Source organism: Heterocephalus glaber, unplaced genomic scaffold (genome assembly GCF_053883595.1).
Source record: "Heterocephalus glaber isolate CG9 unplaced genomic scaffold, H.glaber_assembly_v1.0 deba00001673, whole genome shotgun sequence".
Lineage (NCBI taxonomy): Eukaryota > Metazoa > Chordata > Mammalia > Rodentia > Bathyergidae > Heterocephalus > Heterocephalus glaber.
Genome location: NW_028258410.1, coordinates 15,462,269 through 15,534,357, shown reverse-complemented (window position 1 = coordinate 15,534,357; position 72,089 = coordinate 15,462,269). Strand labels below are relative to the sequence as shown.

The window sequence follows — 72,089 nt, the reverse complement described above, 5'->3', positions numbered from 1 at the left end:
TGCAAGCTCAAGGACCTGAGTTCGATCCCCAGTACCAAAAAAAAAAAGGTAATGAGAGCTGCCCCCAGCACTGAGGGGGAGCCTTCTAGGCTGTCATACCACTGCCCCCAGTGACGAGGAGCAGAGCTGTCCCCAGCATTGGGGAGGTGAGCCATGCTGGCGCCAGCAGCACACAGGCCTCCCCCTACCTTCAAATGAGAAGACACATAAGCAAGTCTCAAAACCATTCTTCCAGATCACCTAAGGCAACCCTAAAGGGAAACAAGATGGAACAATCTGATACTCAACCACCTGGACTCCCTGAACTGGAAACAAAAGAGGATCTGGAAAAAGTAAAATCAGAAATAATTTCTCACATAACAGCAAAGATTGTGCCCATAGTGCAAGACATGATTAATAAATCTAGAGAGGACACAGATAAAAAACCAGAGGATCTGAGGAACATGATGGAATCCCAACATAGGAAACAAATGGAATCCATAAAACTGATGCAAACAGATTTTCAGGACATTAAAAAATCCACTGAAAGTCTACACAGCAGAATGAGCCAATGTGAGGACAGAATTTCAGATATAGAAGACAAGATTGCAATTAGTGACCAGGAAAAGAAAAATTGCTACAAAATTGTAAGGGACCATGAGAAATCAATCCAGCAGCTGCTAGACGATGAAAAGAAGAATAACATAAGACTGATCAGAGTCAATGAGGAAACAGGACAGAGTGCAGATGACATAAAAAAACTGTTCACAGAAGTAATGGCAGAAAACTTAGTGGAAAAGTGGAAAAGTGGAAAAGAACTTGACATACAGATAAGTGAGGCATATAGGACTCCAACTAGCCTTGATAAAAAAGTCTACACATAGGCATATAATTGTTAAGATTCAAGAGACCCAACAGAAGAACAAAATTCTACAAGAAGTTAGAGAAAAGAAACAAATCACATACAAAGGAAGGCTCATCAGAATCACAGCAGACTTCTCAATGCAAACCTTCAAGGCAAGAGGAGCTCAGAGTGATGTATTTCAAGCCCTAAAAGAAAACAGTCTCAAACCCAGATTGATGTACTGTGCAAAACTATCTTTCAAAATTGATGGAGAAATAAGATACTTTCATGACAAAGAGGACCTTAGGAACTTCATGAATACCAAACTAGCACGCCAAAAATTTTAGACAATATCCTAGGAAAAGACAATGAGGATCACAACCCCAGGAAGCCCAGCAGAATGAATCCACCGGGCATGACAAGAAATTAAATGCAAAGGGGGGGAGTCCAACAAAAAGAAAAAGTCATGACAATGATAAGTCAATTTGTATCAGTTATAACCATCAATGTTAATGGTCTTAATTCACTAATCAAAAGAAATAGACTGGCAGAATGGGTCAAGAAGCAAAATCCAACAATATGCTGCATTCAAGAAACACACTTAATTCAAAAAGAAACTCATAGACTGAAAGTTAAAGGGTGGAAAACAATACTCCATGTGATGGAAACCTGAAAAAAAGCAGGAGTAGCTATCCTTTTTCAGATCAAGTGGATTTCAAGCCAACACTGATTAAGAGAGACAAAGAAGGACACTACATCTTTGTAAAAGGAACAATCCAACAGGGAGAGATGACAATCATAAATATCTATGCATCAAATGCTAGTGTGCCCAACTATATAAAGCAAATACTAATGGACATGAAAAATCATATATGCACTAATACAATAGTAGTGGGGGACCTCAATACCCCACTGTCGCAAATAGATAGATCAACTAGAAAAAAAATAAGCAATGAAATACTAGAACTCAATCGAACACTTGAACAAATGAACTTAACAGATGTTTACAGAGTGTTCCACCCCGCAAAATCGGAGTACACATTCTTTTCAGCTGCACACAGGTCATTCTCCAAAATAGACCACATATTCACTCATAGATCATGTTTAAGTAAGTGCAAAGGAATTGAAGTTATCCCCTGAATATTTTCAGACCATAGTGAGATAAAATTGGAGATCAATAGCAAAAGAAACTGGAAGAATTTCATAAACACATGGAAATTGAACAACACACTTCTGAATAACCAATGGGTCACAGAGGAAACTGAAGAAGAAATCAGACAGTTCCTACAATTAAATGCCAATGCCAATACAACATATCAGAATCTAGGGGACACAATGAAAGCAGTCTTATGAGGGAAATTCATAGCAGTGAATACTCATATTAGGAAAACAGAGTGAGCCCAATTAAACAACCTGATTCTGAACCTCAAGCTTCTAGAAAAAGAAGAGCAGGACAAACCCAAAGCTCATGCAAGGGAGGAAATTGTAAAGATCAGGGTAGAAATCAATTCAGTGGAGACTAGGAGAACAATACAAAAAATTCAATGAAGCCAAGAGTTGGTTCTTTCAAAGAATAAACAAAATTGACAAACTCTTAGCCAACCTTATCAGAAAAAGGAAAGATAAGGCCCAAATCCATGCAATTAGGAATAAAAAGGATGAAAATCCACAGACCCAGCAGAAATCCAGAGGATTATCAATACCTACTTCAAGAACCTATATGCCAATAAGATGGACAACACAGAAGAAATGGACAGATTCCTGGATACATATGAATTACCAAAGTTGAATGAAGAAGACCTAAAAATTCGAAACAACCCAACATCAATCAATGAAATTGAAAATGTAATTAAAAACTTACCAACTAAGAAAAGCCTGGGTCCTGATGGCTTCACTGCTGAATTCTACAAGACATTTAGAGAGGAACTACTGCCACTACTGTTTAAACTCTTCAATGAAATTAAAAGGGAAGTGATACTCCCAAATTCATTCCTGGAAGCAAGCATCACCTCGATCCCCAAAGCAGGGAAAGATCCAACCAAAAAAGAGAACTATAGGCCAATATCACTAATGAACATAGATGCAAAAATCCTTAATAAGATCCTGGCAAATAGAATGCAGAAGATCATCAAGAAGATCATACACCCTGACCAAGTGGGATTCATCCCAGGGATGCAGGGATGGTTCAACATACAGAAATCAATCAATGTAATACACTAGATCAATAGAGCCAAGGACAAAATCCATATGATCATCTCAACAGATGCAGAAAAAGGATTTGACAAAATCCAACACCCATTCATGATAAAACCCTACAGAAAATTGGAATAGATGGTCTCTACCTCAATCTGATAAAAGCCATCTATGAAAAACCAACAACCAATAATATCATACTAAATGTTCAAAAACTAAAATCCTTCACACTAAAATCAGGAACAAGACAAGGATGTCCACTATCACCACTCCTGTTCAATATAGTCTTGGAAACATTAGCCACAGCAATTAGACCAGAGAAGGCAATAAAAGGAATAAAGATAGGAAATGAAGAAGTCAAATTGTCATTATTTGCAGATAACATGATACTCTACATAGAAGACCCCAAGAACGCCACCAAAAGTCTTCTAGACTTAATAACCAAATTCAGCAAAGTAGCTGGATACAAGGTCAACACACAAAAATCAATAGCTTTCCTCTACACGAACAACAGACTCATTGAGAGAGAAATAGGGCAAACAATTCCTTTCACAATAGCATCCAAAAAACTGAAATACCTAGGAATCAGACTAGGAAAAGAAATCATAGACCTCTTCTCTGAAAACTATGGCACTCTGAAAAGAGAGATTGAAGATGATATCAGAAAATGGAAAGACATCCCTTGCTCCTGGGTAGGAAGAACCAACATAGTGAAAATGGCCATATTTCCAAAACTGCTATATAGATTCAATGCAATCCCAATTGAAATCCCAGCAGCATACTTCATGGACCTTGAGAAAACAATCCAAAAATTCATTTAGAATCACAATAGCAAAAGCAATTTTAGACAACAGAGACATGGCAGAGGGTATCACAGTCCCTAACTTGAAACTATACTACAAAGCTACTGTGATAAAACAGCATGGTACTGGCAAAGAAACAGACCTGAGGACCAGTGGAACAGATTAGAAGATGTGGAAACAACTCCAGACACACTCAGCCACCTCATCTTTGACAAAGGAGCCAAACACCCTCACTGGAGGAAAGATAGCCTTTTTAATAAATGGTGCTGGAGAAATTGGGTTTCAACTTGCCAAAGACTAAAACTAGACCTATATCTCTCACCATGCACTAAACTAAAATTGAAATGGATTAAAGATCTAAATATTAAAACAGAAACGCTGAACTGGCTGGAACAGAGGTTAGGTAGACAATATAATGACATTCATCATTGGAAATTTGCACCTTTACATAATCTCTCCTGGTTCTTATTTTTCCCCCATTCCCCTGCCCTCCCTTCAACCCCTCTACCCCTCTATATTTACAAAGACTTCATTTCCATTTTCTCATATTAATTCCATTCCCTTCTTTCCTTTCCCCTACCCCTCCCACTTTTCCTTCCCCTTTGCCCCCTTTCTTCCTAGTTCACATTATCTATTATACCTTTTAGTCCTTATTTACACTTTCAGTTTCTCACTCTAGAGAAACTATTCAGTATTTACACATGTGTGTCTTATTTATTTCCCTGAAGAGTGTGGCCTCAATGTGCATCCATTTAGCTGGGGAAAAAATGAGAACCAAGAGAGATGTAAATTTCCAATGATGAATGTAACTGTATTGTATACCTAAAATGTACCAATAAAGTTAATTTAAAAATGTAATTCACAAGTTCCTGATCAAGCAGGCAGGGAGCACAATGTTCATATATATTTTTAAAAACATACTTGAGGGTATGTTATTCCATTGTCTTTCGCCCTTGCAAAACAAAACATTGATTATTTTTAAAACATAAAACAATTTTTAATATATAAAGCACTCTTCAAACATCTATTTCTTTTGAGTGCATTATTTGGTAAATATGTAACAGCTACACATTAGAGATTAGGTATTTTTCTTCTTTGTGGTTTTTTAAAAATCTTTTTTCTTTCTTTCCTTTTTAAAAAAGTTTTTGTTTTTTAGTAACACCTTCAGTGCTAGGTGTTGGGCTTAAAAATACATGAATCGGTGTGGAGCTGCCCTTGGGAGCCCTGGCTCTCCTGAGAGCACGTCCAGCGTGTATAAGACAGTGACCACCATGCCTCGTCACTGTGACAGAGGGGCGAGAACAATCGACAGAGTCCACAGCGATGGCTGAAGGGGGACAGCACTGTCCAATCCCAGATCTGAAGTAGCGCATCTGCATTCTGAAAGTAGGTTTCTGTACGACGGAAGTCTTTTCTTTTTTTTAGTACCTTTTAAAATTAAAAAAAAATTAAAGTCTAAAGGAGAAAAAAAAAAGTACGTAAACGGGTGGGAGCTGAAACAGGCTCCTCCAAAAGCAGTCACAACCCAGTCCTTTGGCGGAGCCATCCATTCTTTACAGGTTCAGCAACAGATTTTTTTCTGTTTAACTTTATATCCCAAATGAAAAATGGTGCAATACTCTGCTAATAATTTTCTTGCATTAGTCCACAATAAAAAGCTACTAAAGGTAGATGTACATATTATTTCTCCAGAGATATACACTGCAATTTTAAACGGGGTTAACAGAGTCCTTGAGTAAACATTTACACATGAATTGTTACCAGCCCTGTCCTGTGAATTTGCTTTAATGTTTAGGATTAGCTAAAGGAAGGGCAGGGACACCTCAGTGCAAAGTTAGAAGTTAATAATAACAAACATTTGATCAAGGTGCCAAAAAAAGCATATACTGATTAAAAGGGAAAACCCACAGTTAAATCTCTCATACACACAGGAAGCGTGCACCATGCAAGAGTGCGCACACACACACACACACACACACTTGTATGCTGTTGCACCCACATGCACACCTAAGCTATGAACTTAGAAATTTTCCCTAGAGCCTGCTTCTGTGTACTGATGTCAACCTGATAGTGTAGAATTAGACTTAGAAAGTGTTCACATTTCATTACTGGCCTGCTGGATTCAAATATTTGCATGTTTGATATGTCTTGTTTTTATACTTTAAAAAAATATCTTTTGGGGATAAAAAAATGACATGAAAAAGTAATGAAAGAAGGGTAAAATGGTTGATTCATTAGATATTTTGTTATCATGGACTGAGTTTTGTATTCTTTTATGATGAATTTATGAACAAATATTTAAAAACATTTTAGATTTAATTTCTAATTTTTATTTCCTTGGTGACCATGAGGTTAAAAATATGGTCACATGTTTATTGGAAATTTGTCTTTATTCCTTGTCAACAGCCAAAGCTATGGACTCTTGATACACAGTTCCTTTCATCTCCTGGGACTCCATCTCTTTACTGATCAGTTTTCATTACTGGATCAAGACAGATAAAAATCGAGGGTGTGAGGGGCCAGATCTTTGCGATTAGATTTCCCACCATGTTGTCGGAGGGAAGAGTGTTTTTTCAAAGCAGGGATTAATTTCCAACACTTAGTGATTAGGGAACCTCAGGTACAAATTCAGAGTTCTAACTTCTCACAAAAATATAGAAGGGTTCGCAGTTCTGTCACATCACCATTGACAGGAACAAATTGACCGACCGTTTAAGGACACTGTTTCTGAGCTTCCCTCAGCCCTACCAGCCCCTCACTCACCTAGCCCAGTGCCTCAGTCCTGGTCACCACTTAGCCTCCTTGTGACACTGCTGTTTTTCTTGGGGTAAATTTACAACTGTCATAAACTACTTCTTATGCCTAAATTTCCACCAAAGTTATGAAAGGAGAGCAGTAGAAGATCCCATGTGTCTATGAAAATGAAAAAGCATCCCTGTAAAAGTGAAGGTATGTGTATTTCACATGTTACATATTTAATTAATACAGTAATTATACTATTTGATATGTAGTTGCATATGCTTAAAATACAAAATGTGCTTTTGTTTAAAACAGTATAAGTTTTCACCTGATATACATCTACGGTTTTATTATCTATTTATTTACTGGGAGTTGAATCTAGGGCCTTGCCCATGCTAGGGAAGGGTTCTACGACTGAGCTACACCCTTAGCTCTTTTTATTTTTTTATTTTGAGCCAGAGTCTCACTAAGTTGCGCAGGCTGGCCTTAAACTAGCAATCCTCCTGTCTTGGCTTCCCAAGTAGCTGGGATTACAGGTGTGCACCACCACACCTGGCTATAATTATTTTTTAATGTCAATTTTGAGAAAATGCCTCAGTAACCTGGGCTTCTGAGTTAAAGAGTTCATGCAGCTGTGTTTAACATGTGGCCCGAGTCCTCCTGACCCTGGTAGATGCGTGAATTCATGGCCCCTGATGAGGCTGCCAGCTGGTGTCTGTTCATCAGCTCAGTGCTCTTTGGGGAGGGGTTCTAGGCTGAGCTTTTTGAGCTTTTTGAGTTTCCACTTTCTTTGAGAGCAAAAGGCTTTCTGCTTCTTTCTATATTGATTTTTAAATTAATTTCTAAAAATTAGTACATATTTGTTATATCACTGTCTTAGTTACTTTTCTTGTTGCTGAGACAAAATACTCAACACCCAAAGTTAAAGGAGGAGAAGTTTATTTGGCTTACAGTTTGTAGAAGTTTCAGTTCATAGTGGGCTGGCTCCATGGCAGGGTGGCATCGCAGAGGAGAAACAGTTCGTGGAGGGTAGAAGGCATGAGGGCAGCAAAGCAGTGAAGTAGCAAGTGATCCTCTTTCTGTCCCTTGTATTCCATCCAGACTATTTGCCCTGAGGCAGGTAGCACTCACACCCAGGTGGGGCACCCTTAATTCTACCCAGAATGATGCCAAACCAACCAGTGGACTAATTTAGTAACCACACACCCTTGATCCCAGCATCACGCACTTAATCCCAGCATCACACATCTAGATCCAGCCACCTCTGAAAAGCCCTACTTCTGATCTATGACCACCTGAGGCTTTGGGGGGACACCTAGACCCAAGCCCTAACACCACATTCATCATAGGGAATTTGTGCCTATACATAACATATTTTGATTCTCCTTTCCCTTCAATCCTCTTCCCCTTCCTATTTACAAAACTTTGTCTCCATTTTTCCTTCCATTGTTTTCTTTTCCCCTTCTTTCCTCCCCACTCCCTCCCTTGCTCCTCTTCCCATTTGAACATGTCCTTCCTACTTCCCAATACCTGCCCTCTATATAGTTATGAGTCATCAGAGTTATCGCTGCCTCCTGAGAGCTGTAGCTGAGACAGTGGAATGCTGTCTCTGTGGAGCGGTAGTGCACAGCTCGCTGATGGACTGAAGTGGCACCTTAGAAGAACAGACGGCAAGTTTTCCATAAGTGGGTTTAAACATCACCAGTATAACTGTATCTGAGCAGGGTATGGTGGTGCACACCTATACTCCTAGCACCTTGGGAGGATGAGGCAGGAAGATCACAAATTCAACCCCAGCCCAAGTAACTTAGTGACTTAGACCCTGTCTCAAAATAAAGAATAAAAGAGATGGGGAAGCAGCTCAGTGCAGAGGTCCTGTGTTTGAGCCCCAGTTTAACAAACAAACAAAACTATATCTTCTTTCTTCTATTGTGGTTTTCTATACTTTTGTAACTCTCTTACATAGTTTTTTCCCCCACCATATCTTCATGTCATCTGTATTAATACTCACACATTTTCTGTAATTTGGCTTATATTTAAAAAAGAAATGGAACATGACTACCATATTTGGAAAACTGGTATTGTTTTTCCACAGATAAAAAGTAATGTTAAAGACTAAACCTACAACAAAGATAAAGAAAGAGCTTACATTTTAGCTAGATTATTTCGCCTGCCTGAGAGCCACACCTAAGGGCCACTCACTCCGTTAAAAGATGTTAAAGAAATTCTGGCATCTAACTAAGACTTTGTCTTTGACACAGTCATAAATGTTGACAAATGAAAGAAAATTGCAAAGGGAGTAACTTTCTCACTTTCTTAGAGGGTGATTCAATGTCATTTAGGGCTCACTTTATGTACAATGTGAAATCTTCTGTATCAACCACTGGTAACCATCTCATGGTTTGTGAAACAGTATGCTACAACAACAATATTGTTGTTGTTGTTTTGTTTTTGTTTTTGTTTTTTGGTACTGGGGATCAAACTCGGGACCTTGCACTTTCAAGGCAGGCACTGGAACCACTGAGCTAAATCCCTGGCCCCTGTTAATCAGTTATTAATTGAATGGAAAATATTTGTGTCTCAACTTGTCTTATTCCATCTTTCAGGCATTATGGCAACCTCTCCCTGATGGAATGATTACTGCATCATAATGTTTTCTTGTATCATGGCACAACTCTTTGAATTATTATTTCAAATTATTTTCAATTATTCCCAATCTCCATTACACAGATGAAGAAATCAAGGCATAGAGAAGTTAAGAAATTTAGCTAAGTCCTCACAACTTGAAACTGAGAGTGAAAATTTAAATCTAGATGTAACATTGCTCATAACAACTTGAAGTTATTCATCCATCAAAGTAGCCACCAAAGTGACTCTGGTCTTGCTCCTTAAGCCCCCAGCTTCTATAATTTAAGAAATGATTGGTGTTTTACCAGCCTCCTCCTGTCAGGCAAGTAGCACAGAAAACTCCCTAGAAGGGTTATTTTTCTTAACAGTAAGGAGAGATGGGGTTTTAGACTCAGAATTACACAGATGTGATCTTCACCAAACTATATTTTTATCCAGAGGAAAACTGGTTAATTATAACTAGACCATCTTCAAGGAAGAAATAACCCTGAAATAAGACAATTTTTACTCTGAGTGGGGGATGTATGTGATAAACCTTATTTTCCAGTGATGAACTCACAAAAGTACAGGCCAATTATAGCTGGAGAAGCCTAGGTTTTTTGAGTTCAAGAATGCGGAAGAGGATTTCTGGGAAGATGGCAGAGTGGTAAGAAGCAACAAATCAATCCCTCTAAGATTTGGAATCCAGACACTGGGAAACAACAACTGGGGGAAGAAAAGAAGGAGGGAGGTGGATCCTCAAAACCTAGGAAGGATTTGAAGGGAAAAATTGGAGCCTAAGGAGAAAGTGAAGAGACAGACCTCAAAGCAGCAGAAGAAAGGGGCAATGTGCACTTTCTCCCCAGCTCCTGGCTCTTGGTGTGAGAAAGGAAGATCAAATCTACAGAGACACAGTGAAAGTGGGCAACTTCAGAGATCTCCAGGCAGAAATGCACCAGTGGAACAGAGTAGTGGATGATGGGCACTATAATAGCTGATGAGTGACTCTAGTCCAAGCCACTACTTTTGAGTGAAGAGAGTTCTTGGACACCATTTTTGGGTTTTTTGTTTTTGGCATTGGGGATTGAACTTGGAACCTTGCACTTGCGAGGCAGACACTGGAATCACTGAGCTAAATCCCCAGCCCTTTGGACACCATTTTTAAGGAGGGGCCGACTGAACTTGGGACTCTGAACAGCTGTGGGTTGGCTTCATCTCAGGGCTTCTAGTGTTAAAAACCCACAGTGACTGGGTGAGGGTCAACTACAGTAGCTATCCAGGGTCAGGAAGCTGTGGTCAGGTGAGCAAGAGACACCCAGAGTGTTATAAACTAAACAACTCAGGCCCAGATCTCATGCCCAGAGGCCAAGATTAGCCTGAACTTCTGTGGATTTGAAAGTACCAGAACCAGCACCCTGCCCTAATCCTACTGCAGACTTGCTAGGATTATGAAGCATGGATCTGGGCTCTGAATGCTTCCTTAGTTTACTAGTGAGAGCAGATCCATGCCTTGAATTGGACACTGCCACAAAACTGTAGACCCCAGAAGATAACCACAGGCTTGAAATAACAAAGAAACTTCCTTCTTTCTTTTTTCTTTTTCATTGCTTGTAGGTTTTTTGTTTGTTTGACTGTTTGCTTTTTCATGAGTGTGAGCATTGTTTTTAGTTTTTAGTTTTATTTTGTTCTTGCTTTTGTTTCTTCCTTCTTTCCTTTCCTCCTGTCTTCCTCAGCAGTTTCCTGAGGCTTAGGTAATCTTCCTTTGTCCTTTAGCCTTGCTTCTAATCTTGTTCTCTTCTTTTATTTCTCTCTTTTTCCTCTTATGCCTTTTAAGTTTTAGATCCTTAGGGTAAATTCACTCAATGGAGTGGATATTTACTGTATATAATTTTCTACTTTGTCTTAGATTTTGTTATATACCAATGTATCTTGTACTTGTGGTTTAAAGGCAACAAATTAATAATTATCACAATTTGTTATTTTCCAGTCTGTTTAATCCTATTGTTTTTACTGATTATTCTAATTTAGCCAAGATGACATAGTTGTTGTGATCAATTAATCTTTCTTGTATGCCAATACCTACATTTTCTGGGGGTCATAAACAATACTACAGTCCAGCAAGAAGGAACTGGGTGCTAGGCCAAACATGGAGCAGCATTTCATCCCTAATAAACTGAAGAGGCAGAATCCTGGGACAAACTCAAAAGGCAAAAGCCACCTATGCCTAGAAGACATCTCTGGAAAGTAGTCATTTCCTAAAGTGGTCTCAATGCTAGTAATAAAGTTTGTACCTACCATAAATAATTTACAAGCCTCAATGCAGAAAACAAATAAACAACAAAAACAAAGATAAAATACAGAAGAAGGATGCAACCCACAACCTCCAACTCACCCAAAGCAAATCAAGGGAGCACTGAAGTGGAAGAAATGAAAAGGCACTCAGCTGAATTTTATGAAATGGCAGCAGTGGACATAAGGAAACAGATCAATAAGTTAAAAACGGAACAGAGATAATTAAAGAGACAATGACCATAATGAAGGAAATGATTAGTAAAGCTAGAGTAGATACAAATGAAAAAAATAGCAGAGCTTAAGAAAGATATGGAAACCAAGAATCCCCAACATAGAAAAAAACTGGATTCCATAAAACAGACTCAAATAGAAATCCAGAAGATTAAAAATTCTACTGAAAGTATACTCAGCAGAATCAACCAATGTAAAGAGAGAATATCAGATAGAAGATAGGGTTTTCATTGGCAATCATCAAATGAAAGACCTCTTAAAAATAGTAAGAGTCTACAAAAAGTCAATCCAACAACTGCTAAATGATGCAAAGAAGGCTCATTTAAGATTAACTGGAATCAATAAAGAATCAAAAGATAGCACAAAGAACATTAAAAAAAAACCTGTTCACAGAAGTAATAGCAGAAAACTTTCCAGGCTTGGAAAAAGAATTTGAGATACAGATAAATGAGGAATCTAGAACTCCAAATAGTCATGGTCAGAAACACACACACACACACACACACACACACACACCCCAAAGTCTATACGGCAAAGATTCCACAAATTCAACACAAGAACAGAATACTAAAATCTGTTAAAGAAACAAATCACCTATGAAGGAAAACCCATCAAAATCACAGCAGACTTCACAACTCAAACCCTTAAGTCAAGGAGAGCTCAGAGTGAAGTATTTCAAACTCTAAGAGAAAACAACCTCCAACCCAGATTGGTGTACTATGCAAAATTATCTTTCAAAATTGGTAGAGAAATAAAATACTTCCATGATAACGAGCACCTGAAGAAATTCATGGACCAGCATTGGAAAAAGTTCTGAAGGATATTCTAGAAAAAGACAATGAAGACAACAACTCCAAGAATCCCAATAAAATGAATCCACTAGGCAAGGCAAGCAATTAAACAGAAGGGAAAGAGGGAAACCAACAACAAGAAAATAATATGACAAGGATATGGACTTATCCCAGGGATGCAGGGATGGTTCAACATAAGCAAATCAATAAATGCAATACACCACACTAACAGAACCAAGGACAAAAACCACACGATCATCTCAAGAGATGCAGAAAAAGCATTTGACAAAGTCCAACACCCATTCATGATAAAAACTCTACAGAAAATTGGAATAGAAGGTCTTTAAATAAATTTGATAAAAGCTATCTATGACCAATCAACAGCCAACATCATCCTAAATGGTCAAAAACTAAAGCTTTCACTCTAAAATCAGGAACAAGAAAAGGATGTCCACTGTCACCACTCCTGTTAAATATAGTTCTGGAAGCATTATCCAGAGCAGTTAGACAAGAGAAAGAAATAAAAGGAATAAGGATAGGAAAGGAAGAAGTTAAATTATCATTATTTGCTGATGACATGATACTCTAGATAGAGACCCCAAAAACTCTACTGAAAGACTTGTAGAATTAACAACCAAATTCAGTAACATAGCAGGATACAAAGTCAATATTCAAAAATCAATAGCATCAATAACAGCATCAAAATCAATAACAAACTCACTGAGAGAGAAATTAGGGAGATAACACCACAACAGCATCCCCAAAATTGAAATACTTAGAAATCAATCTAACAAAGGAAGTGAAAGACCTATTGAAAACTACAGGACTCTGAAAAAGGAGATTGAAGAGGATATCAGAAAATGGAAAAATATCCCCTTGGTTCTTGGATAGGCAGAGCCAACATAGTGAAAATAGCCATACTTCCAAAACTGTTATGGAGACTCAGTGCAATCCCAATCAAAATGCCAATAGGATTCCTCACAGAACTAGAGCAAATAATCCTAACATTCATATGGAGTCAGAATAGCAAAAGCATTCTGGGTAACAAGGGCAAGGCAGGGGTCATCACAATCCCTGATTTCAATTTATACTACAAAGCTACTGTGATAAAAACAGCATGGCACTGGCAAAAACCAAACCAAACCAAGCCAAATCAAAACAAAAGAATTAAGGATCAATGGAACAGAACAGAAGATGAAGAAATAACTCTAAGCACACTCAGCTACCTTATATTTGAAAAAGTAACCAAACATCTTTACTGCACAAAAGCCTTTTAAAAAAATGGTATTGGGAAAACTGGCTTTCCATATGCTAAAAATTGAGCCTAAATCCATACCTCTCACCATGCTAAAATTGAAATGGATCAAAGATATAAATATTAAAACAGAAACACTAGATCTTCTGGGAAATAGAATAGGTAAAGCTGTGAAAGACATAGGTGTAGGCAAAGACAAACCCCAATCTCACAGAAACAAAATCTTGATCACAATCACACAGTAAATATTACAAAAAATCAACAACTGGGATCACATCAAAATAAAAAGCTTTTACATGGCAAAAGAAACCACCAACAGAGTGAAGAGACAACCCACTGAATGTGAAAAAATTTTACCAGTTACTCCTCAGACAAAGGACTAACATCTAGTATATAAAAAAAACTAAAAAGAAAAAAATCAGACCTCCTAAATTTAAAGACCCAATCCAAAATGGGTATCTGAAATGAATAGACACTTTTCAGATGAAGAAGTACAAACAGCAAATAAATAAATAAATATAAAAAATGCTCAATGTCACTGTTTATTTGAGAAATGAAAATTAAAAGAACACTGAGATTCCATCTCACTCCAGAAAGAATGGCTATCATCAAGAAATCAACCACTAACAAATTCTGGCAAGGCTGTGGGGAAAAGTGACCCTTCTCCATTGCTGGCAGGAATGTAGACTGATACAACCACTATGGAAAACAGGGTGGAGATTTCTCAAAAACCCAAAAGCAGAAATTCCACTTGACCCAGCTGTTCTCCTCCTAGGTATCATTCTGAAAAAATTAATAACATCAGACCACAGTGACATATCCACACCCCTGTTTATAGCAGCACAATTTATAGTAGCTACATCTTGGAAACAGCCCATGTGCCCATCAATAGATGAATAAATAAAGAAAATGTAGTATTTATATATAATGAAGTACTACTCTGCCATGATGAAGGATGAACTGGAGTCATTTGTAGGAAAACGGATGCACCTCGAGACCATAATCTTAAGTGAAATAAACTGGATGTGCAAGTTTAAATATTGCAATATTTCTCTTGTGTGAGAAACACAAAGGGTAATCAAGGAACATAATGGAGGATAGATATTGGAAAGTAGGAAGAACTTTCAATGGGAAGTTCAAATGGGAAGAAGAACAAGGAAGCAGGGAGAGGGAAGGGAAGGGAGGGAAAAGAAAAAGAAGAGAATGGAAGGAAAAAATGGAAACAAACTTTTGTAAATGCGGAGGACAAAAAGGGTTGAAGGGAGGGGAGTGGGAAAGAAAAGAATTAAGGCATATTATGTACAGATACAAATTCCCTATGAAGAATGTAATCAATATGCATGACAAATATGTACAAATAAAAATATAAAGTTAAAAAACGTATTTCTTTAGATTAAAAAAAAGAATGAGAAAGTTCCAGCCAGGCATGGTGGCACACACCTGCAACTCCATCACTCAGGAGAGTGAGACAGGAGGATCACCATGAGTTTGTGACTAGCTTGGGTTACACAGTGAGTTCAAGGCCAGCCTGAACTACATAGCAAGACCCTGTCTCAAAAGAGAACATTTAAAAGTAAAATAAAAAAGAATCTCGAAGTGCCTGTCATTCTTTTGTAAATTGCTTCCTAGGAGCACTCATCCATCTATCAACCCATTAGAACATCCACTCAACATCCATTCACCCAGCTACCAACCATCTGTTCAGGTACCCAGCCATCCAGTCACCCAATCACTGACCCATGCATGCATCCATCCATGCATCCATGCATCCATGCATCCATCCATCCATCCATCCATCCATCCATCCATCCATCCATCCATGCATCTGTCCATGCATCTGTCCATGCATCCATCCATCCATGCATCCATTTATCTATCCATCCATACATACATCTACCCATCCAACCATCCATTCATCCATCCTTTTCTCCATTGTATTAGGTGTTTACCATATGCCAGGAGCTATATGCTAAGATTACAAAAGAAAACAAAGATAAAAGAGTGTGATTTCTGTCTGGCTTACAAAGCAACAGGAAGAAAGGTGTGTGTATAAACTGGGGAAAGTCCAGATAGCAATAAACCACGGGAAACCCCGAGGCTGAGGAGATGGACCTCCCAGCGCCGGAGAAGGTCTTGCTGAAGGAAGCATCTTATAAACTGAGGGTTAAAGTTAGAAAAGAGGCATTGATCAGGTCAAAGTCAAGGCGGGGAGAGGCATTTCTAGCAGGGAAAGACGCTTGTGCAAAGGGCCAGTGCAAAAGGTCATTGTGGTGACAGTTTTAGGTTCTGAGGGGCCGCCTCACTCTTGGCCATACCGTTTGGATATTCAGGCTCTTCCCTGGGCTCTTGCTGCCTGAGAAGTCAGGTTTTCCTTTGTGTTTGTATTCTGATGTTGGCTGAGTCTTTGTCAATATTGTCCCAGTTTGTTTGGCTCTAAGATTAAATGCCACGGTCTTACTCAGAGTAATTAACCTTTGGTGTTCAGCCCAGCCCACCCACTGTACCCTTGAGCATAGCCCGGGCTCTCCTGAAGTTCACTGCTCCCAGCCCACGGTAGCTGCTGGTTCACTTTCAGCGCAGAGTTATTTTGCCTGCAGACAAACAGGGCAGAGGCTCTGGTGGAAGTCTGAGGTGCAGCCAGTGTGGGGTTTGTTTTTCACATCTTCTGGGCATCCCTGCTGAGGCTGCCAACTCCTGGCATCCTTTTCAGTGTGAAGCTGAGGGTTGAAAACCATATTTGCTTCCTTCAGCCTCAAAGGCCACAACCGTATCATATGAGAGTCCCCATTGCTTGCATCGACAGCACTGTGGCTAATTCAAATCTGTCATCCTGAAGTGCCATGTCCCTGACATTGGTTTTGTTTGGGAAACTAAGGCAAAGACCCTCTGGTTTGGGATTGGAGAGTCTGTGTGATCCTGGGCAAGTTATTTAACATCTCTGGGCCTCTGTGTTGTCCGCCTGTAACACTGGGCCAGAAAATAGTAGCCAACTCCCTGACTCTTTATGAAGATTACCAAGCTGATATTTAAAATGCTCAGAAAAGTTTTTGGCATAGAATAACCATAGAAATATTTGTTAAATACAGTGGACCCTTGACTTACTAACTAAATTCATTCCCAAGGACTGGTTGTAACTCAAGTTGGCCAATTGAAGGCTCAGGCTCCTCTACACAGCCTTCAAAATCTCTCTCCTGTACACAGGCAGATCTCAGTGTCCTTAGAGAGACACTGGCCCAGGATTTCTCAATTAACCCCACACAGGAAAGGATGTTGTAATGTTCCTTCAGGAACTCTTTAAGGGTTAAATCTGTATCTGACACCATCTGGAAGCACAGGTGGCCAGTATTCCAGTCATAACTCAAGACATTGGCTGTAAGTTAAAACTAAAATTCTGGTTTTAACACACAAGTTTTCCATATGCCAGGCCAGTTGTAACTTGAAGATCCACTATACAACAAAAATAGAGAGTTCTTTTTATGTTGAGGCTGAGAGTTGAAGTTAAAGCTAGTAGTTAAAAAGCAAAATGTGGCAGTCTGGCAGGTTTATGGTTCCATGTGAACTCTGCCATCTTTTAGCTATCCAACCTTGAGCAAGTTACTTAGTGTCTCTGGCCCTATGTCTACTTTAGTCTCTGCTAAAATGGGGATCAGAATGGTTCATCCTTTTAGGATTGTGGGGGCTTTAGTGAAACAACATACCCAGTGCATTCGGCACTTTGTTGGCATACAATACATGGTGGTTGTTTTCATCACTGTTATTATTATTCCTCAAGTGACGTCCCAATGGAATTGGTCAAAATAAAGATGTGCAAAAGCAAAGCGCACCTCCTCACACTAGCAATTCCAACCTCCCGCCACATCCTTGAGTGTCCACTATGTGGCAAGTAGATGTACAGCCCCGGGACACAGCTGTTATCAGTTTTATGTTATTATTGTGGATGGACCCTGAGTATCTAGTGACCTGTCCAAGGAAACCCAAGCACGAGTGACAAAACAGCATTCGAGCGCCTGTATACCTTGAATCTAACCTTTGGCCTGACCCATGCAATTCTGGAGCTGGCAGAATTGGATTTCGATTCTAGCTTTGCTATTTACTGGTTGTATGGTGGATCATGAGCCATGCTAGCTTTGTCAGGCTCAGGTTCCTCATCTGTAAAATGGGCTCAACCACAGCCTCTCCTAGGTCTTTGGTGGGGGTCAAGAAAAGCAGGGCACAGAAGCATGCTGTTACACCTGGGCTGCTAGAGGTGCTTCATTGACTTTGTGATTATCCCCTATAGTCTTTGCTGTTCATAGGATACAGCATATTCCCAGTTCCTCTCTGGGTTTCCCAAACAGGGTTTTTGAAAGCCAGAACCCAGTGCTTCCTCATCCTAAGGTGCCCTGCATGAGGGCACATTTATGGCCCCTCATTTCCTGGGAATTGTGTGTTTTCTCATCTAAGCTACAGTGTGTAAACTCTCCTACAAGGACATCGCCCTGTGGGAAAGCCAGGAACAGCTGTTCAGGATGCAGGTGTTTCGAGGAGCTTTGCAAACAGTCGCACACCCTTGTTGCCAGCTCGTCTTCTGGAGGGTGGCTTTGGATTCCTGACAACTTCTGCTTAAAGAAGTGTACTTCAATTTCTGGATCATCACTCATCTGTTTTCCACTTCCATGACTGAGGAATGATAAGCTAGCTGAGAACTGCAGGAAAGCCATGGAGCTGTGTATCAGGGAGGGAAGAGATGGCGTGCCCGAGCTCGCAGGCCATGCAGGAAGGTTTACTTCCCGAGAGGTTCACTGCCCAAGGGTGGGGGGTATGGTGGGCCTGGGTGGCTGAAAACCCCTGGGAGGAGACAGGTACCCATGAGAAGAGGCAAGGGAAGGAGCTGCCTGTAGCCCTTCACTCTGGGAGACTTGGGCAGGAGGATCACAAGTTCGAGCCCAGTGTTGGCAGTTTATCAACTTAGTAAACTGTGTCTCAAAATTAAAAAGGGGCTGGGGATGGATCTCAGCATGAAGGCCCTGGGTTCAATTCCAGTATAGCCCCCCCCCCCCAGCATAGTGACATTTTCTTGAAGATGCTACCACTCTGAGGTCCTCTGCTCTCTTCCCTTCTCATTTCCTGCCTGAGATCCCCGCTGGCCGAAGCCAATGGCATCCAGAGGGTAGCTTCCCTGTGTTCTGGTGTCCCAGGCTGGGCTGGGAGGGAACGGGCAGGCAGAGGAAACGCAGCTCCAGAGCGGCCCGGGAGCCGCCTTCTTCCCAGGGCCCTGCAGAGCTGGTTCTGAACATCAGCTGCATCGCTGAGGGCTGCAGCAGAAGGAGCTGCTGGAGCTCGGGTGAGGTGAGCTTGCCTCTGAAACAACAAGAGTGTGACACTGCTTCGCCATCCAAGAGGCAGCATGACATTTTGTCGGAAGGTATCTTGCAATGACAGAATTTTTATTTATTTATTTTTATGATTGTAGTTTATTAGTACAGGTTGGAGTACATAATGTTCACATTCCTGAAAACCGGATGGACGTCTTAGGCTGGTGCCTGTGGGCAGCGTGTCTCCATTCCTGGTTTCATCCCCTCCTCCCTCTCCCTCCCCTCCCCCTTCCCTGCCCCCTTGGTACATGTTTGCAGCACATAATGTTTACCTTTCTGGTGTGGAGTTGGCACACGCACGTAACACATCTCTACCCTTTTTGATTTATCCCTCATCCATCCCTGCTGAGAGCGCTCGATCGCTCTACTTCCTCAGATAATAGAGTTACTGCTCAGGTACAATAGGCCTTCTGAGCCACCTCTCCTTGCAGGTTTACTGGATGGATTCAGTTCAGCTAAGCCCTCTGCCCATGTGTGGTTCTTCTGTTTGGATGCACGTGTCTCCGAGAATGCCTGAAGACTGGCAGCACCTATCGGTTGATGATTCCATGGTCTGGCCACCTTTCCTGCTCACTTGTTGATATTTTGGGAGGAGGAGGAGTTGAGGATTAAAACCAGGACCTTTGGACTTACTATGTCTCCAGCTCTTCTTTTTTATTTGGAGACGGGGTCTCACTGTCATCAAGTTGGCTTGAACGTGCAGTCCTCCTGCCTCAGCCTCCCAGAGTGTGCCACCACCCTTGGCTTATCTGATGAAATTTTTGTACTTTTACTAGTTGTATTTTGTATCACTTGCATTTGTCCCTGTGTCTGCTTCGACCTGTAGTACTTGTTAATATCACAGAAAGAAACAATGAACAATTCAGTGCACCAAGAGGATCTAAAGATAGTCGCTCCATTTATTTATTAAGTTCCTTGGGGGGAAACTCAGTAAGGGCCAACCATTAAAAACTATCTCAAATTACTTGTGAACAACGTAGCTGTAAATGATGGGGAAACTGGGAGGAGTGAGAAGGATTCTGTTGCAAATTTGTGGTTGGAGGAGAGAGTTGTTCTCCAACCCAACCAGGCTTTTAATGTTCTTGCCTTGGGGGAGTTTTGCAAGAGAGACAGTGGCTGCTCTTCAGATGTTGACTGTTAAACAGTAGAAACTGGGTATCGAGGTGCTTGGCTGTAACCCAGCACTTGGGAGGCTGAGTGAGGTAAGCAGATCATGAGTTTGAAGCCAGCCCGGGCGAAGTAGCAAATTCAGAGTCAGACTACATAGTGAGACTCTGCCTCAAAACCCCTCAAAACTCACATCCCTTTCCTTCCATCCATAGATGTATTCCCCTTCCTCTCTTGTACCTCAGGGACTTCTGGGAGAATTTCCCCATTGGTCTTCTACTACTGCCAAGGGTGGGACCGAACCTTCCTTTCTCACCATTCTGCTGTATACCAACACTGCTTTCAGCAGGCGAGAGCTCTAACCTGCTGAGTTGTATTTGAGATGATTTCTTTCCCTGCCTCTGTCTCTGTGAGACAGCCCAGCGAGGGCCCTGTACTTGCTCCTTGCTCACCCTCCAGTGCTACATTCTGAGCAGTCACTAAACACTGTGGAATCCCTCAAAGTCTTAGAAGAGACGCTTAGCTAGAGACACTTAGCCCTTTGCGTCTGTAGGTAGTAACACAGTATTCAAACTCTTTTCATTTTGAAGGGCTTTGGGGGCTAAGTTTGTGAGGTCAGCTCTGAATGAGCAAATAATCAAAGAACAAAACCCGATGAGGTTGACGACATGGTACCCTCAAGTTTGTTCAGTTCTTTCTAATAATTTATTTCTCCCCTTTGCCTGAAAACTTTCTCTATTTGTAGACAGTAGTCTTAGCTGTAAGTAGGAGCACAAACAATAGGTTAAACAATGTATCTATTTATTTCCTAAGAATCCACAGATCAGCAGCCCCAGGGCGGTCCAATGGCTTGGTAACAGAGAGGAAGAACACCTTCCCATCTCCCATGCAACTGTGCTTAGAGCACTGGTCTTGGCTTCTTGGGCTTATTTTCCACCATGGCCATGGAGCTTCGAGTCACCCAGTGGCCTGGCAGGAGCCAAAGCAGGAGGATCTACCTCCCCAGTGGTTCCCTTTGAGGTAGGGGAAGACATTTCTAAGAAATCTTAACAGGGTTTTCTTCTTTCATGGGTCACATGTCAGCCATTCGAGTCAGCTGCAGACAGACTGAGGAAATTGCAGTGTGCCGTGGTCACACGTTAGGACCAGCTCGAAGCAAGCCGTCCTATCCCCTGGGGCCAAATTTATCACTGCCCAGGAAAACACACAGGGTGCTGCTTGCAAAGAGGGTGGCCAACACTGTACCTTATGATCTATTTGTTACCGTGGCAAGAATGTATATTGAGATGTTTGCTTTGTGTAGGAGTTTTGGAACAATGAGAAGTATTTCAAGAAATTAGCCAAACTATTTGTCCAGGGTTTACACGGATCTGAGCTGATTTTTTTTTTTTTTTTTTTTTTTTTTTTAGCATTTCAAGGTTAATGAGAGAGATTTGCAAACATTCCCAAGACAGCATCTGGGTTGTCTTGGGGATGGAGGTACACAAAGGGTCAGAGGAGGGGATCTAGGAGTGGGAACCGAGGAGGGACAGGGGTTTCTTCTGCCCTGGTGGGCAGAGGCTGGTGTCTGATACCAAGAAAGGGACCACCCTTCTTTTGGGGAGAGCGGTGTCTCCAGGAGTGGCAGAGGCTGGCTCCCCTTGCCCTCAGTGTCCCTGGAGGTGGGTGGCTGTGGAATGCCAGTGGGATCTGCCTCCTGCGTGCAAAGGGCCTGGAGGCAGCAGCTGGTCCCTCCTTCCTTGCCTCCTTTCTTTCTGGTACTGGGGATGGAGTAGGGCCTTCGAACTGAGCTACGCCCCAGCCTTATTATTTTTTTATTTTCAGACATGTATTGTTAGATTACTAAGCTGCCCAGCCTCAAGCTTTTCGCGCCTCCAGACTCGGCCCCCCAGAGTGCTGGGATGACTGGCACCACCATGGTGGGCTGCAGTGAGAGACTTGGCCTTGGACTTGTGGTCCTGAAAAATCTCTGCCACAAAACGCAACGCTGAGTCCAAGCGCAGCATCGAGGTTCTGTAGTAATGCAAGAGCCTGTCTGGAACAGAGGTAATTAGCAGGAAAGCAAGGGTAATCTTGTACTTCCTTAGGGTCTCGAGCCTCAGTTTCCCCATGTGTAGACTGAGAATCTTGACTGTATCTATCTCATTAGGAGAGGTAAGCAGTGTAATGTGTTAAAAGTGCTTAGGACAGTGTCTGGTACGTAGTGAAATAAACAGAAGTGGCCATTACAATATGATCGCTATTTTCTAATATTGTACAATCCTAGAGCACAGACCCCATAAGCAAGACTGAAATTGAATTTTTTTCCAATTGAGTTGATGAAGTCTTGGGATATAATTAAATTTTAAAAAAGAAGAGATGTAACCTTGTTTTGAATCTCAGCGTCATGGATAAGTCCTCTCCATTACCTTAGGGAATCAGTCCAAGTCCTCTTGGGAGGGCAGCCCTTCCAGTTCTGCAGGTCACAGTCCCACCACGGAAGTAGTCACACTTGCGTCCCGCTATTACTGCCACCTACACCCTGAAGTAGACATATTGTGCTTTAGATCATCTCTCTGTCTGTCTGTCTGTCTCTCTCTCTCTCTCTCAGCTGTCACATGCACCATAGTATCATCATCCCACTCAATCCTCACAAAAACCCTGTCATTAGAACAGATGACTTCCCTATTTTTTGAAAAAGTTAGGACATACATTTCTCATGAAGACCCTGTTCATAGAAATGCACGAACACACAGACCTGAGAAAATGCTCCTGTAACTTCATGTGATACTTTGTGTCAGTTCTATTTTACTGGATTGTGATGGACTGAAAACTCTTATGTTAAGCCATAAAACTGACTCCAAGAATCTTAATTTCTTAATTGAATCAAGTTCTTATTATTCCTAATTCAGGAAGTTACACACAGGCCTCAAGAAACCCAACCAATCAGAGTCAGAACTGGAATCGGACCCATGATTTCTCTGTTCCTGAGGACTGAGCATAATACCCTGCTGCTTCCCACAATGCACCTCTTTGAGGGCAGGTGGCTCAAAGCCCTGTGCACCTGGGGCCTCGCTTGCATTTGATGGACAGCTTTCAGGTCTCAGCCACCTGGCTTTGACGCAGTGGTTCTCAGTGCTGGGCACCTGGAGGAGTCCTGAGTTGCTCCCCTAGGGATCACATTTGCATGGATCTGCGGTGGGTCTGGCAGGTTCAATTAGACTTATTTTTAAGTCTGCACAGGTGATTCCAATGTGCTGAGAATCAAGGGCTGAGAATCTCCAAAGGGAGAAGCTTCAGCAGGCTCTCACTTCTTCCACTTTTGTGGAGGCTGAGATTGCAGAACACACTAGCTGGGGCATTTATTACCAAGATTAAATAATATGTACAAGCCAAAACACAAGGCATATCATTAAAGCAAGCCTGTGTGCGAAACAGTGTTCTTTCAATTCACAGTATTGTTCTCCTTCCCCCCCAGCTGGCACTCGAGTATATAATTCCACTGCATAACTTGGCTGTGGGGGAACGAAATGCAGTGTGTGCCCCTAATATTGTCTGGACTGTCATCCACTTTCACTAACACACCCTCCAGGGCAGAAGAACAATACTCCCATTGAGCAGGCTCTGTGGCTGGAATCTGAATTTGCTTTCATCATTTCTGCTTTCTGTTTGTGTGTAATTACTTAAATGCCCCGGGTCATGAGGTTGTCCTTAAAATTGGAAGGCTGCCTTACTCTCCTACTGATGATATAAAAAGCCCAAAGAATATGGTCAAATTGAATTTCCTCTCCTGAATAGATTGAAGAATTTATGAATTCTAAGTGGTTTCTCCACATGAACAATTTATTCTCGGAGCAAGAGAACTGGCCTTCATGAATGATGGAGACCATCCTCAATTAAGCTGAGTCCATTTCCTTCTAAAGGAGCAGCATTAAGAATTCATGGTTGGTTTATTCCCTGATATGAATAAAAATATTCACTTCCTAAATGGCATGAATTCCCACTCCACATATTTAGGTCACAAATAAGAATGAACACCTCCTACTGGCTGCTAGATCTGAAAATGCCAGACTTTTATGAAGCAGTGTAAAGACCTTAGGGAGTTTATTGTCAGGAGAGGAATGCAGGTCCAGGACTACTGGGGACCCTGTCACTTCTCTTAAAACACGGGGAGATGTCACTGGTGGAGAAGAGGATGGTTCTGGGTTATACAAATAAATTCCATGTATTTTAAAAATCTAATAACAAATTTATCAAGTAATGTCATGCACATGATTTGACAAATACTACCTGGGACAAGGACTAATAAAAACATAATGAATAGATTATAAGGAAAATATTGAGTAAATGATAACACAGGCAGAGTGTGTCAAAAATCTTGGGTAGCCGGGCTGCCATATCACTGCTCCCAGCACAGAGGTAGGGGCTTTTGGGCTGCTGTACCACTGCTCCTAGTGCAGAGGAAGGGGCTTCTGGGCCACTGTACCACCACTCCCAGTGCAGAGGAGGTGAGCCACATGGGTGCCAACAGCACAACCCCCCCCCCATGCCCCCCTCCGGTCGTCAAAATGAGAAAACACATAAACAAGTCTGAAAACCAGACTTCCAGATCACCTACAGCAACCCCAAAGGGAAATGAGATAGAACATTTTGATACTCAGCCACCCAGACTCCCTGAACTGACAACAAAAGAGGATCTGGAAAAATAAAATTGAAATAATTTCTCAGATAGCAGCAGAGATTGTGCTAATAGTGCAAGACATTATTAACAAATCCAGAGAGGAGCTGAGGAACATGATGGAATCCCAACATAGGAAACAAATGGAATCCATAAAACAGATGCAAACAGATTTCCAGGATATTAAAAACTCCACTGAAAGTCTACACAGCAGAATGAGCCAATGTGAGGACAGAATTTCAGATATAGAAGACAAGATTGCAATTAGTGACCAAGAAAAGAAAAATTGCTTCAAAATTGTAAGGGACCACAAGAAATCAATCCAGCAGCTGCTAGACGAGGCAAAGAAGAATAACATAAGATTGATTGGAGTCAATGAAGAAACAGGAGTGAGTGCAGATGACTTAAAAAAAACCTGGTTACAGAAGTACTGGCAGAAAAGTTCCCAAGCAGGGGAAAAGAACTTGACATACAGATAAGTGAGGCATATACAACTCCAACTAGCCTTGATCAAAAAATCTACACATGGGCATGTAATTGTTAAGATTCCAGAAACCCAACAGAAGAACAAAGTTCTACAAGCAGTTAGAGAAAAGAAACAAATCACATACAAAGGAAAGCCCATCAGAATCACACAGACTTCTCAACGTAAACACTCAAGGGAAGAAGAGCTTGGAGTGATGTATTCCAAGCCCTAAAGGAAAAGAGCTCCAACCCAGATTGATGTACTCTGCAAAACTATCTTTCAAAATTGATGGAGAAATAAGATACTTTCATGACAAAGAGGACCTTAGGAACTTCATGAATACCAAACTGGCACTCCAAAAAATCTTAGACAATATTCTAGGAAAAGACAATGAGGATCACAACCCCAGGAAGCACAGCAGAATGAATCCACCGGGCATGACAAGAAATTAAATGCAAAGGGGGGGATTCCAACAAAAAGAAAAAGTCATGACAATGATAAGTCAATTTGTATCAGTTATAACCATCAATGTTAATGGTCTAAATTCACCAATCAAAAGAAATAGACTGGCAGAATGGGTCAAGATGCAAGATCCAACAATATGCTGCATACAAGAAACACACTTAATTCAAAAAGAAATTCATAGGCTGAAAATTAAAGGGTGGAAAACAATACTCCATGTGACGGAAACCCCCCAAAAAGGAGGAGTAGCTATCCTCTTTGCAGATCCAGTGGATTTCAAACCAACACTGATTAAGAGAGACAAAGACACTAAATTTTTGTAAATGGAACAATCCAACAGGAAGAGATGACAATCATAAATATCTATGCACCAAATGCTAGTGTGCCCAACTATATAAAACAAATGCTAACAGACATGAAAAATCAAATAAGCACTAATGTAATAGTAGTAGGGGACCTCAATACCCCACTGCCACAAATAGATAGATCAACTAGACAAAAAATAAGCAATGAAATACTAGGACTCAATCGAATACTTGAACAAATGAACTTAACAGATGTTTACAGAGTGTTCCACCCTGCCAAATCGGAATACACATTCTTTTCAGCTGCACACAGGTCATTCTCCAAAATAGACCACATACTCACTCATAGAACATGTTTAAGTAAGTGCAAAGGAATTGAAGTTATCCCCTGAATATTATCAGACCATAGTGAGATAAAATTGGAGATCAATAGCAAGCAAAACTAAAAATTTCATAAACACATGGAAATTGAACAACACACTTCTGAATAACCAATGGGTCACAGAGGAAATTAAAGAAGAAATCAGACAGTTCCTTCAATTAAATGACAATTCCAATACAACATATCGGAATCTATGGGACACAATGAAAGTAGTCTTATGAGGGAAATTCATAGCAGTGAATACTCATATTAGGAAAACAGAGTGAGCCCAATTAAACAACCTGATTCTGAACCTCAAGCTTCTAGAAAAAGAAGAGCAGGACAAACCCAAAGCTCATACAAGGGAGAAATTATAAAGATCAGGGTAGAAATCAATTCAATGGAGATGAAGAGAATGATACAAAAAATTAATGAAGCCAAGAGTTAGTTCTTCAAAAGAATAAACAAAATTGACAAACCCTTAGCCAACCTTTTCAGAAAAAGGAAAGAAAAGGCCCAAATCCATGCAATTAGAAATGAAAAGGGTGAAATTACAACAGACCCAGTGGAAATCCAGAGGATCATCAATACCTACTTCCAAAACCTATACACCAATAAGATGGAAAACAGAAGAAATGGACAGATTCCTAGATATATATGAATTACCAATGTTGAATGAAGAAGACCTAAAAATTCTAAACAACCCGATATCAATCAATGAAATTGAAAATGTAATTAAAAACTTACCAACTAAGAAAAGCCTGGGTCCTGATGGCTTCACTGCTGAATTCTATAAGACATTTAGAGAGGAACTACTGCCACTACTGTTTAAACTCTTCAGTGAAATTAAAAGGGAAGCAATACTCCCAAATTCATTCCTGGAAGCAAGCATCACCTCGATCCCCAAAGCAGGGAAAGATCCAACCAAAAAAAAAGAACTATAGGCCAATATCACTAATGAACATAGATGCAAAAATCCTTAATAAGATCCTGGCAAATAGAATGCAGAAGATCATAAAGAAGATCATAGACCCTGACTAAGTGGGATTCATCCCAGGGATGCAGGGATGGTTCAACATACAGAAATCAATCAATGTAATACACTATATCAATAGAGCCAAGGACAAAACCCATATGATTATTTCCATAGAGGCAGAAAAAGCATTTGACAAAATCCAACATGCATTTATGATAAAAACCCTACAAAAAATTGGAATAGATGGTCTCTACCTCAAACTGATAAAAGCCATCTATGAAAAACCAACAGCCAATATCATACTAAATGGTCAAAAACTGAAATCCTTCACACTAAAATTAGGAACAAGACAAGGATGTCCACTATCACCACTCCTGTTCAATATAGTTTTGGAAACACTAGCCACAGCAATTAGACCAGAGAAAGAAATAAAAGGAATAAAGATAGGAAATGAAGAAATCAGATTGGCATTATTTGCAGATGACATGATACTCTACATAGAAGACCCCAAGAACTCCACCAAAAGTCTTCTAGACTTAATAACCAAATTCAGCAAAGTAGCTGGATACAAGGTCAACACACAAAAATCAATAGCTTTCCTCTACACGAACAACAGACTCATTGAGAGAGAAATAGGGCAAACAATTCCTTTCACAATAGCATCCAAAAAACTGAAATACCTAGGAATTAGCCTAGGAAAAGAAATCAAAGACCTCTTCTCTGAAAACTATGGCACTCTGAAAAGAGAAATTGGAGATGATATCAGAAAATGGAAAGACATCCCTTGCTCCTGGGTAGGAAGAACCAACATAGTGAAAATGGCCATATTTCCAAAACTGCTATATAGATTCAATGCAATCCCAATTGAGATCCCAGCAGCATACTTCATGGACCTTGAGAAAACAATCCAAAAATTCATTTGGAACTAGAAGAGACCCAGAATAGCAAAAGCAATTCTAGGCAACAGAGACATGGCAGACAGTATCAAAATCCCCAACCTGCAACTATACTACAAAGCTACTGTGATAAAAACAGCATGGTACTGGCAAAGAAACAGACCTGAGGACCAGAGGAACAGATTAGAAGATGCAGAAACAACTCCCGACACACTCAGCCACCTCATCTTTAGCAAAGGAGCCAAACACCCTCACTGGAGGGAAGATAGCCTCTTTAATAAACGGTGCTGGAAAAATTGGGCTTCAACTTGCCAAACTAAAACTAGACCTATATCTCTCACCATGCACTAAACTAAAATCGAAATGGATTAAAGATCTAAATATTAAAACAGAAACACTGAATCGGCTGGAACAGAGGTTAGGTAGAACTCTTGAAGACATTGGTGTAGGAAAAGATTTTATGATCAAAACCTCAGTTGCCCGTGAACTAGCACAAACAATCAACAAGTGGGATCTCTTTTTATTAAAAAGCTTCTGCACAGCAGAAGAAACCACCAGCAGTGTGAAGAGACAACCCACAATGTGGGAAAAAATCTTCACCTGCTCTTCCTCAGACAAAGGTCTACTATCTCGAATCTATAAAGAATTTGAAAAAATCAGACCTCCCAAATTTAAAGACCCAATCTGAAAATGGACATCTGAAATGAACAGACATTTTTCAAAGAAGTAGAAATTGCAAATAAATATAAGAAAAAATGTTCAACATCACTGTTCATTTGTGAGATGCAAATGAAAACAATACTGAGAGTCCACCTCACTCCAGAAAGAATGGCTGCTATCATGAAAGCAACCAATAACAAATGCTGGCGGGGCTGTGGGGAAAGAGGAACCCTGCTCCACTGCTGGTGGGAGAGTAGACTGGTGCAACCACTGTGGAAATCAGTATGGAGGTACCTCAAAGAACTAGGCCTGGAAGTCCCATTTGACCCAACTATTCCCCTGCTGGGTATCTTCCCCAAAGAATTAAAAGAATCATGCCACAGTGATATAAGTGCACCCATGTTCGTAGCAGCACAGTTTGTGATAGCTAAAACTTGGAAGCAGCCCAATTGCCCATCATCTGGAGACTGGATAAAGAAAATGTGTTTTTTTAAATAAAATGGAGTACTACTCAGCCATACAAAATGAGAAATTAGAGACATTTATAGCTAAATGGATGCACATTGAGGCCATACTCTTAAGTGAAATAAATAGGACACACAGGTGTAAATACCAAATAGTTTCTCTAGTGTGAGAAACTGAAAGTTTAGTAAATAAGGACTAAAAGGTATAATAGATAATGTGAACTAGAAAGAAAAGAGGTAAAGAGGAAGGGAAAGGGGGAGGGGGAGGGGAAAGGAAAGAAGGGAATGGAATTAATACGAGAAAATGAAAAAATGGAAACAAAGTCTTTGTAAATAGGGAGGAATGGAGGGGTTGAAGGGAGGGCTGGGCAAAGGTGAAAAATAAGAACCAAGAGAGATTATGTAAAGGTGCAAATTTCCAATGATGATTGTCAGTATATTGTACACCTAACATGTACCAATAAAATAATTTTTTAAAATCTTAAGTTATTTGAATGACTAGAAAATAGCTTTTTTAAAAAATATATTTAATTTTTATTTGTCAAATATACCTCAGTAGGCTGATAACTTGTTCTTTGTATGAGACTTATATAATCAAATCTATCAAGGGAGTATATAGGCTGATCAAGCAAAAACTGTATCATTTAGTATAAAAATCTTACAGAAAATTTTTTATGACTTCACTAATGATAAGGTTGCATTAGTATCCAGAAAAATACCCTCAAATACTTTAGAAATCATGTAATTTCTCTAATATTAATTTCCCTAATGTAATTTCCTTTAACAGTCATGTTAAATTTTAAACATTAAGTAACATTTTAGCACAAACCATGTTGTTGTTAGTTTCTTAACAATTTTATGCTGACTTGTCTACTGATAATAACTAATAAAATACAACAAGTATGATGGTACAATCATAGAGTAAAATATTAGAAGTTTCCATATTTTAGGTTTATCACTAAATCATGGAGTTAGGTATTTTTAATATGTAAGTTCTGAAAATGTATAAAAAACACAATAGCGAAATTGTCTGACAGTGACTTTTCAGTTCTCCCAACGTTTCTACAATGCGTCCCTGATGATAACACTATCAATGCACTGGGGCTAGCAGACAAAGAGGCTTCCCTGAAACAGTTAAAGTTAGTGAGGAGGGGCCTCACTTTAATATGAATTGAGTCATAATTAGAAATTAATCATGGAAGGGTATGTCTACCACAGACATCTTTCCTCACAGTTAAATGATCTCATTTCTTCCCCATCTCTAGTTCTTAGATCCCCAAAACCATTTATTTTTCCTTCTTTTTTCTTCTACTTGATCCATTGGTAAAACCTAAGAGATTGTGCTTCAGGAAACTATCTTTTCTGTAGAAGAAAAATCAAAAGATTATCAAGAATGAAAATTTGCTAAATTTAAGATTTAATGCTCTAAAATATGTGATTAATCACTGGTTGCCCCAAAACATTCTTTGTTTCTTTTCCATGATGATGATGATTCTTCATATATTTCCTTTTTCCATATGGGCACTTTGGCTTTTAAAGTGCCAATGGCATAACTCACAGCTGCTAGAGACGCAGCCCTGTGGGCCGAGGACACAGCAATAATTATGCTTGCTTCTGACACTGGAACCAAGCCAAGTCTATGGAACACTGCTATGTGTTTTACCGGCCATTTCTGCCTAATGTCACTACAAATTTTTCTGATCTCATTTTCCGCCATTGGTATATATGCTTCATATTCTAAACTAATGACTTTTTTCCCTTCAAAGTTATTTCTTGTAGTCCCTACAAATAAGGACACTGCACCACACACTGGAGAAATCACCAACTGTGAGACTTCATCTACTGAAAGTTTCTCGGCAGTGCATTTTATTATGTCTTTAGATTTCTCTTCAGCTTCGTCCATATTTTTCCTACATGGCTGAAAAGCATTATCCTCCACTAATTGGGGGGATAATGGCAATTTCGTCTCCTGGTTGCAGCTGGAGGAGCTGATCTCCCAGCTCGACATACTCGTGACGAACAGCAAATATCACCTGATTTTTAATATCAGCCAATCCAGGATGTCAAGTTTCTATCTCTTTCCAAAGCTGCAACGCTTTTATTTCCTGTGGCACAGAAATGGTCTCTGAACGAACTCCCGCTATTTCAGCACTTTTTGCAAAGTACAGTACTTCAACCTGCAGCTGGGTACCATCCCGCCCGCGACCCCGAGGCCGAACTACAACTGCAGAGGCCTAGAAAATAGCTTTTAAAGGGATGAAATAGAAAAAGGAGGAGTCCTCGATGCTATTTTAAAAAACAAGTTAATGCATTGTTTCTAGAATCATAATCCCCAAATATAAGAGCCCCTAATTGTTTAGAGCAGTGGACTCCAATATTTTGGTGCCAAGGACTGGTTTTGAGGACAATCGTTTTTCCAGGGACTGCGGACAGAAGCATGGTTTGGGGAGCAGATTCTCATAAGAAGCAAAGAACTTCATTCCTCTCACGCACGACTCCAAGTAGGCTCTGTGGTCCTATGAGAAGCTAATGTCACTGCTGCTCTGAATGTAATGCCAGTGACAGGGACCGGTTGGAAATGCAGATGGAGTCACTCACCCACCCACCGCTGTGGCCTGGTTCCTCACAAGCCACGGCCCGGTAATGTGTGGCCTCCTGGTTTGGGGGAACATTCACCATTTGCTTTTCCCAGGGTGCCCAGCCTAGCTGCGAGAATTCGTGGTCCCTCAGAAAATGCTGCTGATACCGGTGTGGCTGAAGGTGGCCAGGTACCCTCTCTGACCTGCCACCCACCTGCTGTGTTGCCTTGGGTAAGCCACTTACCTCTCTGTGTCCTCGTTTTTTTCCTTATGAACAGGACGGAAAGGTTGTACCCAAAGCATATTCTAGAGGAGTGTTTCTTGGAGGAGTGGGTTAATTAAGGGAAATATAATTTGGTTGGCACCTCTTCTGGCTATTTTCCATTTTTTGGTGGGATTTTTTTTTTTTTTGGTGGTACTGGGGATTGAACTTGGGTCCTTGCACTTTCGAAGCAGGTGGCAGAACCACTGAGCTAAATTACCGGCCCTATTTTTCCATTTTTTGAGTCAGCGTAGTGTGGAGATTCAGAGCAGGGACTCGAGCAGATTATCTGGTTTGAGTCCTGTCTCCATTCCTTTTTGATGGATGACTTGAAGCCAGGTGCTCAAATTCCCTGCACTCAGTTTCCCACTGGAAGCATGGAGTAACGGTGTCCATACACACAAATTGCACAACTGCAGACCCCTGGCACGCAGCAAATGCAAGACCAAGGAAACAGTGGCTCTCGTCACCTGGGCTTGTACCTGCCTGGCTTTATTTGCCTTGGGTCTAGCTCAGACACCAAATGTACTATCTGAAGTCGCCAGCAGGTGGTGGAGTTGGACTTTATTTCAGATGGTCAGGGTCTGGCGCTCCTCCAGCTTTGGGTTTTGTGAAATAACACCAATTGTCTGTTTTTCTTTGTCCACACCCAGAATCATTAGCATATGGAATAAATAGCAGTTAGACTGTCAGTGCTATAGACTATCACAGAAAGGTTGTGCTGGTTGGTGTCCTGTTTTCTTAATTTAAGCCAGTTTATGGACTTTTAGTATTCCTAAGGAATTCGGGTGTGATGAGTCTGGTAGGGAAGGGATCCAAAGGAATACTGATGTGCGTCTCCCGGGTAACTTCACTGGTTCCTGAAGTTGCAGTCTTCCTAAAGTGCAGTTTTTGAGTCACGATTTCCTTGTCCCCATTCTACCTCAGGAGGACCGTCTTGAAGAGGTGACGTTTGTCTAGGGGCCAAGACGGACAGAGGGAATAAGCCATAGCGACGTCTGCAGGGATCTTCTGGAAGAAGGTGGCAAGGAGCAAGCAGAGGGGGGTGAGCATGCGTGGTGAGCTCCAGAGGGAGCCAGAGACGGGGGAGGCAGGCGGGAAAGAAGGCTGCCGGGGAGGGGATGCAGCGGCAGGAAGATGTGGGTGAGGATGGCTGGTCCTGCCGGAGGATCCCCTGCCTTCATACCTGGGTGCTCAGCTCTTGCTCTTTCCGCTTGCCCATCCCTGTTGCTTCTCCTGCCCCCCCCCCCCCCCGCATCCCTGTGGATTCCCTGCATCTTTGTATCCCAGCTCCAAAAAGTGCTGCCCCTGGAGGATGGGCTGCCTGAGGGAATTCAGAAGCTATTTGACTTCCTGTTCCCTCAGGTTGCTGCGGAACTGGATCTTGCTGGAATGCAGACTGCTCCATAGTGTAATAAGATGACAGTCATCTTGGCATGGTCAGTCCCTTCCCAGTTATTCTTCCCTGATGCAAATCTCTGTACTTTACAGCTCTCTTTAAGATTTACCTGGGACATCACACTATATTAAAGACCTTGGGAGTATTGAAATGGATAAACCAAATTTACTGTTCATTGCAGTTTTGATAAAAAGTTTTCTGAGCATAAGAATTTTTAAGAGATGTATTACTTTCTGGCAGAAGTAGTTTCTGTGAAAAACAGTTTGAGATGTGTGGGTGAAATAGCAGCAGTGAGAATTGTAAAATAGACTTTGTCAGCCATGACTGTTCTCTACCCAGGCCAGGCCTGTGATACTCAGAGCAGACATTAGGGATGGGTGAACTTTTCCAGGATGGATTTGTCCCTGGACAGTGTCTGAGGAGGTTCCCACCATGACAAGGAACCAAGAGCCACCCTACCTGTAGAATTAAGTTGCCAGTTTGCGGACTCCTGTTGCCATGAAAGAACTTTCAGGACACAACAGTAAGAGGTATGAAGGGATTTATTAGGCAGAAATTTTAAAGCACACATTCAAAGAAATAGAGTGTGGGTCTCAAGGGGAGGGGCATTTTATGAACTGGAGCTGGGTGTTTCTGTCGTCTTGGGGCATCTTCAAGATGGATGCTCCAGGATGTGTATTCCTGCTGTCTCTCAGGGTACTCATCCAGGGGTGGCTGTGTGAGAACACAAACCATTCACTTGTGTTTGAGTTTGAGCTCTGCTGCCCACTAAGATGGCTGCTTCCTTGAGGATGGAGCTCTGTGGCAGGAAGCACAACTGACTGGTGAAAAGCATGGGCCCAGGCCCCAATTTACAGGCTTAGTGTGTCTCTTAGACCACTCTGTTCACCTTCATCTCTAGATTTTTCCAATAATTGATCAGTTCTTTTTCCTTTTGTATTGTCTATGAATTGCTGTGTGGAGAATTGAGAACCTTCTTCTGGCAGCAGCTGACCCCTGCCGCTAGGGGGTGCCACAGTTCCCTGCTGAGCACTGTGTAGGAAGCTCACGGCTTGGCTTGGATGTCTCCTTCCCTCCTGGCCAGCAGGAGCGTGTCTTTGGCTTCTACATTCATCTTAGTTGACCATGATGAACTCTCATTTGGTGTAATACAATAATCATACCATATAACCTATTCAAGGGAGTGACTACTATCACAGATTCTGCCCACACTCAAAGGAGGGCCTTATATATGGTGCGTACCCTGGGAGTGGAAATCTTTAGGTAATCTTACAGTTTATCACAGCCTGAATCTAATGCAATTTTGGAAAGTTGGAAATGGCTTATTAGTTTTTAAGGAAATAAACTGATTCACACATATAGTTCTGTAATGAATTGAAATGCCTATAAACCTTCTATGGATATATCTACATCATACATTTTATATGTTTAAGAACCTGTGCAGTTTTATTTCTTCATTTTCTAATATGCATTGAGTACCCACTTGAAAAATCTAGAGCTGAAGGTGAGCAGAGTGGTCAAAGTCAAGGACCTTGGTTTAGATAGAGATTTGTTCAAGTCCTAGACTGGCAACTTCCTAACTGTGGAAGCTTAGGGAGAAACTTTTTCCCAACCTATGCAAACCTTTAATTCCTAGCTTAGATTTCCCAATTCTGTTACCTCATTCTACTGTTTCCTTATCTGCTTGTTTCTGCCTGGAAGGTCAGTTTTCATCCTGCTTAGATTCTTGAACATTCTAACCCCTGATATTCAGGTACTTCTCTCCTACCCTCTTCCCTTTGTTGTTATTCTTCAGGACACTTTTGCTACCTGACAGTGTATTTGATATACATGTTTTCTTTATCTTCTATATTTTTCCTAACTACAATATCATTTTCATGAGAACAGATGTTTGTTGTACTTTTTAGGAGCCACAGTTCAGAAATGTGTTTGACAATCATTGGTATCAGTGTCACTGGGAACTTGTTAGAGATGCAGATTGTGGGGCCCGCCCAACCTTCCATGGGCCAAATCAGACACTGGGGAGGGGACCCAACCAGCACTGGGGAGATGGTCATGCGGGGTACGGTCTGAGAACCCAGAGCTGGTGTGGTGTTCTCAGCAGTTATGACAGTGCTTGGGTCACAGCAAATAAGCAAAAAGTGTTCATTGAATACATGGGTGAATTTAGAGGTAATCTTAGCCTGTTGTGCTGCAAGACTGGAGATACCACTAAGAGGAACTGGATTTGAGAGTTACAGCGGGCAAATGAACCAACGTAATAGAAGGACTGAGATTGAACTTCAAAATGAATCTCCAAAAATAGAAGTGAAGAGATAGAGGAAGCAGGATTTAGGAATAGGAAACAGTGGGAGTAGAAGGTCTATAAATGTTGTAGAAAGAGGTCCAGAAACAGCAGAGTTTTGTGAAAATATTGAAGCAGAAGTAAAGAAGGATTTTAAAGAAGTGCGATTACATACCACTTCATTGTGGTGGAAAAATCTGTATAAAAATCTTGATTTATAAAGAAAATTTTTAATGATTGATTTTGCTTCTTGTACTGTGACTCCTATCTGGGTCTGAACCTCAAGGGTCAAGATTTCATAGGGTTATGTGTATTGGATCCCCCTCCTCCTCCTCCTCCTTTTTTCCCTCTTGTGAGAACCCAGTCCACAGTCAACTCCTACTGAGATGCCTGTCCCTGTGGTCACAACCCTGGGCTTTGTGTCATGTGGACTTGGGGACAAATCCCTGGAACTTTGCTTACTAGCTATGGCCTTTGGCACTGTACTTGACTTCTTTGAGCAAAATGAGGATATAACACTGACCCTAATGAGCTAATGTGAGGATTAACCATCTTGGCAGAGAGACTCATTGGTGCTACTCTATAAATGTTCCTTGGTTTCCCTTACCCATTTTCCTTTCTATTACACTAACAGCAAAGCCCCAACACAAACCTTAGGGATGGAAGAGCTCCTGAAATGAAGAGACCCAAGGTGAGTGAAGCCCACTCAGAGCTGCAGTTGAATGTGACCGTATCTATACCGAGTTCCAGCGGAGTGAATCCAGAACAAACAAGCCCAGCCCTCCTACATGTGGCATTGATCCCTTGGATACACTCATAAAACAAGAGTGAGCAGATTTTGTGAACATTGCTGCAGGGGACTTGTGAAGAAACAGGATCAGCACCTGAGCTTTCCTGTGACCTTTGAATGGTAGTGACAGTTTGTTTTTCTTCTGCAGGTGATGGCCTGAGGCCAGCTGGAATCTCTGACAATGGATGTTCTCCAGCTGGGAGCCTGGTTCATCCTGAGCAGGGTCAATGAGTGTTTTTGGGCAATCATTTTCTCCAGGTCACTGTGGTCACTGGGGTGTGGGTGGCAGAGTGTTTCATCCTGAACTGGGTCTGGAACCATAGTGAGGGGAAGAACACCCTATGTCAGTGCCAGTGGGCAGGAAACAGAGGGCAAAACCAGGTGGGTGGAACAAGGAGGCAGGGTCACCGGGTGCACAAGAGGAGAAGCAAGTGCCACTTGTTAAAGGTCAGTGATGTGCCACGCACTGTGCCAGGGGCTCCTTTGACAGATGAGGAAACTGAGTCTCAGAGGCTCCACAGCTCACCACAGGGCACACAGCCAGGACATGGTGGCACCAGGATACACAATCATACAGCAAACTCAAGTTGCTTTTACTGTGTGACGCTAAGTATTGGACCAGAATATGACCATACTATGGCTTGGATATTGTGCTGGAAAAATAGTATTTTTGTTTTGTTCTGAAAAATAGTTTTTTTGAGCATGAGGTCGATTGTGCCTTTAGCTTTTCTGAAACCGTGGAAATAATTTACCTTCCCTGGATGTGTACTCAATACACGTATATGGAGACAACAGTCCCTTTGCTTGGCAGAGTAACTAATAAGCAATGGGAAAGTTCTTTGCTCTTCTAGAGTGCTATTATAATAATCATATCTGAATAATAGTATGGTACCTATTTTTTAAAATGACCATTAGTAATACCATGTTGACGTATTGTTAGAAGGCTAGTCTTCTATCTCAGGTGTTTTTATACAAAATGTAAATATCTTATGTGAATACGGGATTTGGGATACAGTTATGCTACTGTTGATCATCAGTTTATATAGTTTTACTTTTTCCTCATAAATTAAAATTGCTCATTAAGAGTTTTGTATGAGCCGAAATTGTGGAGTAAAATCATATACAGCAGTGGGAGCTCCCATGGATCACCGGTGGGAAAAACATGTGCTGAAACCCTTGTGGAGAGCAATCCAGCAGGGGAAGAACATAAAAGGTGAGACTGCGCATGCGCGCGATTCCCTCTGACCAGGAGGAGCTGACCTGGGAACGCGCGAGGGGCAGGCACGGGAATGTCGAGGGCGGATGATTTGAGACAGTAAAAGAAAGAAGCCGTTTGAAGACCCAGCGACAGGGTAATGGTTAAGTAAGTTGAGATTAAAGGCGTTCAGTGGGATATTATGCCAAAGTTAAAATAAATGAATTGGAGCTCTAAGTGCCAGCAAGGTAATACCATCAAGGGATAATGCTGAATTAAAAGCAAATTACAGAGCCTAGCTCAGGCAACTTAGAGACTTAGGAAGACCTTACCTCAAAACGAACGAACAAACAAACTACCGAAAAACCCAACCCTCACAAAAAAAGCAAATTGCAGAAAGTTGGATGCAGAATGCAACCTGCAAATAATAGCATATATTAGCCGCGAACATGTTCACCTTAGAGTAGCATCAATCGGCCTTGGCGCAGTGAATACCTCAACTTGGAGTTCGGGTGGATGCTGCCTCTGCGAGTGACGGAATGAGAATGGGTCCTCTGAAGAGCAACTCAATTCAGCCACGCCGGGGGTCATTTATTTCTCACACGAGGGCTGGAGCGTGAATGGTCAACGATGAGACTTGACAAAGATGAGATTTGACAAAGTTTATGAAAATCTTTCATAATTAAAAAATGTTTTATTACTTATTTTGTCTTCTCTCTTCTCATTTTGGCTTTGTTTTATTCTTTTACCACCATCAGCACCTTCTGCATAGGTTTGCATTTTTCAGGACAGTGATAAAGGTTTGGGGTTTGTGAGTTCCAGTTTGGAGCATTAGGAATCGATTTCTTTGGGTTCAGATGCCGGGAGTGCAGTGAAGCTGGGGTCTGGGAGAGTGGATTATTTCTCAGGATTCTACTTGGTCTGTGCAGCTCCCTGCCAGCCAGCTCACTCCTGCCACAGCCTGCAGCAGTGGCTTGGGTGGGAGACCACTGCCAAGCACAAGGACTCAGCCACAGGGTCCCTCCTGCCCTTACTGGCTGACTGCTGCTCTCCTCAACTACTCAACAGCTCGACAGGGCTTGGGAAGAAACAGGGTGTGTGCAGAGTGATCACTGACCTACTGAAGGAAGCAGGGTTCAGAGAGGCCAGGGAGCTTCAGGACTTTCCGGTTCAAGTTTGACTTTAACCAAGGTGGAAGCAGGGGCATCGAGTTCACAGAAGAGCTCAGAGTAAATGGGAGCCAATCCAGTGGATGTGAGCAGGCATGAACCTGAGGATCTGGAATGAGGTCTTAGATCTAAATCACACAAAATCTCATGCACACAGCTTTGAATATGATGCCTTACAAGCTCCTGACTCAGCTGGTCTGACAGTGAAATGGCTCTTCAAGGTTCCTTAGGAAACTCAAAGCCACTCTTCCCTGAGATGGGTTTGAGGTGGCTTATTTTATTGTAGTAAGAACACATCCATGAGCTCTACCCTCATGACACACTTTTAAGTGTGTGACGCCCTATTGTGGTCTTTAAGCATACCGCATATACAGCAAAACTGTCACATGTTACTGTCATATGTACTTTACCATTCCCGGGAAATCTATTCAGCTATAGATGCCTGTCCCCCTGCTCCTCAGAGATGTAGATAAAGTATATTTATGCTGGGGTCCAGAAACTACTTTTTTGAAGAGTGCCACCAGGGATTTTGGGTGCAGACTTTTCTGTAGACCACACTTTGAGGAGCTCTGATGTAGAAGTAAGTGAAGTGAGGGAAGCTTCCTGGAGAAGGTGAGGGCTAAGCTGAGATCTGATAGCAAATATGAGTTTGCTACATAAGAAAGGCAGCTGAGGATCTCTAGCTCTGTATTTCTCTAGTTCTTCCTCGCCCACAGGTGAAGCACACATCAAGACGTAGCACAAATTCAGTGCTGGAATCTTGCGTAGCAGTCTGCCATTCTCTCAACACCCCAGTGTGTGATCATTTCTCAGCAGAGTTGTCTACACCCTCTGATCACGGTGTAGACCAGACTGGGTGATCTGGGGCTTACGAGGACATTGTGCAGGACACACACTGCAAAGTAGTGGTCCATCAGGGTTGCCGGCATGTGCAGGGTGGATTGGAAGTTAAGCCAAACAAAACCCTCCAGCTGGTCTGTCTCTAATGGTGCTTTGGGGATATTGTTCTATACAGGCATGCGAGAGAAGAGCTGCTTTTAGGAATTGAAGGAAGTTCATCGTGGTGGAGTCAAAGGTGAAAGAATGCATGCATCAAGAGGTAAGCCTGGGAGGGGAGGGGACAGTTTGCTACTGAGTGAGAAATTTACAGGTCCTGAGTGACTATGGAAACCCATTGAGTGGATGTAAATTAATACTTCCCAGGCACCAGCTTCTCTGCTTGGAATTTGTCAATAACTCTCTTGTGAATTTGGGTTCCCAGTTACTGGCAGTGTATGTCCAAACCAGAAGCAGCATGAACTTGTTTGTCTGAATGTTTTGCTTTTTATTCAGTTGTTTGCATGTTTTCTTCAAAGACTTCTCTTGGGATGTGTGTTCCATTCTGAGCCTGGGCTTGGTGGTCCGGGCCAGGAGGATTCGAGCCTCTTTCACCTCCACTCCGTTCCTGCTGTTAGCTGAGCTGGGACTCCATCCTGGGGCACTGGGGTGCACCTCATGGCCATATGTATTTTCCAGGCACTGTGGCGCTTTGCAAAAACATTTCGACTTCTCCCCTGGAAAATTTCAAACTATAGAAAAGTTGGAAGAGTAGCACCATATATACCTTCATACCCTTCACCTGGATGCTTCAGATTGCTAACATTTTGCCAGTTACCTCTCTTTTTTTAAATGGATAAATTGTGCAACATGCATAGTGTATAACTGGTGGGAGCGCTGTGCTGTAGGTCACTATGCCCAGGCCTAACTTGCCGCTTCCCGAGGGTGAGGCAGGGCCTCATGGGAGGAGAACAGGTGACAAGAGGGCGTGACAGAGCAAGGCCTGGCCGAGAAGGAGACTGTCTTCCCCCTATCCATTCCCCATAAAACCATCCAAGCACAGTGATCTGCAAAGCTTAGCTACTCTCCCGGTTCTGGTTACAGACCAGCCCTCCATCTCCCCCTGCACTTCCCTTATCTCTACACATAAATAAAAGGCTGCAGTTGCCTGGCCATCTTTCTCTCTCATCAAGAGGAAAGCCCCACCTGGCACCAGCTTTGTATCTCTTTGTCTTTCTTTCTTTGTTTCATCCTCTGCCATTCTCTCTCTTGGACCCTTCAGCCATGCTGTGGCATAAAACACAGACATTATTTTTCTGCTGAACCATTTGAGAGTAAATTGCAAAGATTTCCCTTTATTCCTAAAAACGCCACCATGTAGCTCCTAAGAGTGAGGGGAATCCTCTTACCCAGCACATGTGACCATCAAGTTCAAATAATCTAACATTGATACAATGTTCTTATACTATATAGAATTGTCTAGCATGCTATATAATACAGCAATATATTACTATTCAAGTCTCCCCACTTGCTCCTTAAAATTCTGTTTAAGGCAGTTAATTTTCTTATCCAGGATCCATGCTCATAGGTTGCATCACCCCTTTTTTCTAGAATAGTTCTGTAGCCCTTTTCTGTCTTCTGACATTGATGGTTTAGAAGAGCACAGGGCAGTTGCTTTGTAGAATGACTCTCAGTTTGGCTTTGCTTTCTGATTGCTTTCTCCTGATTAGATCCAGGTTAAACATATGGACAGAAAAACTACAAGAGTGATGTGTTCTTAAAGCACCATGTTATGAGGTGCATGGTGTCAGTCTGTCACATGTGTAGAATGCTTGGCGAGGAAGAACTTTGAAATACTTCAGACTCACTGCACTGGAATCCATTTATTGCCCCGATTGCTTCCTGGAGCATAAAAGCTGCTTAGAACAGGTCTCTCTGAGAAAAGCCCACCTTTATTCTTGCATAAGAGTGGAGTCTCAGAGGCTGTGGCCGACAGACTTGCAGTTAGCAGTCAGGCTGCCTCCTGGCTCCTGCGGGCATACATACAGTGAAGAGAAACAAGCAATAAGCAAGTAAATGATCTGACTAAATCAGTCAGATCTAGGCTGTGACAGATGCTGTGACGGGAATAAAACAATAGAATGGGCAGAGTTCAGCAAGAGAAAGTCACTGTCCATAAGTCACCACCCACCTGGAATACATGATGATACACAAGGGAGGAGACGTATAGAATACGTGTCATAAAGAAGAATGAAGCTGGTAAGCAGGTTCAGTGGAGGGGGACAGAGAAGATCTTGTTCAGGAGGTGACACCTGGGGAGACAGAGATGAAATGAGGCTGGGTACTGGGAGACCTGGCTGGGAGGGGGTTCCCGGCAGAGGGGCTGTGTGAGTGGAGAAGGGGCCTGCTTCATGCAGCAGAGGAAATGCAAGAAGCACAGAGTGGAGTGCAGGCTGGTGTGGAGGAGGCCTGAGGGGACAGGAGGAAAAGAGATCCATGGCATGGCGTGGCCAGGGACTGGACATGGAGGCTCCCAGGCCTCGGTGAGGACATGGGGTGCTCTCCTTAGCCGAACAGAAACTGTTGGGAAGCGGAGAGCAAGGAGCGACATGATCCCATGTTTGAAAAGTATCACTGTGGGAACTTGCAGAGAAATCGATGAGGCGGGAAGCAACCCTGGAAGCCAATAACCAGAAGAAAGCCCGTGTGGGCTCCAAAAGAACCACGACCCGGTTTTGCTCACTGGTGTCCAGCCAATCCCTAATAATGGATACTCAGTGTTTGTTAGTTGAAGCAAAGAGTGTGTGAATGGACGAATGAATGAAACAGCGCACTCGCTTCCACTATTTGATTTTTCCCCCTGTAACAGGAATCGAACTCACGACCTTGCGCTTGCCAGACTAGCTTCCATTATTAATATTCAAGTCCAGAAACCTGTCTCATTACTGCCAGGTTTGCACCATGTCGATTTAATTAAGGCGAGACCATTTTTCTCTGAATTTGCTTTCTTCTGTATTTCCTGATGAAGAATGCCCACAGGAGAAATTTGCACTCGATTTAGAAGAGGGAAGCTAAAGAGCAGGCATATCCTAGCACTCCGGAGGTCAGCATAGGGTCAACACTTCCGCAAAGTACCATGTAAGTACAAAAAACGTACACAGATTTTGCAAAATGTTAGCACTCTGGAGAATCTAGCTGACATGTAAAAAGGTATTTGCGTGGCTCATGCATGCAGTACCTGCAGGCTCCTCTCATTGGCCCGGGGTTCTGTCTACAGCGCCCACAGCTCCTGAAGATTAACCCTTCGGGGCCCTGAATCCTGGTCCAGGCAGATGTATTACTGCTTGTGGAGGCTCACCTGGTCATGCATGTGGCACGAAATCCAAGGTGACAGGGACAGGTGATTGCAGGCTGCTCCTTTTTTCCGCGGCCTCTTTCCTGTCTTCTCTACGCCAGTCTTGATGGCTCCAGGAGGCTGCTGCCACCTGAGCCTGCATCGAATCTCATCCAACTCCCTTGTACTCTATTCCTCCCGTCTGTGCTTCCCTGAGCAAAACCTGAGCATGAGCACCAAATCCAAGTATTAATCAACCTCAGAACTTCTTGGGCTTTTCTATCCTAAATTCTAAAACTATTAAATTTTTAAGGTGAGTTTACAAAGGTACTCTCAACCACCTAGCTATTCTGGTACCAGTTGTGCTTACCAAAGCATACAGAAGCTTTCAAATGGTTGAAGATGTCTCTCTTCCGGTTTGATAGAGTCTTGGTGAGAAAGGAATTTTTCATTGTTAGTTGGCCTGAGACACATAAAAGGAAATGTCTCTGATTGGGTTTTGCAACATGTGAACCAAGTGACCCCTCTGTGATTGGTAGAGAGGGGGAGGTTTGCTCGGTGATCATTGGAAGACACACTGGTGTCTCTGCTTGGGAGCTGTGACCTTAGGTTGAGTTCCCAAGATTAAAGTTTAGTCCCACTTTGAGGCCAGGTCTAAAAGACCCTAATTTTTTTTTTTTTTTTGGTTAATGGGGGAACAAAAATCATAGCTTTTCAGACCCCAGCAAGAATTTGTCCATCAGGTTCCCTTGGTTTCTGCAGCTTGAAAAGTGGGATTAGTGGGTGGGCGGGGCCAGGTGGGACCTGGCCCCAAATGGGAAGCTGAGACCCTCTCCAGGGACAGACACTGTCCATTCCTGCCCTGCAGGGTTGTGCATGGACACTGGGAGCACCTTCTGCCTTATTTATTTTATTTTTAAATTTAAATTTGTGTTGGCATGTGATAATCGTACACATTGGTGGGGTACAGTGTGTTGGCCCAGCACAGGCATCTGGCCTGCACTGGTGAAGTCAGGGGAAGAAGTGTTTCCTGGCCTAGTGACTTCTTTATATTCAGTGCCGTTGGGCACTCTCTGTAGTCACCCACTGCACGGGGAACACAGTAGGGCTTGCTTCTCACTGTCTCTGGGTACCCACTTTGCCTCTTTCTTTTCTCCCTCTTCCTCTCCCGTGCCTAGCCTCTAGGGATCACTGTTCTACTTTCAGATAAACTTTTCTCCAGCTTTCAAAAATGGGTGAGAACATAAATTTGTTTTTCTGTCATTGGCTTATTTTGTTGAACATAATGTCTTCTGGTTCCATCCATTTTGCAGCAAACAATAGAATTTCACTCTTTGAGGCTGACTAGGGTTCTACAGTGCATTTATTCCACATTTTCTTTATCCAGCTAATGGGCAACAAGGCCGTCTATGTCTTAGCTATTACAGGCAGCATTTCAATCAACATGAATGTGCAGATATCTCCGCTATTCTGATTTCATTTCCTCTTCTATTTTCTATTTTAGGAACCAGCACTCTGGATTTTATGGAAGTGTTTATTAGTTTGTATGTTAGAAATGGAGTACACATTTTTAAATACAAAACGGGACACATGGTGTTCATCTGCGGTCACACGCTGCGGCCTGGTGTGCGTAGAATGCAGAGGCCGAGCCGGTGTCTGCCTGCCCTGCAGGTGCCCTCCCCGGTCTTATTCATAGCCTGGGTCCCTAAGGGGCTTGTTCTTAGGGTCTATGTGGGAAGATTCATTCTAGGACGCAGTACATGGAATCAAAAAAGGAACCTTTCAGCTAGTGAGGTCCCTGACATTGTAACTGGACGTGTCTGTCTGGAAACTGAAATACGTCAGCAGGAGGGAAGGGCAGTTTCCCCATGTGGGAGGGAATAGACTGATTTTGTCTTCAACGGAAAGCACAGGAAAGAGGGAAATGAGAGAATACAGCATCCAGGCAGGCAAAACCAAGTGCTCTCGAGGAATTCCTCCATCACCAGGAGAACACCGCTGGGCCTCTCATCCTGCCTTTTGCAGTGGGAATTTCCATGACGGTAGTGGGTATTTCTTCCACAGAAGTTTACTGCTGAGGAGAACTACAGAGACTGCTACTCTTTTCGACTTTTTTTTCACTTCAGAGGTAAATAAAATGGGGACTGTGTTAAAGAGCAAGTTGTTCGTGGCCCATCCTGACGCCCCCAGTGCATAGAAGCAAATGACCCACCGATGTGGTAGGAGAACACAGGGAACTTCGGAGACTGTGCCAACTACTGAAGCCATTCCTGCCACAGGGGTTTTTTGTTACCCAGCTGTAGCCACCTGTGCCGAGCAGGAAGCAGGAGGCAGGAAACAGGAAGTGGGTCCACAGTAAGCAGATCTAACGCTGCAGAGAAATGACAGTCTCACTTCTGAAGGTGAAATCTCCTGACTTTTTAAAAAAAGCTGTTGACAAATTCAAAACTCTAAAACACACCAGGCAAGCCAAAGCGAGCATGTTGGGGGTCCACATTTGGGTAGGAATCTTCCAGTCTGTGACTTGTACTAAAGAATCTTCCAGCACCGCACACATTTCTCGGCAAGGTATGAGCTTCTCACCTCATTTCCTGTCTCGTGTTCACTAAGTCAGCCACCCTTGGCCTGGTCATTTCCTTTCCTCTTCATGCTGATAGAGACCTTAAGGAAAGACAATATTTTACTTTTGTTTTTTCACTACCATTCACCAGTTTGTGCTTGTTCAGCCAGAAGTTGAGGAACTGTGAAGAACTAAAGAACATTTTAAAACTCTCGTGCCAGCACTATTTTTTATTAAATAATTTCCTTTTATAATGAACTAGAGAGAGGATGTTCAGAGTCCAGTTTCACAAGGTTCAGGGGTTTTGTTCAGCAGAGCCCAAAAATAGAATTAAAAAACACAATTGGTAAATCTTTAATGCTCCAATACTACTCCTTCCCCTGACAAATGCAGCTACTGGGATCTTTTCTCCTTCGTAGTTCAGGCATAGCACTAACTGGAAGGCTACTTCCACTTTTTAAAAAAATATACAGGTGATTTTATTTCTTGGTTCTTTTTGATCATTTTTAATGCAAGAAGAAAACAGTGACACAGTACCCAACTTGATTATAGATCTTTCTCCTGCATTTCCACACCAACCCAAAGGATGAGTCTGAGATAAGTTGTAAACCTATGGACTTCAGTTTTGGGTGAAGACCGTCATGTAGGCAAGGCAATTTCCCCAGCTACATTTTTTCTCTATTTAATGAGCAAATGTATTTGCTTTAAAATATTACTTATAGTGTTGTTAAACAGACATCATCTTTTGAAGAAATCCTGAGGAGGTTTTTATTCTTCAAGCTACTTAGAATAGGAAAATGCATTGTAACATAGTGAGTGGGGATGGAAATATGATTTTTTTCATTCATTAAAATTTAGTTCACAAATTACATGCAAACACATCACACACACACACACATGCACAGACATAGAATTAAAAAACACAGTTGGTAAATCTTTAGTACCCCAATACTACACTACTCCTTGCTGTGACATACACATTTTGGGGTTTTTTTGTTTTTTGGATACTAGGGATCTAACTGGGGACCTTGTGCTTGTGAGGCAGGCAGTGGAACCACTGAGCTAAATCCCTGGTGTGCACACACACACACACACACACACACATATTTTGAAGACAAAAGACAATGGGCAAGTGTTTAGCGAGAGTCACCAACTGTTTATTTCATGGCTCTGAGCCTTCCTTGACAGGGAGGCTCTGTTTATTTCACGTGACTTCTTTTTGCCTCTGTCCTTCATCTGCAAAACCTGGGCAATAATACAGTGGCCTTTAGAAAGTTGCTGTGAAAATGAAATGAATAGAACATGCCATGCTTGGAGCACTGTGTCTCACACGTATACAGAAGTCCTGGTAAGTGGTTAGTGATACTAAAAAGACTCGCTCTGCTAATGTCATTGTAGCTCTCTTGTTTCCAGCTATTAAATGAGAGAAGTTAATTCTGGGGCTCATTATCTTTCTATCACAGCTCATGACCAGGGTAAATCTGACAAAATTCATCACCAGAGTCTATCTTTTGTATCACATTGTGAAAATCAATGAACGCTGGAGGATTTTCATTAAATATGACAGCTTGTACCACAAAGACCCACAATGCTGCTTGTGTATGTTCCTAAAAAGCACATATTCTCTGTGAAATGCCTTGGTGGGAGATGAAGGGTTTCTGTTTGGGATCATCAGAGTCTCCAGGGAACAAACAGTTTTCCCGGAACTGTGACTAGGGAAGCCTCGCAGGCAGCCGATGACCTTGAGCTTCCATATAAGCCATCCCCAAACAAAGTGTGGAACAATTTCCCCAGTGTCCTGGATGTTTTATCAACACACAGCTCAGGTAATTCTGGAATCTCTTCTCCGTGGGATCCACTTTTTCTTTATAGTTTCTCACTCAGACTGGGTGTAGCTGAAATAGAGAGAACTCCATTGTTGTATCTGCTTCATCTCAACTACACTGTATAATACAGTGAGGCTGGGCTGGATTTCTAGTTATATCACATTTATTGGTTGGTTAAATTGAGGTTGGTGAGACAAGGATGATGAGAATAGTGCTGCCAACTCCTAGATTGGTGGGGGGAGTAAATAAATGGGTGGCCCTGAGCACCAACTCCAAACAACTGAGCTCAGTCAGTGTGGACAGCTGGCAGATTCCAAGCCTTCCAGCTTTTGCCTATAGATCCTGTGTTCAAAATGCACACATACACCCACATTTTGATGGTCTTTCAGGGACTTACAGATCTTTCCTGTTCCCCACATTCCCCAGGCTAACAACCTCTGCTCTAGAAAAATCTAAAAGAGAAGCAGAGAAGTGTGTTTACATACAAGACCCACTTTAGTCCTGGTCAGGATACCCTAAGTCTTCTCTGACCCTTGCCAAGGTAAACTGGTATTGTTAGAGAAAACTAGGTCTGGTTCCTTTCTAAAAATTGTTGAAAGTTTTATTTTGTTTATGAAAAAGAATCTTTCAAGCTGGTGACTCTTTATTTCTTTCCTTTAGGGGAAGAAATGGCAGGAGTTGTGAGAACATTTATCCTGGGTAGTGTGGAGTCAACTTTCTTCCTCCTGAGGTTTTCAGTGGTCCTGGTACTGCTCTGGAAAAGGGCCTTCTGCGTCATTTCCGGGTCTGTACACAGGGAAGGGCCAGCTGCCTGTTCATCCTGCTTGCCAAGCCTGGTGAGGAGAAGCAACATGGCGGCCTCCGAGTCCCGCAGGGAGGGATGGGAGGTGACCATGTTCATTAGGCGGGTCAGCAGGCAACATTCCTCCCAGGGAAGGCGAAGTCGTGTTGTCTCTTGCCAAAGACAGGTAAGGAGACGCTGTTGATTTTGTCTCTGTCTCTTGATTGCCAGAGAAAACCCCAAACGGCTTTGAAAATGTTGATTAGCCTTGGAGAAGAATGTGACCGTCATTCAACAGTGTAGGCGCTAACTAAATATGTGGGGCATGAATGCCAGGCAATGCACCATTAATTCAAGTGATGAGTTAAAATAAATTAATTCAGTCAATTAAAATGAATTAATTATAAGAAACATGAAAAGAATCTGATGAACAGCAAAGATAAAATGATGGCTTTGGGTGGCTCTTGAGAAGTCTGACCCAATGTACGGTTAAATTTTACACACTATTTGTCACAATTTTCTTTCCCTGAAAGTCAAGTTCCTCTTAGATCTGGAATTTTCTATCACATACCATTACAGACTTAATTTCACCGCCATCCCACAGTGGATCATATTTACACACAAACACAGATATACACATATTTAAGCACTAATTTAACAGTTGACTGCCAACATAGCTGTTTGTAAATATTTAATTCAATACCTATTATATGTGATTTTGGCTTTTTTATACATTAGAAACATTTTTTTCTAGGTCTCAATTATTTTTATAGACTTATGAAAACTTGATCCTAATTCAAACAGTTGTAACATGGCTTAGATGAGTAACCCTTAAGAGAGAATATGATTTATGGCTTCATCATTACACGAATTAATTTCTGAGGTTCTGAGGCTAAACAATTCCCAAGGTTATCGGCTTGACTTTATGCATTGGATAAATTCGGGTGGCTCCTGGAAACTAGGTACCTGCATCTGGGTACCTGGAGACTAGGCTGTTTTGAGCTTCTGAGAGGAGGGAGGTAGTCTCCCGGGACCTAAACACCACAAAAGAAAGCTACAGGTGACAGTGTGCACGTTGAGATCCTGAAAGGGAAATTCAGGCTTGGGAAGAGTGTGTGTCATCCTCAGAAGAGGGCATCCTGCATTCTGGGTCTGTGTAGGAGTAGCTTATCGTGACCAAAGGCTTTCAACCCTCATCAGAACGGAACCCAGCGAATGGCACTCAGAGCCCCTTGAGGGTTCCTGACCGGGTAACATTGGATCACTGTGTTTTCCAACCAGACTAGGAGCTCCGTGAGGACAGGGACCATCTGCTTTCCTGTTTCATATTACACCCCTGCACCAAGTGCATTGGCAGGCACATAGTTGGTGCCTAATACATCCTCTTATTTACTACTTCTCTGGAGTAAGGCACTATAAGGTTGTTGTTATGTAGGTAGCTTTGGATTTCAGCTACCAAAGTCTGCGCCCTTTCTCTACCACTTACCTGCGGTGTGTCTTGGGGTAGCTTTCTTCTGCCTGGGCCTTGGTTTCCACATCTATAAAATGGGAGTAATGAAGGTACTTGCTTCATAGGAGTGGCTGCATTTCCTTTGTATGTACCAGTTTTCTGACTATATATTACTGTTTCGATTACTGACGTGATGCTTTTAATTATTTTCAATCCACTCTGTATTTTTAGCGTTAAAATGAAGTGGTTTTGGTTATTTTCTCTTAATAAGTCAGTAGCCCAGAAATTTGGATCAAGGAAAAAGGGAATGTGTGTGTGTGTATGTGTGTGTGTGTGTGTTTAATTGCTAGTAAGCTGTGTGAAGTCACGCTTTAACTATTTGTGGCCTGCATATCTTTAATTTGAGGAAACAAATCTTTTTTTGTGTTTATATTTTGTTTCTAAAAACATCAAAAATGTATCTTGGTGATGTCTTTACCAGCACGGAAAGATTTGAAGAACGGAGAAGGAAAGACTTGAGATCATTGACACCTTTTGTTTTCTATGCCCCAGAAAATATTGGTGTGTATGTGTGTGTGTGTTCTAACTGCTGCCAATGTATGTCTGAAACACAACATTCGCAGGAGAAATGAAAGGGAAAAATGCCTTTAAGATGCCATGAACTGAAAGCATGTGGCAGAAGGTCACGGAAGTCGATGCTCGGAGCTCTTTAGACATCCTTCTTGCACATCGCCTCGGGCAGGATGATGTTCCCTGCCCCTCCCTGAAACAACCCCAGCAAGGGGCCTGCTGAAGGGTAAGTAGAATGTGTCCCATGCACACTTTGCCAACAGGGGAAGGGGTGTTAAATGGTCCAGCAAAAATAGGTGCTGTAGCGGAGAAGCAGGATACCCCTGCTATGCAGACCAATACCAGTGTCTGCTATTATCTTTTTTTACTTTATGTCTTAGTCACTTTCCTGGTTGCTGAGATGCAATACCTGACACCCACAGCTTAAGGGAATAGATTTATTTTGGTACAGTTTCAGACCACAGCCAGCTAGCTTCAAGGGAAAGCTGCATGGCAGAGGGGCCCAGTGCTGAGGGAATCTCTTGTCAGACCAGCCAGGAAAGAAAGAGAAAGAGAGGAAAGGGGCGGGCGGGAGAGAAACCCGTCCATGCTGCGCCCACACCTCCTGATGCTGCCCCCTCTCAGCATCACACCGGGCTGGGAGCATAGCACCCTGTGATCCAGCCGCCTTCCAAAAGCACTGCCTCTGAGCACAGAGGCTTTTAGGGGACATCCCAGATCTAAACCACAACACCCACATGCCACATGCAGCCTATTCTGTGGCTTTATTGTCAGAGCAGAAACTGTGCTGTGACTGGTGAATCTGGGTCTCCACTCAGCGTCCCTGAGGGCCCAGGTGTCAGGATGGATCCGGCCAGCAATAAAGAATTGACTCGTGATATCTTCAGTGAAAAGGAGATGTGTCATCCTGCATAACTAGAAATACAGAAGAAGACTAATTCCAAAGATGGCTGACTTGGAAGTGAAACAGTATCATCAGTGATGAAGTTCTGCCCGCTTTCTCTTCTGCCGTTTCCAGTATTCTGCCCGTGATGCTCAGGTTTGCCCCCATAGCTGGTCCAGCCGTAGTTTTACCTCGGCACAATACTCAGTGGCCAACGTGAACTCTGAGTCTTCATTTGAAAAACTACAAGGACCCAGAAGCCCCAAGAATACCTCCCTCATAACTTGTTGGCCAGAATTAAACCACACGCCTCTCACAGAACCAGAAGGAGTGGAATGGTCACACAAGGCCAAGGTTTGAATCCAGACGAAGATCCAACAACGGAGTCAGGGCCAGCTGCACAGGAGGACCTGATATCGGAGACGGAGTGTGAGCTGCACGTTCAGAAAGCAGCAGGGTTGGGGAGGGTCGTAAGGAAGGCGCAGTCACGTCTACCACAGACACAAGTTGGCTACCGATTTCCGCCAAAAGGAAAAAATCCTCCCCATTTTCTTCTTCAAGAAAGAGGTTTCCAAGTTGTTTGGAGAGAGAAGGGACCATGCAGAGTGAAAAACAACACAAGCCTCCCTAGAAGTAAGACACACACACGCATGCACGCACGCACGCACGCACGCACGCACACAGAGCTCCTTCGGGGGTGGGAAAGGGGATGTGGTGGAAGTGGAATCTCCTACTCAGCCAGAGCTGGGGCAGCGAAAAGCAAGAGGACTCCACATACATAGGGGGGTCTTTGCTGCCTGGATCCCTCAGGATACGGACGGAGCCAATCCTGTTCAGATGCTTAACCAAGGACACCTTACTGCAGTCACTGCACAGAAAGGCGCGTCTGGGTTATACAGGGCGAGCCGCAAGACTAACCACTGTGGCGCTGTAAGAAACCGCTCACCAAGGGAGCAAGGGGAAGAAATCTCTTTACAGGGTCCCGGAGAGCGAGGCGGGGAAGAGGAGCCACTCATAGCCCCAGGGATGGAGCCAGAGCCAGACGCAGCCTCTGAGAGCCTGCTCACGCCGGCTCCCACCCACTGGGCAAACCCACGGACAGCCCGAGTGAGGCCGGTGGGGTGAGCCTCTGAGAAACAGAGTCACCAGAGACGGGTCTGAGTGGGGGCGCAGACAGATGGGCGGGGACCCCAGAGAGGCCCCTCCACTAGGTCCTTTCCCAAGCGTCTTCACCTCCAACATGGCGGCGTGGGCCTGACACGCCAATGGATCCCCATCCCCAGTCAGCATTGAGCCTCTTCTTGCCTCTGCTGGGCATCTCCTGCTCAGCTTCTATCCTAGTCTTCATTTCTTGCCTCTCTTTCTATTGTCTTCCATTCTCTTCTTTCTCTCCTGCTCAGCATCTCTCCTGTCCTTAGAGACCCAATGAAACAAAAGTCCTAGCCTTCCATTGAAAATATGATGAGCTCTCTTGTGTGCTCCTTGCTGTCACTGCAGTGAATATCAGGAGGATTTTGGGAGGACAGTTTGACTTTGCAACTCAAAAGATCGCCCAGGACTTCCTCTCCAGGGTATGAGCATTGGTCTTGAAACAAGATTATTAGAAGTGTTCTTCCAGATAAATGATTACTGCCTACACCATGTAGAGAAAGAAAGAAACAAAAAAAATAGTCACAATAAACATTGTAAACCTCTTCTTGGAAGATGATCATTGACATATTTCTTATTTCCTTTACCCATCACCTTTGTGTTTGTGTCCAGTGTCCAAAGTCTAGAATGAAGTGATTATTGGGCCCCATTGCAAGAGCTGTGTTTCACATTGGATGAACCGAAGCTGTTCCACACAATGACCCATTAATGTGCCAAGTAAGCCACCCTCTTATTAAAGATTATTGCTTATTAATCATCTAGACTCCCAAATACGATGATGAATTCATTACTGCACTGGCAAAAGTTTCCAAACCAAGAACTCATACCTTTTATCAGAAAGAGGGAAAATGGCTTTCCTTTGGAAACACAAATTGGTTTTTCTGATTAACACAGGAATCGAGTGGTCAATGATGGGTCCAGCACCATGCTGAGCTCTAGGGCAGAAGAGAGAGATTCCTGCAGAGAGGGAGAGGGTCTGGCACCCTTTGAAGTGTAAAGTTGACTAACACGCAGTTGGGCACAACATCAACACTGTTCCTGGGTTTGTCTGTAATGATTAAAAATGCCTGCCCATGGTGTCGAAAGATTGTAAATTCATAATTGGGGTGACACTGCTGTGGGTTTAGGTGCCAATAATGTATTCATACCAGGTTTTCCCAGTTAGGGTGGAATGCAAACAACATGTGGCAACAAAGGGGTACAGGATCGCTCATGTTCTGGTGGCATTGTCTTTGAAGTTGTGGTGTGTCCTGTGGAATCGGAGGGATGGCTTCATCCTGGGGTGGTGTGCAGAGCACTGAATCAGTCAGGACAAGCTTTAGGAGGGCATTTCCGAATCTTCACAAATAGGGCTGCATATGGCACAAGCATGGAATTAGACAAGTGCAAGATTCTGTCCACTTGTTTCCGGTCACCTCTGAGTACTTGTTAATGTGGCTAAGGAACATGCTGCTTCCGTTCCGAGGCTGGATCTCATTTAATGGCCCTTGGCTTTCCTCCCAGAGCTGAGTCATGAATGGCAGCCTGGAATTCTCCCTGGTAAAGGTATCTTTGTTCAGCCTGTCAGTGGCTGCTCTCCCTCTTTGAGTCCTCAGTTACTGTGTAACTGGCATTTCCTGTTGTCAGCACTTTTTGCTGCTTGTGTGAGTCCACGGTTGAGCTATTACATTTGCTTCTCTTATTTGTCCATTCAAAGGCACTATTTAATGTGTTAGGGAAGCGGGGAGTGGTTATGCACACCTGTAATCCTAGCACTCTGGGAGGTAGAGACAGGAGGATCGCAAGTTCAAGGCCAGCCTGGGCCATTTAGTGACTTAGCAAGACCTTGTGTCAAAAATAAATATAAAAAAGTGCTTGGAATGTACTGAAATCCCAGTACTTAAAAAAAGAAAAAAGATGCTGGAGAACACAGAAGTGACCAAAAGAAACAGGATCTATTATTCCTGCTGAAGAGATAAATAAGTAGACAAAATAATTGTAGTTGGTACTATGGGACAAGAAGGAGCAGTACAGGATGATGCTGGAGGGGACCTCAGTGGGGGTGGAGGTGTGGCCTGAGGATGTGATTTTTATCCTGAGATATAATGAGAAGGAGCCAGCAGTGTAGTGATCTGGAAGAAGAACGTTCTGGATAAAGGAATCACGGTTGCTAGAAAGTCCTGGGGCAGGGATGACCTGTTTTGTTAAAGGGATGGTGACAGCAGCACAGAATCGGTGTGTTTCGCTACTCAGTGAGCAAGGGAGGGGTGCTGGGCAATGTCAGACAGCGTCAGGACCTGGGAACGGGGACCAAACTTTTAGCATTAACCTTGATTATGTCTCTTTGTCTCACACCTCATTTGCGAAACATCAGTAAACTGTTTGCCCTCCTTTCCAAATACATCCCAGCTCTGCCCAGTATCACCATCTCCTTCAGTGCAGACCTGGTCCGAGCCCAGGTCCGCCTGTGCCAGGACCGTGGCCATCATCTCCCAGGGTTTCCCGGCCTCCATTCCTGCCCTCCGTGTGGAACCGGAAGTGTGTCACCGGAGGCTCCCGCCAGCTTCCCTTGTCAATCAGCATAAAACGCAGACCCACTCTCAGGCCTCCAAACTCTCCCCTGGCTGCCTCTCCCGAGCTGCCTACGCTGGCTCCTTCCTTCCTCCTTCTGCATCCTGCAAAGCGCGCTTTCCGCGCCTGGCCCTTGCACTCACTGTTCTCTGGATCCGGGACGCTCTTCCCCTAGACATCCACATGTCTTACTTCCTCTTTTTATCCGGGTCTCTGCCCAAATGTCTCCCCGATGGGTCAGCAATCCTGTCTTCTCTTCCTCACCTGCTTCCTTATCAGAGCCGGGGAACATAAAACGTTTGTTTTTCTCCCTCACTCCCACAGAATGGAAACTGACCGTGCTCTGTGATTGTAGAGTTGGGGAAACAATTCTTAGATCAACAAATGTATTAGTTCCCTGCTCCTCTGTCCTCCTTCCCCTTCCGTTCCCATTTTCTTTCTTCCTTTCCATTTTCCTTTGCCCTTTCTCGTTCTTCATATTTCACTATCTCCATTTTCCTTGATTCTCAGATTGATAGTAGAAAAACTGATTTAAAAAACTTCAAAAGAGAAGATTCAATGGAATCTAACAATTATAACAAAAATTATAATGCTCAGAGCCACACGTAATTTGTGTTTCAATATAAAAAGTTGTTGAAAAATTTGGGCTCACTGCAAAAAATAAAGAACATATACTGCATTATTTTATTTGTTTGTTTGTTGGTTATACTGCATTATTTTAACTGAAGTTTCTAAGATTATTATAGCTTTTAAGATAGGGTTGTAGAAAAAATGTTTCTAAAAAATTTACCTTTGCCAAGGACAGAAAGTAATTTGCTGTTTGTGTATTATTTATAAGTTATATTGCTTAAAAGTTCCATGATAAAATTCTTAATGACAAAATTAAAAAATGTTTTTTCTCTATTTTTGACTTTTTTCTTCTCTCTCTTTGATGTTTTTCATGCTTCAGTTTTTTGGGATTTATTCGATAAATTTGCTTCCCAATGATGGTTTATTAAGTCTAGTTTGCAAAAAAATCAAATACCTGCAGAGTCAGGCAGGGTACATGCTGAATAAGAAATCTGTGGAAAGTTGGAAATGCCTGGTCTGTCTAAGAGGAATACTGAAAAAGTCAAAATACACAGGGCTGCAGCACACATCCAGCTGGTGGGTTGTTTTGACCCTGACTTAGGCAAATACGATAACAAAGTAGCAGTAGCTGTTCCTTGTGGGTTTAGTAGCTAACAATGGAATGAGGCACACAGGAGCAAGATTACAGAACAAATATTAGAGTAGGGCAAAAAATCCACATGTGAATGCATAGACTTGAGCATGTGCGTGATTGTATGTGTGTATATTTAAGAGACTACTTATAATTATTTTGCAGCTGTGGAAGCCCATTGTACTAGCTAGTGAAAGCCCTCATTTCCTTGGAGATTAAGGAGGACACTCTTGGGTCAGTGCCTTGCAGGTTTTTCTCCATGTCACACAGGTAACACTTGCTTGCTTTGTACACACATGAAACCCAGGCAAGCTGGACCCCGCTCCTCCCTTTGCACTGATTCTGTCATAACTGACACCTGCCCCCTTCACCATGTGTCTTTTCTATCAGGGCTGTGGTAACAAAATGTCTCAGACTGAGTAATTTATAAAGAAGATCAATTTATTAAAGTTAGGAGGGCTGGAAAGTCTGAGATTAAGGCAACCACAGACTCAGGGGCTGCTAGGGCTCCTTCCCCGCAAGAAGATAGTGCATTCTTGTTGAGCGCTCACGTAGCAGCTTCCTTGAGTGTTAAGGGTGTTAATCCATCCATGAGGCAGAGCCCTCTGATGTAACTGCATCCCAAATACCCCACCTCCTGCTGGTATCTCACCACGCGTTAGATCCCAACGCAGATCTGGGGACACACCAACATTCAACCATCACACCATAGACCCTTACACGGTGAGGAGACAGTCCCCAGAGGCTGGCCTTCCCTTCCCCTGGCACCATTCAAAGTGAGGACCGCTTCCATCAGAAAATGAGGGCAGCCCCTCTTTCCATCCCTTTTAGTTTTGAATTCAAATTTAGCCAGTGTCTACTATTTTGATGTTCATTTGTTTTCAGCTATTCCCTGAGGGCCATAAATCATAGTAGTTGTGAGCTTATATTCTGGGCTCAGAAAGAATTTTGTGTCACAGGGCAAGAGTATCAGTTATTAGCTCTGAGACCCACAGCACATTCCTAACCTCTCCAAGCTTCTATTTCCTCTTCTGTGAGGGGCAAATCCTCTTACCTCACAGCTCAGAATGGGTGTGAGGATTAAAGCAAGGTAATACATAACGAATCTGTAATGAATTTAGCCACAATAGGTGCCGTACAAATAAATTCTCATTATGTATTGTCCACTGCTGTCCTTGCTGCCATTTGTTTTATTATTAACATAAATACAGCTTCTCCCTGAAGTGCTGCATGAAGTTCAGTGCTGTACGACACTCCTGAGAAGTCAGGCACGTAATCAGGCTGCTTGCAGGAGCAGAGAACTTGGTGGTCTTGATGAGCCCTGTCATAAAATATTCTCCTTCAAGTGGGAAAACCTTGGCAGGCTCAGTGTTTAGCCTTCCCCGGGGCTGAGTCAAGGGTGCTGCCATCTCAGCTGGAGCATCTAAGTTCAGCCCTGATGCAAAATCGAATCAACTCCCAAAGTCAAAGGATGAGCTGCCAGGTCAGGCGTTTATATCAAAATGTGTTAAAAGATGATCTGGAATACAGTAGAAGCTAGGAAACAACTGTTTGGATTTGTTCTAGAATTATACTTCTGAGTCTTCCAGGAAATGAGGTTAATACATTTTGAAGGTTGTCCTTTCATTCAGCTAACATTTCTGAGCACCTACTTGTTCCAGATCAGAGGCTCAATTAAGGCAAAGTAAATGAGAAGAAGGCTATGCAAGTTTCACATCTCACAATGTAAAATTTGTGTCAGTAGTCAGTCTGAACATTGTTCAGCTTGATGCTTTAACTTTATACAAGTTGTCAAAAATTGCTAGAAATTTGAAGGGTTTCCATCTATGTGTTCAAATGCATTGCATTAGGGGTAGGTAAGGGGAAATCCTCTTTCCCCCATAGCACAGGTACCCCCATTAATCAGAAGATTCTAATTGATTAATGATAGGTAAAAGTGCATTAACCTATCGAGACAATCGTGTTTCCCCCAAACATCGTCCAGAACTGAGTTATTGACCACACATTTTGAATAGTAATATCCTGGTCACAAATCATTTTTCTCAATTGACTTTCTGAGTGCTGACACAAGATCCGTGGAAACTGTTTATGTTACAAGATGCTTATTAGCAAATAGACACACTGGCATGGAAAGTTATACATTCCTTAAGCTTTGGTTCAAAGACAGGTGAAAATTCCTTTGGAATTGGGTAAAAGGAATGCCTTCTGTGAACTGCTCCTTGTATTATAATTAACACAATTGCTCATATGGTTCATAATTTGGTCAGCCTAATCTGTCCTGGGAAACCAATGATTTGTTCCATTGCTAATCCGTAGTACAGATTTTAATCTCCAACAATTAACAACCCATTCCCAAGTATCTCACAGTGTATGACTACCAATATTGGCATTTTCAAAGTTTAGGTACTTAGGTCTCCAAGGAGACAATAAATATTGTGGAAGGAATACATGTTCCTTTTAAAATTCTTACTTCAACGACTAGAGTTTGCATGTAACACTTGAAATTTCAGAGTATGCTATAATAGTACCTCAACAGAGAAAAACCCTAGTCATACTGAGGTCTCAGTCAGGGGTGCTGTTGCCCCTCAAAGATGTAGCAGCACATTGGATGTCACAGCTGAAAAAGGGTATTATTGGCATCTAGTGGGCAAAGGCCAGGGAAGCTACTAAATATTTTACAAGACATTTTCCATCCACAAAGAGGTGTCTGTCTGCAAATGCCACAAATACTGAAGTTGAAAACCCCTGATAGTACTTTGTGAAGATAGGGGCTGGCCTTGATAATTTTGTTTTGAAAAATTCCTGTAAAGGGGACGGGGATTTAGCTCAGTGGTTCCGCTGCTTGCCTTGCAAGCACAAGGTCCTGAGTTCGATCCCTGGTACCCACCCCCCCAAAAAAACCCTGTAAAGGAAAGTGATACAATGTAGTATTTACGAGTTGGGCTTTACAATAAAAATCCTGGCTCGATGCCTAGCTTCCTCCTTTCCAGGCAGATGACTTCAGACACATTTCTTAACATACCCAAATCTGTTTGTTCATTCATATTTGGCCGTTGGTAAAAGTACCGACTTGTTGCTAGCGCGTTTAACATGAATACCACAAGCGCTTTGGTGACTGACAGCTCTTGCTGTTCTTAGCTCCTCTCTGTAGAGTACAGCAGTGGCAGTCTTCAGCAATTCTCACCTGCTGCTCCAGCCCCTGGGGAGTCCCCTCCTACAGGAGCAGGGCAGACCTGTGTGGCAGACAGAATTTTGCAGAAATGACACATGTGACTTCAAAGCTGGGTCCTCAGAGAACATGTGGCTCCTGCCTGGCTTTCTGGGTTCACTGTCACTGGGAGAGGTCAGCTGTGCTGTAGGTTTACCTGGGGAGGCTCTGGGGGTCTGAGTGCTGAGGAACTAAGGCTCCCCAACAATAGTCAGCTGCTGGCTCACCGCCTGAGCGAACCACTTCAGAAGGGGGCTCTCCACCTCCAGCCAATGCCAACAACCGGAGGGCACCTGCACAGGAGACCTCAAGCCAGTGCTGGCCAGCTGAGCCACATCAGAAACTTCTGGGCCCCAGGAGTTGTATGAGAGAAATTTGTCTAAGCCATTATGCTTTTGTTAATTTCTTCTGCAACACTAGATAGAGCTGGGATTTGGCTCAGCGGTAGAGCATGTGCCTAGCATGTGCAAGACCCTGTACCTTAAAAAGCAATAGATGGGCCAGGGATTTAGCTCAGTGGTTTCGCCACCTGCTGCACAAGCGCAAGAACCAGAGTTTGAGCCCCGGTACCAAAAAAAAAAAAAAAAAAAGTCAATAGATGAGTAACATGAGTACTCTATATTCTTTCTACATCAGCTGGATATATTTTGTCTTTTTGTATTTCAATGAAGCAAAGAATGGTGAGGAATAGTTCTGTTTGGTTTTATGAAGACATTAAAGATTGGAAGAAGGAGGCATTTTGCTTAGTCAGTAGAGTCACAAGCTAAATTGAGTGGGGAGAAGAAGTTGAGTGGAGGAAAGCTTGGATCTGAAGCCCAGGTCTGCTGCTTTCTAGTAAGTAACATCTCTAAGCATTAATCATTTACATCTGGGGATAACAAGGTCACCTGTTTGATAAGGTTCCTTGAGGAATTAGAAGAGCTAACCATGGAAAATCCTTAGCACAGTGAGTGGCTGGTGGTAAATGATCTATAAATGTTTAGTGAATAAATGCATTTTATTGCTATAGGAGTGTGTTTTTTAAAAAATCAACTCTATTTTTCTAGTCCACATCTTTGCTCTTCAGAGGTTTGGAAATGAACCCTCGAGCCCATGACGTAAGCTCTTGTAGCATTTTTGATGAGGTTGGAATTAGAATCCTGTACCTTACAAGGTGGGATTGGGTGGGAGTCAGTGGCTTCCTGGCTTCACTGGCCCAATGCTTTGTGGGCAGCTTTTGTTCCTCAACAGAACTGGGGCGAGGGTGAGACAAGGGAGGAAATGTCGGGAGCAAATTGAGGGGAGGCAGGCCACTCAACAGTCAAGATTAATATGCAGTATTGAAAATCTAAATTGGCAAGTGCAAGGTCCTGAGTTTGATCTCCAGTACAAAACAAAAAAACAAAATAACCCCCCAAAACTAAAAAAATCCTAAATTGTCAAACTACAGTTCACAGATGGGACACCTGATTTTAAGTACAGTTTATTGGAAATTCACTACACACAGCTGTGAATCCAGCAATTCTCATTAAGCATTTTTTTTAAAATTTTGCTCTTTAAAAATGTTTACAGGGAAAAATTTGCACCAAAGTGATATTCACAAGTGTGAGCAACTGTGAAGTTAATGGCATTTGTGCCTCAAAAGGGGCTGGCATGAATCTGGAAACTGTGACCATGCACTAGGGCAGCTCGGTATGAAGAGTGGGCCTGAGGGGGACACTGTCGTTGCTAATGTGTCCTCTCCCATCCTCCGGCTACTGCTCCTTCTTCCTCCGTATCATTTCTACCAAAACTGTAGAACTAAAGATGTCCTTGAAGTCAGCGATTTTTGAAGGAAAAGATTTCAAGACTGAATTTTAAAGCTATCGAAATCAGGATACAAAGGAGAGTGAATAAAGAGAGAGAAAGAAAGAAATGAAAACATCAACCAATGAAATGAAAAACAAAAACCAAAGCTCTATGCTTTACAAAGTATAAACACATACTCGTCTACTGAGATACAGAGAGCATAAAAATAATGCTAAAATGACAAAACCCTTACATTGGTCATAGATACTTTAAAAATTATAAGAGAATATCCTGAGCAACTGTGTGATGATGTTTATAAATCCAAGACTGACAATTTTCTAGGAAAAAAAAAATATTTGACTTACTTTAACTGGCCCAAGAAGAGAAAGGGAGTATGAATAAACCAGTAACCGTAAAGGAATTAGGGTGGTCAAGTGTGTGTGGGCCGAACCAGCACTGGGTCCATGGGGGTGGGACAAAGCCTGGGTGGTCCATGGGCCAGGTGCTTGTTCTCTACTGCAACTTAAAAAATATATTTATTTATCTATTAAGGGCCCCTTGTCTTCATTTTGTACAGAGCCCTCCAGTCCTGTCCGTGCCTGTATATTTTCACAGGTGAGTTTCACAAGACATTTTTAAGATACAAGTAATCCAAAACTTTTCTGAAAGCAAGAAAAACAGGGCAAATTACCTAATTCATTTTAGAAGATCAGTAGTGGTGCAAACTTCCAAGATTTCGCAAAGTCAAGTCAAAATTGGCAAATGTGCTTTTTCAGACCTGTCAGAATAGGAATAACAACCACGGTCATTCATTACCAAAGGAGTTTGACATTTACCTGGACAATTGAATCACCTTCTCTTCAAGTGAAATTGTTTTCTACTTTTTGGGTTTTTCCCCCCCAGTTCCAATAAGGAATATGCTAAACAAGCATTTCTTAATTTGTTTTCAGTTAGTTGATGAGTTAACTATTTTAAGTTCTTCCGGCACTTGTCGACTTTTAAGGTCTTAATATGAATTTTTTTCCAGATCACTTGCTCATGAACCTTGGAAATATTTGGCAAATGGACTTAATGCTTGTCCAAAGCAGGACTCAGCAGAATCTTCAGGAAGTATAAAAAAAAGGAAAAAAAGAAAAAAGAAAAAAAAATTAGTGTCAGGAATCTCATTAAGGGCATGGTTTTATTCTGCTGTTCTCTAGTACTCTAGCTATTGCAGCTCCCTCCTCTGGAAGGCAGCCGTGAACTAAGCTTGGGGGTTTTATATTTATGATTTTAGTTTTTTGGGGTTTTTTTGGTTCCAGGGATCGAACTTGGTCCTTGTGCTTGCAAGGCAGGTGGCAGAACCTCTGAGCTAAATCCCCAGCCCTTTAGTTTTTCATTTGAGCTAATGATCTGCTTCTGTCATTTAATGAACCCCCAAATGACTTTGTTGTATTTAAAAACGTCCAGGACTCTCCTTTTATCATCCTTGCTTTAATTTTTCCATTTTCAGTGAGAGATGAGATGACTCATACTCAGAGCTTTCTTACAGTCAAAATATCCCTGGAATTAGAAATATTAAAGGTGTTTGAAAACCATGATCTCAAATAATTTGCTACAATTTACTTCCTAAAAAAGAACAGAGAAAGCCCAGCATGAGAAAGGTAGGGTGAGCTTGGTGAATTTCACTGTGGAGAACAGAATTTCTAGGAGAGAATAATAAACAACAGAATTCCTTTCGTGTTTAACAAGTACGTGAAATGTGTCAGAAATTATTTGGTAGATACTTGATGGTTGAATGTGTAGCGCTGATTCTGAGGGCAAATTCAGGCCCTTCGGTTCCTTAGAGCTAGACTTTCCCTTTGGATGGGGCGGCCTTCTCTTTGTTTTGTGGGGATCCCTAACATAAACCCTGACATCTCCAAGGCTGGAGGGTGTTACAGTGTGACATAGCATAACCAGTGAGCAACGGCCCTCACCTCTGATGTTTCCTATTGGTTGGAAGCAGGTCACAGGTCCTACCCACAGGCAAGGAGTGGGGCTGTCACAGAGACAAAGACATGCCCCACGGGGTGGGGCGGGGGGACACTGAGGTCACCTTTGTCACTGACCTCCACCGTCACAAGAGTCAAGTCTTGATCTGTGACTTACTAGTTCCAAGAAACTTAAACGTATCACTAATCTCAAAGCTTCCTTTCCTCAGCTATAAAATAAAGAGTTTACAATTTTATCCTAAGGTTGCTCAAACCCAGTGGTGCCTAATTTCCAGCCATTCTTGTGCCATTTCCATAACTGCTGTCCAATTGTGTGCCTCATGAAATATCATTTGCTTGGTATTTTATTGAATTACAGCCCCTTTAAGATGTAAATCAAATTAAAAAGTGAATTTATTAATACTAGCAGTAATTTTAAAAGAATTACCATGGCCAAAAGATCATTATAAACATACACATTACCAGAAATGAAAATGATTTGTGTATTTCTACAATCTGTCCTGCACATAACTTGTGAATGATACACATTCATTTTTTTTTTTAAATTGATTTTATTGGTACATTTTAGGTATAAAATACAGTTACATTCATCATTGGAAATTTGCACCTTTGCATAATCTCTCTCGGTTCTTGTTTTTCCCCCTTCCCCTGCCCTCCCTTCAACCCCGCCACCCCTCCCTATTTACAAAGACTTTGTTTCCATTTTTCCATTTTCTCATATTGATTCCATTCCCTTCTTTCCTTTCCCCTACCCCTCCCACTTCCCCTTCCCCTTTGCCCTTTTTCTTTCTATTTCACATTATCTATTATACCTTTTCGTCCTTATTTACACTTTTAGTTTCTCACACTAGAGAAACTATTCGGTATTTACACCTGTGTGTCCTATTTATTTCACTTAAGAATGTGGCCTCAATGTGCATCCATTTAGCTATAAATGTCTCTAATTTCTCATTTTTTATGGCTCAGTACATTCATTCTTAATAAAATACTGAAAAAAATGGATGCCATATACTCACTGCAACATAAAACACACAATGAATGCTTGACAAATTTGAGTCTTAGTACATATCTGTAAGTTGGTTATCCAGGATACATCGTGTGTATAGAATGAGCAAATATAAGGTACAAACTGTGACTTCTTTCTGTGCTCTTGGCAGATACAGTCAACCACAACCCTCTCTCTGCCATAGCTGGACTGGACTGTAGGATGCTTTTCGGTGCTGTCTCAGGAACCAGCCTATTGATGCTGGCATAAAGCAGAGAACATCTGCAGCCTGCAGTAGATCTCACCTGGTATAAAAACATCTGGGCAAGTAACCCTGCAAGTATTTACCATAAATGAACTGAAAAGGAAAATTAAAGAAAAACAATGCAAATGAAAAAACAAAGCATTTATTTTCAAGTATATGTAGTCAACTTTTGAGTTCATATTAATTTTGACTTTCCAGTCTCTTTCCTCTCACAATCTAGAACATCTCCTTTGCATCACCTTTCTCTCCATGTCTGCCAAAAATATGCAGTTTTTTCAAAAACAAAGCAATCTGGTAGGAAAAAGTTTCCGCTAGGCAAACCTTTTAATTAATTTGAAATTATTGGTACTTGGGAGTAGTTTCTATTTGAAAGGTCCAGGTGCAAGGCAACCTGATGGTTAAAAGTTCTACAAATATTTTATGGCTGATGTAGGAGGCTTGGAAGGACAGAACAATCATGGGGCAGCAACAAAGCATTTCTTGCTCTCAGCTCAAGGTGCAATCCAGGAGATTCGAGGAAGTCCTACAAATCAGGCTGAATCATAAATGTAGTCCTGGCTTTCAAGCAGAGTTGTTCAACAGGTTTATCCTAAATACTGGTAGAATAATTGACCGACACATTCAGGTTCTTTGCAGCCGTAAATGTGTAGTGAGCAAGTGCTGTGGACTGCCAAAGACCAGGATTTAAGCCCTGGTTTTTTCTCGTGCTTCTCTGACCAAGATATTTAACTTCTCCAAGCCTGTCCAAAATCAAGAAGATCCCAAGCTACTTGCAAGGCTGTGTGGGGACTAACTGGGGCAAGGGGCAGAAAAGGGCCTGGAACATTCAAACCTGTTCCATAAATGTCACTGCCCAGCCAGGCACTTGTGCATTTTAGTTTGTTAGTGAAATACACAGAATCCCTAAAGACCAAGGAAAGATTTACTAGGATTCTGGGATGAGCAAAACAGAGATTGCACATGAAATTCATCAGGTGATCTAAGAAGGAGGCCTGGGTCAGGGTATACTGGGGGCTGGAGCCGGAAGCGCAAGCCCTGTCCAAGCAGAGCATGGGCTCCAGTGGGACAGCTTGAGAATCTGTGCAGCCCAGACCTGCTACTCCATGGAAACCAGAAATCTGAAGCGCTGCCTCTTATCTCACAACTGCTTAAATCTCAGTGCTTGATAAAACAAGCAAATGGATATCAACTGCAGACTCAGAAGACCTGACAGCTTCTGACAGTTTTAATGTAACGTCTCAGTTTAGTCTGTCATCAGTGCTATGGAGTACATTGGCATCATGATCCCTGATTTATAGGTGAGAGAATTCAAGGAGGTCACATATCACTTTCCCAGTCACACAGGGGAGAGCTGGGATTTAAACCATGTCCATCTTAACCATTTCACGAAACTGTTTCTCTACTTTTTTCTTTTAACTAATTTGACACATTTTTGGAAAAGTTTCAAGAGCAGCACAATTATCATATGCTGTTCACTCAGAGGAGCCACATGTTCTCATTTTCTTACCTTGTCTTCCCTTCCTCTTTCTCTCCAAATGTACTCCTTCTAGCTGTGAACGCTAAGACTATCGAGAAGCAAGAAACCCCCAGTGGCAGCGGACACATGTAGGACCCACATCTTGGTTTCTAAATGCCATTCTCTCCTGAAACATACTAGGACCTCTTGAAAAAAGAGAGGATTTCTAGACTGGGGTAATGAAGTACAAGATCATTGGAAAGTCTTCTTGTTGCAGGAAGGAAGGGCAGCTTCAAAAATGCTGAGAACATGCCACGAAAACATAGGAACCTATTCATAAAGGCTCCCATTAGCCAAATCTGGACAACTTCAACATGAAAATAAGTAATAGTGGAAGATTAGAACCCACTAGAAAATGCACATCCAAAGCACTCATACTGATACAGATTAATTAAGAAGAGGAAAAAAATCTTCCTGGCAGAATCCCAACTAATAAAATTTGAAAAATGACTATTGGGCAACCATATCGGAATATCAAATTTAATTTTTTAGTTTTCATTCCAGTAGGTAGCATGAAAACTAACATGCTTAGACCTCTGGGTAGATGGGCAAATGGTATTTTTAGTTGATCTGGTGAATTTCCTTCAAAATGTTTTTATGAAACATGTTTTTATGAAGAGATATGCTTCATTTTCTGTGCCTTAAAAGCAGAAACACAAGTTCTGACATTTTTGTGTTCTATGTCAAGTTCTGTCAACTAGGTATATTTTAAATGTTTCAATCTTCATGAAAACGCTTGTACACAAGGCATATTAGCCTACATTTACTAGCTGAGCTTTAGAGAGTTAATGAAATTCTTCATGCCACACAGCTGGGAAATGGTTTCTTTAGTATGGAAATCCAGATGAGGCTACTAATTCTAAAATCCACAATGTCCCGGTTAGGCCAGCATGGAGCTACAGTGTTTCATTAGAGCAGAGGAATATGGAGGATTTGGGGTTGAAAGTCAACCAAGCAATGCAAAATTTCTTACACTTTCAAGGCTCCCATGATTCTTGTATTTTCTGTAGGGTGCGCCCTCATCCCCCCTCATTACTCTACTCTGACAGCACTTCCTCCAGTGTTGGGAAGGGGGTTCTGTTCCTTGGCTCGAAAACAGTGTGAGGAGGATGGCTGGAAGATGCACATCCCGGGCTCCTGGAGGAGGCAGAGGCAGGATGATGTCCTCACTCTGACGTGTGCAGGAGGAATGAGGCAGGGGTTGGAGAAACATTCCAACGCTCTCTGATTTGGAGTTGATGCAGTTGCCTGTGCTACATTCTCCCACTGCCCCAGATGCCAGAGGTTCTACGAGCCTGGGAAACGGTTTTCCCACAAAGCACTTCCTACTTCCCAGAGGGGTCCTGACACAGAAACCAAGCAAGTCCCTTGGTCTCAACTCTCCCTTCCCCTCCTCCCCCTCCTTTCCTTCTCCTGTTTCTTCCGTCTCACTTACTCAAAAATATTATTTGAACCTCACGAAGGTTAAATGGACTGCATCCCCAAACATATCACTGGAAACTGATTTCCTTGAAACATTCAGGGGATTCCATTCAAGCTAAATAACCGAGCCTTCTTGGAGGCAGAAGAGGGGCTGGAGAATATATGACAAGCTGCATGCATGGCAGAGCGTATGTTATTGATGATGAGCGCAGTGGTTCTGAGCTACTGAGCATTTACCCTGTAACAAGCATTGCACGGCCCGATGACGTACAGGAACTCAGAGAGGAGATTTTACACCCGGCATGAGTACTAGTCCAGCCACGTATCAATGGTATGGCCTGGGGAAACTGCCTGGCTTCATTGCTCATCATAGGTGGTTGTTGCAAACATTACCGAGAAGAACAAAGTAAAGAGAAAGGTTCAGTGGGTTCCTGTTAGGAGCTGTAAGCTCGGCATCATGGGCACAGTGGCAAATCCTGTGTCCCTTCTGCCATTGCACCTTACATTCTGTTTTTAAAAATTAATTTTATCAGTACATTTTAGGTGTACAATATAATCACCTTCATCATTGGAAATTTGCACCTTTGCATAATCTCTCTTGGTTCTTATTTTTCCCCCTTCCCCTGCCCTCCCTTCAACCCCTCCACCCCTCCCTATTTACAAAGACCTTGCTTTCGGTTTTTCATTGGCTCATATTAATTCCATTCCCTTCTTTCCTTTCCCCTACCCCTCCCACTTCCCCTTCCCCTTTGCCCCTTTTCTTCCTAGTTCACATTATCTATTATACCTTTTAGTCCTTATTTACACTTTCAGGTTCTCACACTAGAGAAACTATTTGGTATTTACACATGTGTGTCCTATATATTTCACTTAAGAGTGTGGCCTCAATGTGCATCCATTTAGCTATAAATGTCTCTAATTTCTCATTTTTTACAACGGAGTAGTACTCCATTTTATTAAAAATCCACATTTATCTTTATTCTCCAGTTGATGGGCAATTGTGCTGCTTCCAAGCTTTAGCTATTACAAACTGTGCCACTATAAACATTGGTGCACATATATCATTGTGGTATGATTCTTTTAATTCTTTGGGGAGATACCTAGCAGGGGAATAGCTGGGTCAAATGGGACTTCCAGGCCTAGTTCTTTGAGGTATCTCCATACTGATTTCCACAGTGGTTGCACCAGTCTGCACTCCCACCAACAATGGAGAAGGGTTCTTTTCTCCCCACAGCCCCGCCAGCATTTGTTATTGGTTGCTTTCATGAGAGCAGCCATTCTTTCTGGGGTGAGGTGGACTCTCTGCACCTTATATTCTAGAGGAAGGAGAGGAAGGTGGGGTTGGCATGTGTCAATCAAATAATCCCACAGCTGCACATAAACTGGCCCCCATGGTGGGCACTGAAGGAGAGGTTCACGTCAGCATCGGGCAGGGAATGGACCCAAACATCCTGGAATCCTATTTGGTGATTCTAAGCAGATTATGGGCCTTTTCTCTGCCTGTTTCCCTAGCTGTGAAATGGGAGGAATTATCGTGCCCACTGTACAGGCTGGTGGTGAGGTCTCCTGAATTCCTAGGGAGCAGGTGCTCTGAAGGGTCAGGGCACATGGAGCGGTTATAAATATTAGTTATTCTTACCATGATGGTCACAGTCACTTGGATGTAGCAGCCACTCTAGGGCAGCGCACACTCTCCGTGCCTCACCTCCTCCTCCCACCTTGGGTTCTGCAGGTACAGTGGAGCCTGAGAACAGGCTGAGCTGCAGTGTGTACCCCAGAGTTCCCCAGGATCTCACTGAGGCTGGAGCATGACCCCAAATCACAGCCTTGTTCAGCTCCTGTCCTTTCCCAGTCCTGTTGCCCCACTGCCCAGCAGGTTTCTCCAGGAGTCACGGCCTCACGGGGTCCTGGTCCCAGCGTCAGCCTCTGCAGGATGTAGGTCCTCCAGGAAGTCAGAGCAGGGGCTTCGAGGCACTGGGAGAACAGCAGGCAGAGTGTTCAGGCGGAGGACCCAGGAGCAAGGCCGCAGGTGCAGCCGGTGTGGGAGGACAGCATTGAAGGAAATGTAAAGACTGGCAGAAGCAGGTGGGGTAGAGGCAGCAGCCCTGGGGGTGGATGTGTGGCTGAGGCCTGGACTTCCAGGGGCCATGTTAGAGGCCAGGGAAGTCTGGCATGCAGAAGTGCAGAAGAGACCAATGGAGCCAGCAGTGTGCAGAGGCCAGATGGGAGCGGAGCAAGGGTCAATGCGAGCATATGGGAGAGACCACAGTGGTCCAGACAGAGTTGTCAGCAACCACAGCTGGTGAGTGGGGATGGTGGTGAAGTCAGTGGTAAATGGACCGGGAAATATTTCTACAGTGAGAATTGGAAAATAACTGTGTGATTCAAAGGTTTATCTTTCAGTGAAACTTCCATTGAAGTCTACATTTTTTAAAAGGATAGATTTCTTTGCCAGCACCATGTTGTTTTTATCACAGTAGAATAGTTTCAAATTGGGGGTTGTGATACCCCCTGCCATGTCTATGTTGCCTAGAATTGCTTTTGCTATTCTAGGTTTCTCCTCGTTCCAAATGAATTTTTGGATTATTTTCTCAAGGTCCGTGAAGTATGCTGCTGGAATTTCAATTGGGATTATATTGAATCTATATAGCAGTTTTGGAAGTATGGCCATTTTTGCTATGTTGGTTCTTCCTACCCAGGAGCAAGGGATGTCTTTCCATTTCCTGATATCATCTTCAATCTCTCTTTTCAGAGTGCTATAGTTTTCAGAGAAGAGTTCTTTGATTTCTTTTCCTAGGTTGATTCCTAGGTATTTCAGTATTTTGGATGCTACTGTGAAAGGAATTGTTTGCCCTATTTCTCTCTCAGTGAGTCTGCTGTTCATTTAGAGGAAAGCTATCGATTTTTGTGTGTTGACCTTGTATCCAGCTACTTTACTGAATTTGGTTATTAAGTCTAGAAGACTTTTGGTGGAGTTCTTGGGGTCTTCTATATAAAGTATCATGTCATCTGCAAGACAATTTGACTTCTTCATTTCCTATCTTTATTCCTTTTATTTCTTTTTCTTGTCTAACTGCTGTGGCTAATGTTTCCAAAACTATACTGAACAGTGATACAGGGCTTATAAAATGGCCCCCATAAGAAAATTTTCTACCAGTAAGACAAACATGGAAAAAATTTTAAATTTTTGACATAATAAATGCAATGAAGGAGAAAAAAACTTTTATGTTCTTTAAAAAAACTTTTATTCTTACTTTCAAAGAATTTAAAGGTATACAAATAAAATCTGACAACACTTTTAGATTTAGAATTGTAAACATAATTTTACAGCAGAGAGAAAGCATATATTTATTTTAGTAAATGTATATATTCAATCATATATAAAGATATAAATGTACAATTCCAAAATATTCCAAAAATATAACCTAATAATGGAAATAATTATCAGAAATACAGAAATATACAGTATGTTTTAGAGAAAACTGATAGTAAAAATATATATAAAAAGCCACATGTAAACAATTTTAAAGTATTGCTTAAATCTCTGTGGATCTTGCATTTATGAAATCATATTTTCTTAGATTTAAAAATCACATAGAAATGTTCTGTAATCATTAACAAATACATACTTTTCTGTTCTTCATATAATAGAGGGAAAGTGAAGGGATGGAAAGTCATTTTCTTAAAATCACAATAAATATTTTTAAACTGTGACTGAACTTTAGATCATTTCCCAGCACCACAGATCCTAAATTTATCTTTATATAAAAAGTGCCAGAAACAAATTACCAATGGACACACACACACACACACACACACACACACACACAAGTGCCTATGTATCCACAACTTCATCCACATTCTGATACCATAGAGGAGATACATTATTGAAATAAAAAACATTTCAGGGTACTTTGATCAAATTGAGTAAATCATTAAGGTATTCTTATAGAAGAACTTCTGGCTTCATTAGACTACTTCTGAAAATAGAGCTATGTTCTAATTCCTCAATAATGTCTTCACTGCAACGCAGGAGTAGTTTTTTGAGTTGATTACTTTAATCAACATTTAGCTTTGATGCTCTCATCAAGCAGGTATACCCCCAAATGTCACAGTAAACAGAGTTACAGTAAACAGATTGTCATTATGACCCTAGGTCCCAGACTTGGGAAGATTTCAAGTCTCAGACTTGAAAGGCCGTATCAGGCCTTTCAATGTGAAATATAAACTTACTCTTGAGAGTTACAGATTTCACAGTGAAGCTATATGCTGTTGCATACACTAGTGTTTGAAGTTTGCTTTCCAGAAATGCAGAAGCCACAAGCACCGTTCTTGTAGGAAGTTAAAGATAGTTGTTCTTGATTTGGGTGAAAGAAAAGTCTGGAAAATAAAATATACCCTAATTACATATCAAAGAAGTGTATTGAAATGAGAGAAATTATTAGACTGGGGCGGGGTGGGGGCTCACAAGAAAGCTAGAATTCTTTCATTGTTGAACCCCTTGCAACTTTGTTGGTTGAGACGCACAGAGTCTGACAAATTTCCTAGTGGAACCAGACTCTTGGGAAGGAATCAGAGTGTATTTATTTGTGCCTCATTCCAAAATATCATCTGTAATTGCTTGTTTTTCTAAATATCTCTCTCACCATCAGATACTTGCAATTGGAAAACAGTCACTAGTTCTCAGGAAGTTCTAGGGATGCTGTGAAAATG

General features: G+C 42.2%; 1 protein-coding gene, 2 long non-coding RNA genes and 1 pseudogene across 6 annotated transcripts in view; 1 reads left to right on the top strand and 3 right to left on the bottom strand.

Annotated features, from left to right (window-relative positions):
- Positions 1–30,473: 30,473 nt before the first annotated feature.
- On the bottom strand, positions 30,474–31,605 carry LOC110344551 (molybdopterin synthase catalytic subunit pseudogene; annotated as a pseudogene).
- Positions 31,606–32,978: 1,373 nt separating this feature from the next.
- On the top strand, positions 32,979–38,655 carry LOC101717130 (uncharacterized). 3 transcript variants are annotated; one of them, XR_002387235.2, is made up of 4 exons: positions 32,979–33,114; positions 33,211–33,328; positions 33,649–34,916; positions 36,601–38,655. It is a non-coding gene; the product is annotated as an uncharacterized LOC101717130 (long non-coding RNA). The 3 variants fall into 3 exon arrangements; XR_015445991.1 differs by having other exon boundaries at positions 33,649–36,657; positions 36,905–38,655; XR_015445990.1 differs by having other exon boundaries at positions 33,649–36,793; positions 36,905–38,655.
- Positions 37,498–43,740, bottom strand: LOC147822175 (uncharacterized). Of its 2 annotated transcripts, none has more exons than XR_015445992.1 (5): positions 43,641–43,740; positions 43,295–43,493; positions 41,887–41,966; positions 41,143–41,223; positions 37,498–40,688 (listed from the first exon to the last, which is right to left on the bottom strand). It is a non-coding gene; the product is annotated as an uncharacterized LOC147822175 (long non-coding RNA). The 2 variants fall into 2 exon arrangements; XR_015445993.1 differs by having other exon boundaries at positions 37,498–40,673.
- A 26,875-nt stretch (positions 43,741–70,615) lies between these two features.
- Positions 70,616–72,089, bottom strand: part of Cyp24a1 (cytochrome P450 family 24 subfamily A member 1) — a 16,399-nt gene continuing 14,925 nt past the window's right edge. Inside the window, exon 12 of the mRNA XM_004858029.4 lies at positions 70,616–71,756. The gene's annotated coding sequence lies outside the window, so the exon portion shown is untranslated. The remainder of the gene's footprint in view (positions 71,757–72,089) is intronic.